Source organism: Piliocolobus tephrosceles, chromosome 1 (assembly GCF_002776525.5).
Source record: "Piliocolobus tephrosceles isolate RC106 chromosome 1, ASM277652v3, whole genome shotgun sequence".
NCBI lineage: Eukaryota > Metazoa > Chordata > Mammalia > Primates > Cercopithecidae > Piliocolobus > Piliocolobus tephrosceles.
In genome coordinates this window covers 19,474,083-19,543,999 of record NC_045434.1, presented here as the reverse complement: position 1 = coordinate 19,543,999, position 69,917 = coordinate 19,474,083, and the positions used below count along the sequence as shown (strand labels likewise).

The window sequence follows — 69,917 nt, the reverse complement described above, 5'->3', positions numbered from 1 at the left end:
GAGGGGAAGAAAAAGGAAAAATAAAAGGAGGGAGGGTAGGCAATGAGACAAGTGGTTACAATGCTCGTGAGGCTCTGAGTATTGCTCAGTGAATCTACATTTTACACCTGAAAAGAAAGACGTGGGGAAGTCAATTAACCATTAGTCTGGCACTCAGCAAATCTACATTCTACATAAGAGAAAGTCAGCCTGAGAAATTACAGCTGTCTTGGAAAAAAAGGAAGGGAGTTTTTGCATGACTCAGTTTCCAAGCTTAACTTTTCCCTTTGGCATAGTGAGTTTGGGGTCCCAAGATTTTATTTTCCTTTCACAGGCCTTTCCACTCTGGTGTTTTCTTCTGTTTTTTGTTTGTTTGTTTTTGTTTCTTGTTTATTTGTTTGTTGTTTTTTTGGGGGGGTGCGATGGGGCGCGGGACAGAGTCTCATTATGTTGCCCGGGCTGGAGCGCAATGGTGTGATATCAGCTCACTGCAACCTCCGGCTCCCAGGTTCAAGGGATTCTCCTGCCTCAGCCTCCTGATTAGCTGGGATTACAGGCACGTGCGACTACACCCGGCTGATTTTTGTATTTTTAGTAGAGATGGGGTTTCACCATGTTGGCCAATCTGGTCTTGAACTCCTGACCATGATCCACCTACCTCAGCCTCCCAAAGTGCTGGGATTACAGGTGTGAGCCACCATGCCTGACCCTTTCTTCTGTTTATGCAGTGGTATGGAGCAGTCCCTCTAAGAGGGCTGACCCAGGTATGAGTCATTCAGTCAGCCTCAGGGCCCAAGGACTGCTCTATGGTGAGCCAGACATCCTGAAGGGTCCGGAGGGAGAATCTATGGCAAGAGACAGCAGTCTAGAGGGATGGAAGTGGTGGCAGAAAAGTTGGCTTTTAAAAGGCAAGTTTTAGGTGCCCAGTTACCAGGTACTTTTATTCTACGCTGACTTTCTCTTATGTAAAATGTAGATTTGCTGAGTGCCAGTGAATTTATCATTTTAGAAACTCATCAGGGAGTTTCCAGATGAGTTTCTAAGAAGTCTAAGAAATGTCCAGGAAGGCCCTTAGCCACCTCGTGGAAACTGGGAGAGAAGAAATGTGTACAGAGAGAAGAGGGATTTTTGATGCAGAGAAAAAGAACAGGTGTGTCCCGGCTGCTGGCTCTGAGTAACCCATCTAATCTCACTGTACAGAACGTACCTGCACTTTACACTAGCAATTAGGGCCATTCAGCGCGCCATTTACGATGTTCACACCGGCCTTCCTTGGTGTGGTCCCTGAACCCCTGCAGAGCAGGGACTGTGCAGTCTGAACCAAACAGGGGCCCCTGGGAATAGGGTAGTGCATTCTGATACCTGAGCTGATAGTAGAGTCAGAGCAAGAACAAAAGTCCCAGAGAGTAATTTGGGTTCGACCCCTGTCACCTTAGCTCACCTGCCTGCACTGCGAAGGTCACGGTAATAGCCTGACTGCATTCTCGCCGTGGTTCTGGGTCAATAAATCAGTCAGTAAGCATTGGGCAAGTAAGTAGTGCAGAGCAAAGTCGGAGCTTGGTGCCACAGTGGATAAAAAAGAAATAGATGACTCAGTCTCTGCTTACAGGGAGGCTCTGGTCTAGCTGAGACACTACAGAAATATTTGGAGAATGACACTAGTGCAGAACTGAAGGTGCGGAATGACTGAAACGTTGCTACGTTGCTGCACAGCAGGGTCTGAGAAAGGAGAGGGCAGTGCCAGCTGGGTCTGCCAGGAAGGCTTTTTGGAGAAAAATATTGGCCAGGGTCTGGGAGAATCAGCAAATATGCCCAAGGGTAGAAAACCAGCGTTCCAGGACAGGGACCCTGTGCAGCCCTGGAGTGGGCTGGGTGGGGCTGAGCCGGCAGTACCTGCAGGGACGATGGGCACCAGAGCACAGCTCTCAGCCCATGTGTTCCGGAGCTCTAGGTGCTCCCAGGTGTCCTCACTGCACCATGGTAGCTCCTCATGAAGCCATGTATCCTAGCACAACAGCACCAATCACTGCTATTAGAACAGATGCAAGGGGCAATCTGGGAGGGTGTTAGGTTCAAGAAGGAGCACTATGTAGAAGCCAGAAAAGAGATAAAAGTTTTGCTTCTGTCTACATCTGGCCAGAGAGCAGACTTTGATTTGCAACACCGTGTGGTCTCTGCAGGATTACAAAAGGGAAGAGGGGGTGGGCGGAAGGCTCTCCTCTCCAGTGCATCATTTTCAGTTTTGCTTTTTACTTTCAAAGAAAGCTGTCTTTCTGATACTGCATTCTGCCCTTTCTGACCCACGTCTTATATTTAAAGGCTTTACATAGGCTATGTAATCCCAGTTATCACTCTGCGGAGAAAGTGGCTGTGAGAATTGGAGAGACAAAGGGTGTGCTTGTGGGAATGGGATGTAATGTCAGAGCAGGTTCGACCTTACAGCTGTGCAGTCCAGTTAGTCAAATATTAGTGAATCAATTTAATTAAAGATTAGGTCCTCTGTTGCCCTGGCCATCCTGCAAAGTCGCATGTGGCGAGTGTTATCATTCTAGATAGCACCATAGAAAGTTCTGTTGGGCATCATTGCCACTTGGACTAAGGGGTCAACTGCTTTCTGGGTGGGAGAACCGAGGCACAGTGAACCATGGCTTGGACTCCAAACTTAGTGCTCAGATCAGTGTGTTGTCCAAATCTTCCAGCAGACAAGGACTCAGACCACACAATTCAGCAGCAACAAGATGGCTGGAGTGAACAACAAGTTTCCCTTGACTTTAGAAGAAAAAGATCTCTAAATCCTGGAGATGATTACATGCTTTTCCTGAGGGCTGAGGAAAGAGGAGAAGCAGTTGGTTTGTTTTCAATTAGCCACCCTCCCCCTTTTTCTAAGAAGAGGAGAGTCATTGCCAGGTCACGGGGCTGGGAGCCAGGGTTAGCAGAGGGGCTGGTCGGAGCACCTGAGCCAAGTGGCCTGAGACTCTGATCCTCATGAGTGTCACCTGCCACCAAATGCTCTCTCCTGGGCCCTGCCATTAGGTTTGTTATGTCTGCACTGAGCTGACCCTTCCATCTCCCAAGCACCCAATGTTCACCGCCCCTCCTTGGCATGTGTGCCCCCTCCACCCAACACACACCCTCCAGCGCAGGGCGAGATGGGGGCCACCTGAAGCTGGGCCCTGAACTTCAAAGTTGGGAGAACCCGAGTCACTCATCCCAGCAAGGTGAGCTTCCAAGAAACCCCACTCCCACACTACCCCTGTCTTCCCATAGGTTGTCCCTGGGTCCTGCTAGGATCTCAGAGAGACATGGGACTATAAGTTATCCAAATTCTGGAATATCCAAATTCTGCCTGCCTGTGAAGGGCCAGCTTCCGCCCGGGCACCAGAGATACAAAGATGAATAGAATCCTTCCTGCTCCCAATGACCTCATTTACTAAGAAAAGAGAGAGACAGGAACTCACTGCTTAAGGGCTACGTTTATGCATTCCTCTATCCAGCAAATTCTTCAGGACTCCAGCTGTGTGCCCAGCATCATGCAAGAGCTGAGACTTTAATTTTCAGTAAGACCTGCTTTTTCCTTTAAGGAGTTTGCATCTAAGAAGGAAGCAGGCAGCACCGGAGCAGTTACCCCACAGTGCCGCAATCCTGAGGAGCGCAAGAGCTACAGGAAACGCGAGGAGAGGATCCAACCCGGTCTGGGAGGCTCAGGTGTGCAGGAGACACAATGGAGGCTCGAAGGGGGTCGACTCTGCCTGGGGAGGGTGCCAGGAAGCTTCTGAGAAAGGCAGTGTGGGGGCAGCTGGAGCTAAATCTTGGAGTATGAAGAGGGGACGGCACACCCAAGGCAAGGAATGCAACCTGCAGGAACAGCATTTGGGTGGATGCAGAGGTAGAGGGACGGGCCTGGAGGAATACGAAGGCGTGATTATAATGGGCCTGATGTGCTTTGCTGAGGATTTTAATTTGATTTGGGAGCCACTGAGAGGTGGAAAGCATGAGAGTAACTCAATCAGATCATTCTGATTCTTCCACGTGGAAGGTAGCCCTGTAAGGCAGCAGAGGGTCTGGCCCAGAGAGACAGGCAGGAAACTGTGGCAGGAACCCAGATGAGCCGGTCTGTGCGAGGATCTGAGGAGGCATGGACAGAGCTTTCTCCAGGAGCCTGCTCCTCGCGCTGAGCGACTGACTGTATCTGGTCTGTGTGTTGGGGGTGGGGTGTGTGTAAGATGATGCTGGGATTCTTACACTGCGGCTGTCGTATCACCAGCAGCAAGGATGATGGCGCAGGAGACACTCAAGGTCATTGCAAAGGGGCACAAACACATGGAGAAAGTAGCTCATCTTCTTTGAGAGCACCATGTGCTGCAGTATCATTCATTCAACAGACCTTTTTTTTTTCCCGAGACAGGATCGCTCTGTCCCCCAGGCTGGAGCACAGTGGTACCATCGTAGCTCACTGCAGCCTCAAACCTCTGGGCTCAAGCATTCCTGCTACTTCCAGCCTCCTAAATAGCTAGGACTGTGTCAGCCAGGCTGTGCTTGAACAGTGAGATTCAGGCATAGGCCACCACACCCAGCTAATTTTTAAATTGTTTTGTAAAGACAGGGCCTTGCTATATTGCCCAGGCTCAATACAACCTTTCTATGGGACATTTATTTATTTAGTAAACTTTCTCTGCCTCTCTCTCTCTCTCTCTCTCTCTCTCGTTTTGCTTTTAACCCCAGAGGCCTAAGATTGAGTTGCTGATCTTCCTGTTTTTGGCCTGATCACACCCCTGAAAAGACTCTTTGAACTCTCATTTCCTGCTCCAGCCCCCTCCTCCCATAGGCGGCTTGCTGCAGCCTGCTGTGGCTGATCCAAGGTGGGCCCAAGCAATGGCTGCATTTCTAGTAGGGGGGGTTCTCCTTGCCACAGGAGATCACATGCACACTCCCCAGGCTGAGCTCGGGAATGCAAACTCTGGTCAGCCTGACAGGGTGAGGCTGTCCCATCGGAAGCAACATTTAGAAAAGAGTCATGCCAGATTGGATTCCAACCCTGCCGGGTGCAGATGGCTGGTCAGGAATGCCCCGCAGCTGTCTTGGCCTCCCATGTGGACTGCTGAGGCTTCACATTTCCCCTTAGTAACACAGCTGGGGCACTGCAAGGGAGTAGGGTGGGGGAGCTGAATTGCAGGGGACTCACCTTCTGTGGGAGAAGATGGAAGGGAGGGGAGATAAAACTGCAGTTGACTATATATTAAGCACAGTCCAGATGTTTAAATCCTTATTGACAACTTAAAAACAAACTAGGGGTGGGCCGGGCGTGGTGGCTCACGCCTGTAATCCCAGCACTTTGGGAGGCTGAGGTGGGCAGATCACGAGGTCAGGAGGTCGAGACCATCCTAACTAACACGGTGAAACCTTGTCTCTCCTAAAAAATACAAAAAACTAGCTGGGCGAGGTGGTGGGCGCCTGTAGTCCCAGCTACTTGGAAGGCTGAGGCAGAAGAATGATGTGAACCCAGGAGGCAGAGCTTGCAGTGAGCTGAGATCACGCCACTGCACTCCAACCTGGGCGACAGAGCGAGACAATGTCTCAAAAAAATAAACAAAACAAAAACAAAAACAAAAAACAAAAAACAAAACAACAACAACAAAAAAAACAGGGGTTTACATTTTGGGATAAAACCAAACCAAACTCCTAAATGTTCCACAGAGGTGGCAAAGTGGTAAGAGGATAGTTTTGAAACCTATAATTGCTTTTCGGTTTATGTGTCTGATTGAATGTTTTTTCCTGATAAAACTTAACTGAGTACTTAGTATATGCCAGGCACTGTGTTAAGAATGTGACCTCACTTTGGGAGGCTGAGGTGAGAGGATCGCTTGAGCCCAGGAGTTCAAGACTAGCCTGGGCTACATAGCGAGATCCCATTATTACAAAAAAAATTTAAAAAATTAGCCAGGCGTGGTGGCACATGCCTGTAGTCATAGCTACTTGGGAGGCTGAGGAGAGAGGATTGCCTGAGCTTGGGAAGTCAAGGTTGAAGTGAGCCGTGATTGCACCACTGCATTCCAGCATGGGTTTAGGTTTATATCAGATTGAGAGACTGAGCTAAGAGAGTAATGATACTTATTTCCTGCCTGCTTTACTAGGGTGTAGGGGAAGGTGACGATAGTAGTACACAGTGCCTGGGCCTCCTCAAATAGTTGCTAGAGATGGGATAATGGCCACGTGTCCTGAGCAAATCCAGGCAGGCTCTGGACAGTGCTGCAGATGCAGGGACAGGTCAAGTATTGCAGGGATGGCGGGTGGGGGAGGGATGGTCCCTGAGGTGGCCTGTAGGGGTAACATCCCTGAGTGGAGCAGGCTGATGTGTCGGCACCTCCATTAAAGGCCACTTTTAGGGCAGGTGATAGGGAGGCTGCTGGAGGAAAAAATGGCTCGGAGGCTAGGTAAGGAGGGCACAGAGGAGAGTTGCTGGGAAAACACCACAAAGGGTTTTGCTCAGCTTCTCTGCCAGATGCATTTATTTTCAGAGATGACCTGCTAGAGGCTTCTCTTTTCTATATGCATCCTCTCGAGACACAGACTAAAGCCACGATGCTCACTTCTGCTGTAGGGGATTTTGCAGGGCAGGCCTAGAAAGGGTCAGCTAGAAGCAACCTCTTTTCATTCTATCCCGATAATCACTTGCAAATTCCAATAGGCAATTAGAAAAAGCACCAAGACTGCAAGAGTGCTAACTTTTCCAGCATTTCCTTGGTAAAAAGCTCGCTGTGATTTTATGGGGAAGGGGCGGGACAAGCAGTGGCTGCATGGATCCCACCTAGCCACTGCACCAGGCTGTGCCAGGAACCAAAGGGAAGCACGGTATGCAAGTGAAACGCACTCCTGTTTCAAAATGTTTTCCAGTGAGCTGTCCTGGGATCTCCGGTGTGAACTGCACTCTAAGCACAGACTGAAGCAAGCTCCCTTACCCTTCTGACCCTGCTTCCTGCCTCTGCTTATCACCCGTCCTGGGTTCAGAGTTTGAGAGGCCGAGGCTCTGTGACTCTTCACTTCCAACGGCTCCCTGCAGCCCGTGCCGGCCACCACTTTAGCACTGGTGAATGCTAAAGTGAATGAAAAGGAGATGGGACTCCAAGTTTGTAGTAAAAACCACTCACTGTCTTATTCATGTGCACGCTGTCTAACCCAAACTATTTTTGATGAAGTACTTCACCAAGATGTGGTTTGGGGGAGGGGTAAACAGGAGAGGATGAAGAGTAGAGGAGAGCAGGACTCTTCCTCCTCCGCAGAAGGAAACCTGTGAAAACATGTGGGACCCCAGGCTACCGCTCAGTAGAGTCCTCCAGGTGTTTATATTTGCCCAGCGCTGGACTCATGACAGATTATTTTGCCTGCAGGGTCTTAACAACATTTGGTAGGTGGTCTTGTAAAGGAAAGCAAATATTTAAGGCTTTTCTCCTTCCCTCTTCCTAATTGTTTATGTGGGGAGAGAGGTACCAGTTGCTCCTGATAAGAGCAGGCCACAGCCCCAGGCAGCTGGCGCAGCGCATGCCTCCGTGTGAGGAACTCTGGCCTGCTGTGGTGAGCACTGCGCTGACTTCACTGCCCCCTGGGAGGAGGCTCCCAGTTAAGCGGGGAAAATGTATCTGAAAATGTTGAAGTGGGTTGCTTCCATTGTCAGAGCATTTGAGGGAAACATCTATGAAATCGGTATAGCCCAGATGTCTTTATATGCACATGCTTAGCAAATCAGGATTTAACAGATGGCATGAATATATACACTTTGCATATCTAAAGGTGCTTATACGATTAAATGTAAGTGATTTTGAATATGTGTACCATACACATCTTGCAAAAGAAAAGCCAACCAATTATATGGTCCATGTTATGGTTTACATATGTGACCATCATTATAAATTATGTTTATCAGGCACTTACAGGGAGTGGAATTAGTTACTGTACAAAGCACACAGCCCTCTTTAGGAATTTATGATCCAGGGAAAACGGTGTTGCCTGCAAGGGAATTAAAGACTGTATCATCTGTAATAACAATTGAGATTCGTATATGGTTTTACAAGGTACAAAGTACTCTCAAAACATATATGATCTTCACAAAGGCCTGAGAGGGTTAAGTGTCTAGAGAAAGGTCATGCAGTTATTCAGAGCTAGGCGGGTTCGTTACCAGGTTTTGGTCAGTTCTCTCCTGCCCCCAGTGCTGCATCTGTAGGCCCAGTCCAGCCCTGGGACTGGGCGGGTGTGAGGGGCCTTGACTGGGAATCTGGATGCAGAGGCCATGTTGTGTTTATGTGATAGACTCACTGTGATTTCTGTGGTGTGGAGAGTGGTGAGCGTGGGGTCGGGCACTCAAGAGAGCTGCAGCATGGATGGGCGAAGCTATGCTGCATCCATGGGGGGCTACCTTGAGGCCAAGTTTCCTTGGGGGCTGGGGCCAGGGATTTGCAACAGCCGGAGTCCCCCCAAGGATGTGGTTTCTGCAGGGAAAGCACTGCTTGGATGATTCCTCGTCCAGCGTTGTGCCCACCAGGTGGATGTGGTGGAGAACATGCTAGAGGGCTGGGTGGACAGTGTCAGCAGAGAGACTGGAGGAAGCAGCCGGTGCTGAGCAGGCGCAATGGGCCAGGCTCAATGCCAGGAAGCTGACATCACTTCACCTCCCCTTCTTTCATCAAACGTTTTAGCACCCTCTTCCACAGGTAAGGACACAGAGCTCAGACAGGCTGAAAATGGGTTCGAGCTTATAAGATCTGGTAAGTCAGAGCCAGACTCCGAGCCACCGGCTTCCTCTGAAAGCTGAGTTCCTACCCGCTCTGCTGGCTGTCTCCCGAGTGCTGTGGGCACATGAGGCCAGAGATCTCAGAATTCAGCTGCGCTGGAATCCCCTGGAGGGCGGGCTGAAATGCAGATTGCCTGTTCCCACCGAGTTGCTTACTCCCTAGGGTCCAGTGGGCCCGAGAATCTGCATTTCTAACTGGCATTCAGGCGCTGCTGCTGCTGCTGCTGGTTGGGGGGGGGGTATCCACTTTAGGGACCACTGCTTGAGGCTGGGAGTCTGGCTGGGGCAGGGGACACTGAGGTCTCGTTCTGATTCCCCTGGGACCTGAGTGAGCTCCCCTGAGCCTGCTGGTTATTTCAGCATTCCCATTCTGCCTGTTCATGTCTCGAGGTGCAGGGGGAGGGGAGATGCCTCTTTTCAGAAGCACATGTTGCCCAGCCGCAGGAGCTATGTCTTTTTATTTGTTTGTTTTTGAGACAGCGTCTCACTCTGTCTCCCAAGCTGGAGTGCAGTGGCACAATTACGTTTCACTGGAGCCTCAACTTCCAGAGCTCAAGCCGTCCCCAACCTCCTCCTCTCAAGTAACTAGGACTATAGATGCAAGACACCATGCCCAGCTAATTTTTAAATTTTTTGTAGAGAGGAACTTTGTTGCTCAGGCTGGTCTAGTACTCCTGAGCTCAAGTGATCCTCCCACCTCGGCCTCCCGAAGTGATGGGACTACAGGCGGGAACCACTCTGCCCAGCCAGGAACTATGACCTAAGCTTCCCCTTGTTAACCTGTGCCAGGCACAAGTGACTGCTCAGTGAAGAGTTAGCATCTCGCTGGCTTGCCTAACACCCCCAGGGGCCTCAGACCCCTCAGTCATGAACCCCTGCTACCATCCTGCATGGATGCTGCCTTTGTTATGGGGCCAGGGTGTCTCCATTCTTGTCCACGGAGCTCCACTATTTAGGATACAAGTCTCTTTCTGGGATTTTAGAACTCCATCTATATTCAATAAAATATTTTTGAATTTATGATCATTCAACTAGGACTGCCCCCAGGCCTGCCTCCTTGCCGAGTTCTGGGCCCCATTTCTCCCAGTGGGAGCAGGGCTCGGTCAGCATCAGCAGCAGTTCCTGAATGAGGGAATTACAAGCTTTGCTGCTCTGTGGGGTGTAGCCTCACCCCGTGGGTCTAGAGCAGGGCACCAGTGCCAGTCCCAGGCTTCTGTGCCTGGGAAGACACTTTCTATAACATCAACTCTGTGGGTGAATTTGGAGGAGAAAAGCATGTTTTAAAAATTTCTGGGCCGGGCACGGTGGCTCAAGCCTGTAATCCCATCACTTTGGGAGGCCGAGACGGGCGATCACGAGGTCAGGAGATCGAGATCATCCTGGCTAACCCGGTGAAACCCTGTCTCTACTAAAAAAAAAGAAATACAAAAAATTAGCCGGGCGAGGTGGCGGTCGTCTGTAGTCCCAGCTACTCGGGAGGCTGAGGCAGGAGAATGGCGTAAACCCGGGAGGCGGAGCTTGCAGTGAGCTGAGATCCGGCCACTGCACTCCAGCCTGGGCGACAGAGCGAGACTCCATCTCAAAAAAAAAAAAAAAAATTTCTGACAAAGCAGATAGACATTTTATAGACTAGAAGTAAAATTTGCATGATTTTTTTAAGATAGGAATTTAGATGTGAAGGAAGTGTGCTTTTGAACGGGGCCAGTCTCCTCGGGGTAACACCGTCACTCTTCTGAGCCTATAGGGTCATTTCTGTGGAAAAGTTTGAAAGTTAATGATGAAGAATAAGCAAAGCAATGAAGCTGCAAGCAGTGACCATCTTACCATCTTGATATTGAGCCTTTATGTACATATCAGCTGCAGATTTTATGGAAGAGAAAGAAGTTGACAGGGAGCAAAGTTGTGTGTGACAGACAGTGGTCCTGGAGCTACCGTGTGGGCAGGCAATGGATCTGTCCTGGACAACTGCTGTCACTAGCCTGCAGTCATCAACATCAAGAAGTCAACACTTGTTCACAGCCTCAGTATTCGTAAGGGTCTGTGTTGCTAAAGGAAGTTACAATGACCCCCCTTCCCAACTGCCCTTTTTGTGGCATCACTTTGCCAGTTGGTCTGTGACTTGCTTTGGCCAATAAGTTACAGCAGAAATTCTCCCTTATTCTATTCTCTGTCTGTCTTGGGAGCTATCTGGAAGCTCTCTGAACCCTGTCCTCTTGGATTTTTACAGAAGCTTTGTTACACAGGCTTGATTAAACCATGTAGAAATGTGACTGGACCAAAAGCACATGATCGAAATCCAACAAGGCCTGTCTGTTCAGACTTTTCGTATATCTCTGTGCAGGATTCCTTCCTCTGGGATACGGGGCAGGACCCTCTCTGGAACAAAAACAGGGTTTTTGACCCACCGTCAGATTCGAGTCTTGCCTTGGGCAGGTGAAAGAAGGACAGGAGGTCAGAGAGAGAGATTCTGTTTCATGAGGCCTGCATCTGAGGGCTAAAGCACCCTAACACTGCAACGAAAGACCGTGACAAGGGCTATGGAGGTTATGGCCAGGAACTGTTGATAAGAATATGTGTGTGTGTGTGTGTGTGTGTGTGTGTGTGTGTATATATTATATATATATATAAAATCATAATCATAATATCACACCTGGGTTGTGTCTCATGTTCACATTTAGCGGCTTCTTTCTTTTTCCTTTCTTTTTTTTCTTTTCTTTTCTTTTCATTTTTCTGAGACAGGGTCTCACTCTGTCACCCAGGCTGGAGTGCAATGACGCAATCTCGGCTCTGCAACTCTGCCTCCCAGGTTCAAGCAATTCTCAGGCCTCAGCTACCTGAGTAGCTGGGATTATAGGCACGTGCCACCACACCTGGCTAATATTAGTAAAGACGGGATTTCACCACGTCAGCCAGGCTGATCTCTAACTCCTGACCTCAAGGGATCTGCCCTCTTCCAACTCCCAAAATGCTGCGATTACCGATGTGAGCCACCGTGCCAGGCAGCGGCTTCTTTCTTGGTGAACTGTTTCTACTATCTTCCTTCCTTCCTTCCTTCCTTCCTTCCTTCCTTCCTTCCTTCTTTCCTTTCTTTTTTTTTTTTTTTTCGCGGTGGAGTCTCACTGTGTCGCTCAGGCTGGAGTACAGTGGCACGTAGGCTCACTGAAGCCTCTGCCTCCTGGGTTCAAGCAATTCTCCTGCCTCAGTCTCCCAAGTAGCTGGGATTACAGGCAAGCACCACCAAACTCAGCTCTAACTTTTTGTATTTTTAGTAGAGATGGGGTTTTGCCATGTTGGCTAGGTTGGTCTCGAACTCCTGGCCTCAAGTTATCCACCCACTGTGGCCTCCCAAAGTGCTGGGATTACAGGCATGAAACACCACAGCTGGCCTGTTTCTACTATTTTTCTTTTTGTGTATAAGTCACTATTCTTTTTAAAATGGTATCAATATCAGTAACCCTTGGGAAAGGAGCGGGGTACGATTCCTCCTCTGACCGAGCAGCACTCATTGGAAGAGTTTTTATGCTCACACCTCCTCGTGTCTTGCTCGGCTCTCTGCTCTGCAGAGCAATACAGACTCTGGACTCTTAGAAACAGCAAGTTTAGTCTGACTGCCCACGTCCCACCTTGCAGGGCTCCAGCTGCCAGGGTGTCCCAGCTGTGTTCCTCTTATTTAACCAAGCTTAGCCCTACGGTGGCATCCCAGCCAGGCATGGTGGCTTTTCCTTCACTCCTCCTGCTCCTAGTGACATTATGGCTCAAATGAAGCTTTAATTTGCTTTTCATTCTCCGTTCCCCTCCATCTTTCTCTTCTACTCTTTCTTCTGACCTCCCCAGATAGCCATTTTTTCCTAATTCTTCACTCTTCTTTTAACCCTTAGGTATTTTTGGAGCACCTGCAATGGGTGAGGTCCTATGTTTGGCCCTGGGGACACGGAGGTGACCTAGATCTGCTCCCAGCCCCAGGGAATGTGCCACCTAGTGAGGGGAAACAAACCAACAGAAAAGAAATATTCAAATGAATAAAATAATTGCAATGGTGGTAAGTGTCATGAAGGAAATAAACGAGGAGCAAGCTGTGTCATTTTAACCGAGGCCTGAGGTAGCTAATGAGTTGATTACTGAAGGAGGGCTGAGATGGGTCAGAGGAAGCCATGGGGCATAGTCTTGACCTTTTCGGCTTTCATCCTTTGTCTGTGAACATTGCTGACTGTCCTCTGCTCTCTAATTCAGGCTTGGCCAGACTTGTCCATATCCTAAATCTCAGACCCTCATAGCAACCTGGTGGGCAACAAGGCTGGCCTTTAAAATCTAATCACTTGAAGCTGGTCCCAGGAGACTCCCATGGAGAATAATATTGATTACAATTTATTTGCTTGAAATATTTTTTATTGCTATACTTTTTTAAACAAAATAAATACATTTGTGTAGAAGGCTGGGCATAATGGCTCATGCCTGTAATCCCAGCACTTTGGGAGGCCAAGGTGGGTGGATCGCTTGAAGTCAAGAGTTCGAGACCAGCCTGGCCAACATGGCGAAACCTCTTCTCTATTAAAAATACAAAAACTAGCCAGGCATGGTGGCACATGCCTGTAATCCCAGCTACTCAGGAGGCTGAGGCAGGAGAATCGCTTGGACCCAGGGCATGGAGGTTGCAATGAGCCGAGATCACATAATTGCACTCCAGCCTGGGTGATGGAGTGAGACTCTGTCTAAAACACAAAAATAAAAAAATAAAAAAAAAACCATTGTGTAGAAAAAAATTATAGCAAAAGGAAGACATCAAAATATCTATAATCCTGCCACTCTGATATAATTATTTTTACACCTCTGGTTATCTTCTTTCAGAATTTTTCTTACGCATGCATACGTGTGCATAAATAAAATGGACAAAACTGTGTGTCTATTCACTTAATAATGTATCTTGGCCATCTTTCCATTACCTGCCACATCATTTGTTCACAGCAATATCACTTTTTGCACCCTAGTTTTAATTGATCTTATTGTTAGACATTCGGGTTATTTGCTATTCCAAACAACATTTTAATTAAACGTCTCTGTAGCTGAACCTTTGTGCACACTTCTAATATTGATTATGGAGTCAAAGCAGTTGCCCACAGTTATGAATTTGAGCATGGATCTTGGCTAGTTCTTTAAAAACACATGAGCTCTCCGCAACCTCCACCGCTATCTGGAGCAGACAGGGACACTTGCAAGGACAGGGGCTGTGTCCTCCCCGCGTGTGTGAGATGGGTATGTGTCCACTCATCATTTCTGCAGTTGGATTGCTGACAGTAGTGAGCTTTTTTTTCCTAGATCAAGGCATTAGGACCAAGAGAGAAGAAAATATTTCAGGGACTGAGCATTCATGGCCATAGGTGTTCATTTGGAGAGAAAAAACTGAAGGAAACCTGGGTGGTCAGAAAACTCTAAAGCCACCATATTTGTAGTTTTAGTTTTTAAAACCTCACTCCCCAAAATCCCAAAGCATTTTACATCTGCTGAGTCTATTTTAATGGAGAGGAAAAGTGAGAAGTCTAAACTTTCTCCTAATTGATTTTTGGCTGCTGTGTCTATGAGAGACATGAAAACACTGTTCTTTGCAGATTTATTTCTTTTTATATTAGGGCAAATTTGGGCCTATTTATTTCTGTTTCCCTGGTGGTTTGATAATTATGATCAGTAAGAGTATTGCGAGTGGAGGGTAGGTGAGTATGTTACAGAAATCATTAGACATCATTAGCTACATAACCATCTCCAATAATCTGGTATATTGTGGCCCAGAGAGAAAGACAAACTCCAAACACCAAAGAAAAGAATGTCACTCGAAGGTCAAATGGCCCAGGTGAGCCTGGAATGGAAAGAGCCATCGTTTATGTTGCTAATCTCCTAAAGCTCCCCAGGATTGGAAATTCATACAATGAAGAGAGGAATGAAACAGTCCAACATGAAAACAACTCTGCTGGGAAGTCCTTTTAATTCAAGCTGGGCCATTGTAGCAGGTTGTCAGAGACCCTCAAGGTCACACAACAGTACTTGAACTGAGAACCTACTTCCACTAACTGTGGGGTGCATGTGAGCAACTCAGCTTGCTCCGACTCTCTCTCGGGCCAGGTCTGCACCGGAGTGGGTAGGCGGATGAGGAGAAAGACATTTCTCAACAGCTGCCTCTCTCAGCCTCCCTCCTCCTCCTTATTATTCCTAGAAATGACAACAAATGTTGCCTGTTTTGCAAAAGGGCTGCCCAGCTGCTTAATTTGCAAATAAGAAAGGATAAGTGCATTCTTTCTCATTTTGGAACTGGAGAAGGGGAAAGCAGGAGTTCAGTATTTTCAACAGGAGACCAGATCCTGTGGAGGCCACCCTAGAAATGGTCAGGCTCTACGGGGCCTGATGGCCCTTCTGATTCTTTATTGCTCAGTAACAAACTACCTAAAACTTAGTGGCTTAAGAACACAACATTCAGTTTGCTTGCAAATCTGCAATTTGGGAAGAGTTCAACGAGGACAGCTTCTTTGTCTCTACTCCATGGATAGAGGCTGAGGGTGACTAGTCCTGGGGCTGCAGTCATCTCTGGGCTCACCTGTTCAACATGACTGGGTTGTTTCTGGGGTATCCCACTTGGGCCATCAACTAGAACCATTATAGGGGCCCCTCCCTGTGGCTGCTGGGCTACTTCATATCACGATGGCTGGATTCCAGGAGACAGAAAATAGCAGCCACCAGCTTCTTCAGGAAGCATCCCCTTCTGCTGTACTCAAGTGGCCAAGGAGCCTCAGAGAGCTGGGACTCATGAGGGTCACACGTAGAGCCCCCGCTCTCAGTGGAAAGGCTGTAAGAGATATCGGGCCTTGTTTTATAGTGGTCACAGTGGTTTATCTTTCAGTTGTAGAATCACAGCATTTACTTCTCAGAAGTCATTGAGGCCATTTACAATGAACCTCCACACTTTGCAGGAACCTTGTCTGCAGCACGCTAGCAGAAGTTAATTGTGGTCTGCCCTGAACTCGGAGATCGTGTGATCATCACAGAGCCATCCTACAGCAAGGAGGACTCGGAGGCATTAGGCGCAGAGCAAGAACATGAGAAAGGCCCTTCCTTGAGGCTCTTGAGCCCCTGGCTAGATCCCTGGCAGGACTACTGGGAGCAGCCTCCACGTTTCTGTGTCTTTCAGAATGGTTCAGATGCAGAGGAGGTGCTACATACATAAGAAAGTGCTACATTCTGGAAGCTCTGTGAACCTCATTCTTTTGGGTCTTTAGGGAAATTTTACTATGCAGGCATAATTGATTGCATCATTGGCCATGGTAATTAGCTCGATCTCCAGCCCCTCTCCCTTCCCCAAAAGGTAGGGGTGGGGATGAAAGTTCCAACCCTCTAAGTACATGGTTGGGTCTTCTGGCAACTGGTCCCCCATCCTTTGGGCTTTTCAAAAATCACTTCATGAACAGAAACAGTGGAATTGGAAGGGACTTGTTATGAATAGCAAAAGGTGTTCCTTTCACCTTTATTGCTCTTATCTCATAGGAAATTCCAAATGTTTTAGAAGCTCTACACCAGGAACTGGGATGAAGACCAAATATATTTCTCATTATAAGTCACAATATCACAAGGCATTATAAAATGTAGTGTATTAGTAGGGAATTTGAGGTAGAGCAAGTCCAATAGGTCATGAGATGATCACCGTTGGACGGAGAGTTTACTACTCATAGCTCCTAGAGGAAGGAGCATACCATGAATGGGGTGGGGGTACCAAAGAGTGGGGGTCAGGAGGCAGAAGGAGCGAGGGAAAAACAAGGGCAAGAATCTTTAGTGTGGTTTCCATGGGATGTAATGGGTGACACAGTGTAAGTAGGCTTAAGAATGGCTAGTTTGAATAATTTCGGTGGACTCTGGGGCATAGGGGCTGTCCCTAATTGTCTGATACCTGGCTCCAAGGTGATTAAGACAGGTGGATATGATCCAGCGTCCCCAGTAAAGAAGGCAGTGTGGGTGTGGGCTCTGGATTGGTTGGTTCGTTATGAAAGGTGTGCTCACACACAGGTTGTTTATTACTGCTAAGAACTGAGTAACCTGACAGGGGCAGTTCCTCCATGGTCAGCAAGACCCCAGGTATCACAGCATCCGAATACAGAAAATAAGACATGGGTAATACAGCTGGTGACTAGGAAACACATTTTATATTTTTATCTCTAGTGTCCGACCTTAGCAGTCTACATAAATATTATGGAATAATTCTAAGTCTGTGTTTCTCAAAATGGGGCCTACAGAGCATTTATATCAGACTCATTTGATGAGCTTGTGAAACATGCAGATCCCTGGGCCCCTGCCATCGACATGACATCTCAGCATCTCTGGAGATGCTGGGTCCTGGAAATCTGTATATTGGCAAGTTCCCTGTGTAAGTCCTGTGTCCACTCTGCCTTGAGAACTGCTGTAGTGTCTTACCGATGTCTTCTCCATGCTGGCGCATCAGTCAGCTCTGAGTTCAGAGGAAGGTTTAGTTGAACTTCCAGGAATTTGAGCAACTTTCCCAAATGGAAAGCACCAGTCTCTCATCTCCACACCCCTGGCTCAGTTGGAGAGAATTACTTCTGGAACAGTCAGGGGCTTCCTAGAGCACTGAGACAGAAACAACTTTCCTGTCTCAGTTAAGGCAGGTGGGGGAGTGGGTGATGGAGAAAGAGAACTCTAGTCTGAGCAGCCAAACAGTAAGGGAAGTTAGGGCTGAAGGGCAGTGGGGGTCATAGGGGGTCCACACAAACTGCTATGACCTGGATATGTAGCTAGGGCCAATAGGCAGTCCAGATAGGAGCACTGGAGTAAGGAATTGGGTACCTGGAGTAATTTCCTTGGAAGAGTTTGTTCTACTTGTTTTGGCAATCTTTTCCAAGGATGAATTGCCTACCTCCAAGGTTGAACTTACTATTATCTCCTTTAAAGGTTCAGAAGGGACTTCAACGGAGGAATTCTGCGGTCTGAGCTCTGTTCCTTTCTGCACAATTCTCTGGCCCTCCTAAAGCTTCTGTGAGTTACCCACTAACCTTTGATAAGTCCTTGTAACTTGATTAGCTCTAGCGGGTTCTGCTGTCTGCAACAAAGAACCCAGCCTGCTACCCATCCAATGAGCTGGCTACTGGGATTATTAAGCAGACTCCAAACCATGTGAGACCCATCCACGTGCCTCTTACATCGTGACTTTGAACACAGCTCCTGCTCTCTCCATGCATTGATTTTTCCCCTTCACTGCCCTCAAGGAGGGACCTACACTAGTTTTAAGGAGCCCTACCCAGTGCTCTGGACTAGAAGTTGCTAAGAAAGTTCAAAGTTTTGAATGCTGCGTAGTGAAGACAACAGGACTCAGACTTTTATGTTCCTTGTAATCTTCCCCTCAAAGCAATCTTCCTAATTGCTTTGAATTCCTGTCCTTTGTTGTGCTAGCCTGGCTGTGTCTAATTTTCTAGAGGCCTAGGTCACTCTGCTGCCCAGACCCACCATTCAAGTGCAAATGATGGACTGGAGGTGTCAAAGACATCTGGGTCTAAAAGAATAAAGTTAGAAAACAATGGAGAAAAAAACTCTCCATCACCACAAGCCCACAGCAGTCCCAATGGGGACCCTCAGTAACACACCATATGCCAGCCCTACCAGCTCTCTGTAGTCTTAACCTCGAATTTTAATATTAAAATTAGCAGCTCAGCTTATTTAAAACTTGAGAAGTCTGTGCTTTTTCCAGTTCTGTTAAAAGCAAATGAGCATTTTCCTTTTAGTCTTGTTTAGACAGTGGTATAAATGGATCTGTCAGTCGGATGACACAAAACACGCAGCCTGTTTCTCTCTAGATGATGATAATGATGGTGAGAATGATAATGAGGATTGATGGCCGTGGAGCTGTCTCATCTTGGCTCCTCCTCCCTAGGGTTGTAGGGGTTTGCAGAGGAACGTTTCTTCTTAGTGAGGGAGCTTGGTGGGGTAGGTATTAGAGACACAGGATTTGAGCTCTTCAAAGAGGGCTGCTTGTTCTCTTTGGAACACTACCTAGGAAAAGCTGGAATTGGTGATGCTGGCACAAAAATCTTTACTCCATTCACATTCTCAGGGATTCGGGTGAACCCACCACTTGCATCAGGGCTGCCAAGGAGGATCCAGGGCTAGTGACACAGAAAACCAGGTTCTGATTTGGGTACCATGTCCAGGCCTAGGAGTCCTGAACTGCACATCACCCTAGTTGCAGTCTTCTTCCATTGTTTCTTCTCCATCCTGCCCCACTGTGGCACTTGCCAAAATCACAGGAAAAGATGCTATCGAAATGCTAACCAATAATAGGAATGTTGCATATTTTAAGCCTTTTTAGGAATGTGGTTTGATGTTGTCCCATTAAAAACTGAAACTAAGAGGTGATGGATGATTCAAGGTGATGGGTCTGGCCAGGCAGGAGACCCCTATCTCTGTTAGGAAGTGCTCTCAGCACCATGGTGCTAACCCTGATGGCTGACCAAGTCACCTTCTCCCTGAATCTGCCCTGCCTGCCTGTGTCCTTGAATTTCTCTCCCCTCAGAACTCCTCCAGCTTGTATAGCCTGTAGCTCATCCCTGGTCTTTGGCCAGCACTGCCTTGAATGATGGCTCCCTTTTACCTGGGACCCTCAGAAAGGCCTCTGAGGGACATCTGACTGCTGTTTTGCAAAACAGTGCTGCCTGTCAGCAGGAAGCCATTAAGATTGGTCTTCATCTCTATTTTAATGGCAGTTAGATGTACTTTTCAGAGAGGGGAATTGATAGCTACAGGAGGCAGCCAAATGCCTAGGCAGATAGGGGTGGGTCCCCAGTAAAACTCCACCTTCAAGCCAGAAAAAAAGCCTGAAGCCTGAAAGACTGGACTGCTGGTCCCAGATGAAACTGGTAACCCAGAGTAAGAACTTCTGTTCCTATTTCCCCAGCTTTTTCTGATGGATTCTTTCTGAATAATACCTTTTAACCAATCAAATGTTGCCTTTTCCAACACTACCTATGGCCTGCCTCTCCCCTATTCTAAGCCCATAAAAGCCCCAAACTCAGTCACATTAGGGGGGACTTTCCCACCTTCAGGTAGAGGGACCACCCCCATGTCCCCTCTCCACTGAAAAGTGTTTCATCAGTCAATAAAACTCCCTTCCTTGCTCACTCTTTGGGTGTCAGCATATCCTCATTATTCTTGGGCATGGGACAAGAACTCAGGAACTGGTGCACAAGCCAGACTTGGCCCAGGCAGGTTGAGTGGGAGGGCTGTCTCCAGCAGCAGGTAGCATAGCCAAACAAGGCCTGAGCACAGAGTCACTGGCCAGAGGTCCCCAGCTTGCAAAGTGACTGAGAAGAAAATCCTGCATCAATACTTCATGTGAGCATTCTCTCTGTCCTTCAATTAAACCATCAACCATGCAAAGGACATGGAATACTTTGTCCCTCAGGAAATACTTGCTGTTGCTGGTTGATCAGGCTCTCAGAGTGATCTTGAAGGTCACATAGTACCTACCTTAAGAGGTTGTCCTACTTCCTAAAAGAATGTTCTCTATCACAATGCCTGGTCCTGACCCAGAGCACCCATCAGGTGAGAGAGGTAAGGGAGGGGAGAGTTATCTCAACACAGCTCCAGCCCTATGGCCAGGATGTTCTGCAGAGTTCTCTGGGACCCTTCACATTGTTATCTGCAGGGCCACAGCAACTATGAGAGGCAGGTCCTGGCTATTTACTTTTTCTGGGCTCTAAGTAAAACTCCCAGAGATTTGCTTTCTTGGAGTTAATGGCTGTGCCTCTGCTGGATCCCTTTCCTGTTGCCGGTGCATCCCCGCAAGACCTGCCTCAATCTGTGCCCCAGGAAAAATCATCGTTTTGACTCTTTCCCCCTTCTGTGACAAACTGTTATCTCTAAAGCTGAAGGGCAAAGTTGAAGAAAAGCAGTGTGCAGTATTGTTATTTACAAAGGACAGACAAAGTGACCACGAAACAGAGTAAGCCTACCTCATCTATCAGGCATTAAAAGTGCAATTTCAAAGAGGGAGAAGGAAATGAGCACTCTGAACCCAATTTGACCTACTCTTCCCTAAGAATCAGAGAATGCCATCCATGCTCATTTAATCGATTGTGGTTTCATAAGAATGTGTGAGTATGGAGGGTACATTTTATACCATTTTGAAAAAAGAACAATTTGCCATTCTTAAGAAAATTTTTTAGACCCTGGATATAGTCTTTGTTTGCTCATTTGTTTGTTTTTATAGAAATGGTGTCTCACTACATTGCCCAGTCTGGTCTCGAACTCCTGGCCTCAAGCATAGTCTTTGAATGGGGAAATTGTCTTAATTAGAAAATATCATTTGTTTATTTATTTATTTATTATTTTATGTAACTACTTTATTCAGAAAACAGAACTACTTGTTCTGTGAATGATATAAAACTGAATAGGAATTTTTCCCTTTAAAACATTAAATTTGATTGGCGGAAACAGACCACATGCATCAATGTCAGAATTAGAAAGTATAAATAAAATGCTGGTTGGGTTCAGTGTCTCATAGCTGTAATCCCAGCACTTTGGGAGGTCGAGGCAGGTGGATCAACTGAGGTCAGGAGTTCAAGACTAGCCTAGCCAACATGGTGAAACCCCATCTCTACTAAAAATACAAAAATTAGCTGGGTATGGTGGTAGGCACCTGTAATCCCAGGGTAGTCTGGAGGCTGAAGTAGGAGAATTGCCAGAACCCAGGAGGTGGAGGTTGCAGTGAGGCGATACCACGTCATTGCACTGCAGCCTGGGTGATAGGAGCGAAACTTCATCTTAAAAAAATTATATATAAAATACTGTGCAAGTTTTGTGGGAAGGTGCCTTGGAGCTGGGCACAAGAGGAAAGGTAAGGTGTCAGCAGACAGAGCTTCGTGTCCCAGCAAGGCTGTGAGCAAAGGCACGAGGGTGGGAAAGCTGCGGTCTGGGTGGTGAAAAGGCCGAGTGGAGTGCAGGATTGAGCTCAGAGATGTGGGTCAGGAATGGGTCCCTACACGACTGAGAACAGGGTTGAGAAGTTACGATTTTACAGTATAGACAGGAACCACCGAAACATGCTGATCAGAAGTCGTCCAATCAGCTCTTCCAGGAAGATTAATCTGATAGTGGTATGTAGGGTGGATTGCAGTGGGTCACAGTTAAGAACGAGATCTACTGCAGTATTTCGGGCAAGGTGGCATGAGGGCCTGAAGTAAGGACTAAAAGGATGCAGAAGCATGGTCAAAACAAATTACATTTTTGAAAAAATAGCATTTTATTATTATAGAGGTAGTATGTGTGTATGGGGGTGTGTGTGTGTGTATGTGTGTGTGTGTATGTGTGTGTGTGTATGTGTGTGTGTTGTAAGAAGTGTTTTTGGTCCGGTGCGGTGGTGTGTGCTTATAATCCCAGGACTTTGAGAGGCTAGGGCAGGAGGATCACTTGAGGCCAGGAGTTTGCGACCAGCCTGGACAACACAGTGAGACTGAGTCTCTAAAATAAAAAACTTTAAAGAAAGAAATGTTTTTTAAAAGTTACAATATAAAAAATGACAAAAATAATATATTCCTACCACCCACATATCACACTTTTCATACATTAGGTGCATATTACCCTGGCTCTTTTTCTGTGTGTATGTGCACACACGCATAATGTATACACTTATTTATTTTTTAATGAAAATAAGATAATATCGTATACATTATATGTGTGTGTAGATGTACATATACACATTACCTATCTATTTTTTTTACCAAAATGAGATATTATTGTACTACTGGATGGTAATTTTTTTCACCAATGATCTCTACTCCTCTATTTTAGTAAACTTTGAACTAAAGTTCAAAGTTGAACCAGACCATATTCAATTTTTTTCAGTTAACCAAAAAATCTCACTAGTGTGTGATATCTAACTAGCATTCAATCAAGTTCTATGGATGCCAACAGGTTTTTATGTCCCTTAAGATTATTTTATTTTAGAAAAGTCGCTTTTTAAATTACATTGATTTGTTGAAGGGACTAAGCCAGCTACCTGCAGGATATCCCATTTTCTGGATATTTCTGGTGACTTTCTCTTGTATTTCATGAAACTTGCATCTAGTTAAAACAAGTTGGATCTGGTCATAAAACACATTAGACCCATATGACCCATGCCTGGATTAGACTGATGAAAGCCTGATTTATTTTTCAGTTCTATTTTCCCTTTGTGACTACAATGTTTTGTGTAATATTTCTAGAACGTACAGTTCAACTACTCACATGATGGTTTTAATACCAACTGATAAAATCTAGAGCTTATGAAATGATCTTTAAAAATAATTCTGGCATTTATACTACATTTATTAGTTGGCATTTTTAAGTAAAGTAAAATTTTATCGTATCAACTGGGACTACTTAAATATCCTCAAACACAATTCCTACCAGAAGACAGGATAAATGCTTAATTAGAGTAAAGAGTTATTTGAATCACTACTTCAAATGGTGATAAATGGGTTCTCTGACTTTCTGTTTTTTCTAAGTATCATTATGAATTTAACAGATTTTCATTGATTCGATGTGTTTCAATCCATCATTATATTTTTCATATTTAAATTGTCATGACTTTGAAAAGTGGGCCCTTTTCTAAGCTATCTCTTAAGTTCTTTTCACATGACCCTATTCATATTTGAAAGTTTCCTTGCTTTCTAATACAATGAGGTATCTTATGCTCGCTTTAGACCTGTCTCAGAGAGAAATGAACTCCTTCTTTAAGGACCTCTGATTCCTTCAGGGGAAATGATGTTAAAGACCATGTTCTGGGGAAGAAGGAAGGCGTTTTCCTTTCAAGTCAACTTTATAATGATGTAATTTTCATAGTATGAAATACATCTATTTAAAAAAAAATGTTACCACCACCAGAATAAAGACACAGAACATTTCTGTCACCCCTAAAATATCCCTCCTGCCACTTCACAATCTTCTCCCTGCCCTCACCCCTAAGCAACCACTGATCTGTTTTCTGTCACTGTAGATTAGTTTTGAATGTTCCAGAATTTAACATAAATGGAATGATATCATAGCTACTCTTGTGTGTGTAGCTTTTTTTCTCTTAGCAAAATTTTTCTCTTTGTTGGGGGTCAGGGAATAATTTTTTCAGGAAAAAAACCTCAGAAAAAGAACTTACAGAAAAGTTGCAAATATAATCCAAAAAACATTTTAATTCTGAACCATTTTACATGAGTTTGTCAACATAATGCCCAATTACTCTGAATACTGTAGTGTACATTTCCTATAATACAACCATGAAAATCAATTAACCCTATAATCCTGAGATCCCATTTAAATTTCAGCAATGTCTCAGTAGTAAAATCATACAAATTCAGAATTATGTGTTCCATTGAACACATCTCTATAGTCTCCTTTATTCTGGAAGAGTTCCTCAGTCTTTGATTATAATATTTTAAGATTATAGATTATTTATGTATGCAGTAGCCCTTAATATGGATTTGTCTGGCATTTTCTCATGTCTGGATTCAGATTGTGCAACTCTGGCAGAATATCGCAGAAGCAATGCTGTGTTCTTCTCATTGTATCATATCAGATAGCACAGGATTTCTATTTGTCTCATTACTGATGAAATTTATGTTGTCATTTGATTAATGATCTCTGTTAAGTTTCTCCACTATGAAATTATTTTTAATAGAATGACAATTAAAATACAACATATCAAAATTTGTGGGAAGCAGTTAACAGCTTATAGCTTTAGATGCTTGTATTTGAAAATAAGAAGTTCTTGGCCAGGCGTGGTGGCTCATAACTGTAATCCCAGCATTTTGGGAGGCCAGGATAAATCACTTGAGCTTGGGAGTCTGAGATCACTTCGGGCAGCAAAAAGTAACAATAATAAAAATTAAAATTAAAAAGTAAAAAGCAAAGAGTTCTAAATCAATAAGCTTAAGAAGCAAGAAAGGGGCTCCAATCATACCCAAAGTAGAAGAAAGTAATACGAAATCAATAAAATAGAAAAAAGACAAAATAAGCAATGAAACCAAATCTTGGTTCTTGGAAATGATTTAAAATTGATAAACTTGGCCAGGTGTGGTGGCTCAAATCTGTAATCCCAGCACTTTGGTAAACTGAGGCAGGAAGATTACTTGACCCAAGAGTTCAAGACCAGGATGGGCAACACAGTGAGACCCCGTCTCTACAAAAACAAAACAAAACAAAACAAAGTTACCTGGGTATGGTGGCACACACCTATAGTTCCAGCTACTCAGGAGGCTAAAGTGGTAGGATTGCTTAAGACCAGGAGGTTAAGACTGTAGTGAACTGAGCTCATGACCACACACTTCAGCCTGTGTGCAGAATGAAGCCCTGTCTCAAAAAATAAAAATAAAAAAATTGATAAACTTCTAGTTAGACTAAGAAAAAAGAGAAGACATTAAAAGTATCAAGAATGAAAAAGGGAACATCATAACTGATCTAACACAGATAGATGTTAAAAGGATAGTAAGAATTTTATGAACAACTTCATGCCAATAAATTAAAAAACTTAGATAAAATAAATTCCTTGAAAGACATATATTACAAAAATTGACAAAAGAAGAAATAGAGATTCTTAACAACTATATATATATTAAAGACATTTAATTGAGTATTAAATTCCCATAAGGAAAACTCCATACCCAGATGGCTTAGTGTTGAATTTTATCAAACATTTAAGAAAGAAGCAATACCAAGCCCACACACATTTTTTTTTTTTTTAGAAACAGAGAAGGAAAGAACATTGCCAGCTTAGCATCATCTTGATATCAAAACTTGACAAGGACATTACAACAACAGAATACTATAGACCATTTCTTCTCACGAGGAATTGTAAAAATCCTTACCAACAGATTCATACCACATTATACAAAAAACCACTTCAATAGATACAGAAACTGCATCTGAAAAGACTCAAGCTTTTGGAAGTTTCTTCTGAATGCCTAACAATCTCTCCACCTTCTCTGGTAGGAGCTTAACTGTGTGAGCCTGGTGTGAGTGCTTGTAGTTCTCAGCTCTGCTCATGGATTTCTTTCATACTTGCTCTGATGAGTGTTCACTAACAAGCTCAAGGAGATCATATCCAGATTGGCAGGCTCTTTCTGCTATAGTTTGCCCTATCTTCTTACTCTGCCCCCTCAACTAAGAACCAGCCAAATGTCTTCATATTCTGATCTCTTAATTCAGCAGAGCTGTCATCTCTGCTTGGATCACTTCCATAAGCTGTGGGTAGAAAGTGCCCTCAGGCAGAAAGCTGGGGAGACTCTGGGTCCTGCCTCTCTCAGGGACCCACGGTCCTCTTGCCTACTGTCCAATGTCTGAAAATAGCTGCTTCATATATTTTCTCAGATTCCTATTTGTTTATTCCAACATGGATTTCAGAAGTGAGATTCTTGGCAAGGAATTTTGAAGGTAGAAACACAGTAACAGTTGAGTAGGGAGTACTTGGTAATTGGTTCTTTGAGAATACATAAAGGAAGAGAGATATCAAAGAGAGTGCCAAGCATTTGAGTTGGATGCCTGATAGAGAATGCTGGGCAGTGGCTGGGGGACACATAGGAAATGCTCAAAAACTTGAAGATGCAGAGCTCTGACTTGAGGGGAATATGGTGGCCAGCAGAGGTCCACTTGAGTGAAGTCCACAGCTGTGGGAGGAGAAGCTGTTGTAGTGGATGAAATTTGCAAGGAGACAGGAGTGAGAGAGGAAAAGGAAAAAGACAGCTAAGGACAGGATCTTGTAAAGAACTTAGGTTATATTACGAGTAATAGCCACCAAAGGCAGAGAACAGAATATAATCAGGGAAGTTATTTCAAAATAGCTAGAAGAGAAGATGTGAAATGTTCCCAACACAAAGAAATGATAGATGTTTGAGGCGATGGATTTCCTAAATACTCTGACTTAATTATTACACATTCTATGCATGTACCAAAATATCACATGTACCCCCAAAACACGTACATATATTATGTATTAGTAGAAAAAAATGTTTTTTAATTGCATCTGGCAGTGAAAAGGTCATTGGTGACCGCCAAAGAAGACTGCCAGTAAAACAATGGGGGCATGACCTTGACTGCAATGGTTAATGGGGAGTGGGTGCTGAGGAAGTGGAGGCAGGGAAAGAGCAGGTGAAAGGAAGAAGAGAGATCTCAGGGCAGCTGGAGGGTGGTGAGTAGGTGTGCTTGGGTTAGGGCAGACTGAAACGTGGCTGTTAGCAGAGGGAGTCATCCTCCCTGAAGTTCTGCTATAAATCTAACTTGCTGACGGTGTGGGTGTCTGGGTCGTAGAAATTCCATTTCCATCTATTCATGTCTGTATTTATTTATTGCTTGCCTGGTTCCAAAAGGGATTTCAGTAGGCTCGGCCTCCAGTCTGTCAGGGACTCACTCGACTCAGCCTCCCTCTTGTCATCCACGCTGCAGAGGATAATGCAGGTCAGCTCATGAATCGCCAGCACCTAAGTATGAGGTAGGCTGTTGAAGCACAGAGCAAGGGGAATTGTGAACAGAACACTCAGACTCTGGGATCTATTAGGCTCCACTGCTCCTGCAGAACGGTGGCCCACCAGCTTCACATCTGGTCCACCCTTTGGTCCTCGAGGTGGGTGCTGTGTCCTGCCTGCCCACTGCCCCTCCTGCTGCTTTGGCTAAGACAGGAGTCCCCGACACACTGAGGTACCCGTTCTCCCAGCTGGGTTTCACTTTGTTTCTGGGTTTCAGAGCAGTGTGGCCTGGCTCTCCTGTGGGGCTCTATTTTACCTCATTGCTGTCCTAACAGTGTCCATGGGCCAGAGGGGCACAGGGCTGTGTGAAGAGGCAGCTGTTTCAGCTTTCTGCAACTCCAGGCCTCATGAGGGTAAAAGAGCCCTACGGGCGAACGTTTTTAGAAGCTGAGCTAACACCATCTCAGGAGGCCCAGGAAGGAAGGGCACTTTGTGTGGGGATCCGGAAGTCTCCGAGGTAAAAGAACCCCAAGGCTTGAGGTGATGGATTTTACCCCATGAGAGCTGTAAAAGAGCTCCACCCCGTGGGGTTCTTTTACCCCAGGGACTTCCAGACCCCCAGGCAAAGTGCCCTTCCTTCCTGGGCCTGCTGAGACAGTGTTGTTAGTTTAGCTTTTAAAAACTTTTCTCAGGCCGGGCGGGGTGACTCACGCCTGTAATCGCAGCACTTTGGGAGGCTGAGGCGGGCAGATCACGAGGTCGGGAGATAGAGACCATCCTGGCTAACACAGTGAAAACCCATCTCTACTAAAATTACAAAAATTTAGCCAGGTGTGGTGGCGGGCGCCTGTGGTCCCAGCTACTCCGGAGGCTGAGGCAGGAGAATGGTGTCAACCCAGGAGGCGGAGCTTGCAGCGAGCTGAGATCGCGCCACTGCACTCCAGCCTGGGCGACAGAGCGAGACTCCGTCTCAAAAAACAAAACAGAACAAACCAAAAACTGCAAACAGTTGTTAACAGCTCATTCACTTTTGTCGAGTCAAATGCCCCTCCCAGCCTGTTCCCAGTTTTCAGGTGTGTCCACAGAAGCCCAGAGAGGTCAGACGATGCATCCAAAGTCACATGACTGAGCCAAGATGGAGGAAGGACTGGCATCAAGACCTCCAGCTTCCTCCTGAATTTTAAGGTCTTCTAAAGGGTCTGTAACTTGCAGGGAGACAGGTTTCTTGTATGTCACCCAGTACTCCAAATATCCAGTATAACCCGAATTAATCCCTGCAGCCTTATGAGGCACATAGAAGGATTCTAAATGGCTGACTTTCAAGTCCAAGGACACCACAGGGCTGGGAACTCTGATCTTGCTCCTGTTGCCATTGGACGTTTCAGTTTGCAGAGATGACACCAGAGCAGCACCCCAGGGCTGTCCCTGAGTGTCACAGAATGAATACGTCTGTATTTCAGAAACATTCCTTGCACGCCTCGTGTTTTTCAGAGTTCTCAGTCAGCACCAGCTAATTATTTCCCATAGCTTTTTTGTTAGTGGGTCAGGATTGGTGCCCCTCATCCCACACACTGCGAACAGCAACAGTTCACACCAGGGGAGTGTCTGTTCCAGACGGAAGAGAAAACCAGGAGCACAGCTTGTGGTGGGGCTCCAGTTGCAGACCCTGGGCCATTCAACCGACACAGCAGGGCCAACTTTTTTCTCCATGTCGGGAATTTTTTCACGGCCCATCTCAGAATGATGTTTTGGGCAAAAAAATTGTCTGGAAGAGGACAGCCACTTTTTTTTTTTTACTGTGTGATCCTATTTGTGTAAAACTTCATAACTTCAAATAGTATTACATACTGCAGACTTCATACTTTACAAAAAAAAAAAAAACTCACAGGAGATTGAATTTCTAAATATTGAAACAAAAACCTTAACTTCAGGGGAAAGTACAGGAGAAAATTATCACCTGGAAACTGATAAATACTAAAATGCAAAACTTCAGCAGAAGAAATAAAAAATTAAAGAACCAACCAGAGTCCAGAAAAAGATATTCACAGCACACATGACTGAAAAAATGATTTTTATATTCTCATATATTAAAAAACAGCCACTTTTTAGAAGGACCATTTGATCCAGCAGTCTCACTACTGGGTGTCTACCTAGAAGAAAAGAAGTCATTATACAAAAAAGATATTTGCACATGCATGTTTATAGCAACACAGTCTGCAATTGCAAAAATGTGGAACCAGCTCAAATGTCATTGAATCGAGTGGATAAAGAAGCTGTGGCGTATATATATGTGTGTGTGTGTGTGTGTGTGTGTATATGTATATATATGTGTATATATGTATATATATGTATATATGTATATATATGTATATATATATGTGTATATATATGTGTATATATATATGTGTATATATATGAGGGAATACCACTCAGCCATAAATAGGAATGAATTAATGGCATTTGCAGCAACCTGGATGTAATTGGAGACTATTATTCTAAGTGAAGCAACTCGGGAATGGAAAACCAAACGTCGTATGTTCTCACTCATAAGTAGGAACTAAACTATGAAAATGCAAAGGCGTAAGAATGACACAGCGGACTCTGGGGACTTGGGGAAAAGGGTGGGAGGCGGTGAGGGATAAAAGATTACAAATTGGGTTCAGTGTGTACTGCTCAGGTGATGGGTGCACCAAAATCTCACAAATCACCATTAAAGAACTTACTCATGCAATCAAATACCACCTGTTCCCCAAAAGTCTATGGAAATAAAAAATTAAAAAATAGTAATAACTTTTTTAAAAATAAAAATAAATAGATTTATCTTATCAAAATAAAGTAAAATTAAATTTTAAAACAGCCACTTTTAATTAAAGTGAGGTCCTTCAGCAGGTCAGCCCTACCACTTCCCCTGCCTGCCCCACGCTGTGTTAAGTATACAAATATGATCTATTTCCTTCTTTGAACAGTCTGGAAATAATAGAATCTGTTATGGGCTGAATGGTGTTCTCCCAAAATGCTGATGCTGAAGCCCACACACTCAATGTGATTCTATTTGGAGTTGGGGCCTGTGAGAAGGAGATAAAGTTTAAATGAGGTCAGGAGGCACCTTGACCTTGGACTTCAGCCTTTAGAACTTCAAGAAAATGAATGTCTGTGGTTTAAGCCACCCAGCCAATGGTATTTCCTTATGACAGCCCAAGCTAATATGGTGAGTGTTTATTTAAAATCACTTATTTTGAAAACGAGGAAATTAAGGCCCTCAGATGTGATTTGGTGGAAGTCAACTTTGCTTCTGAGTGAAAAAACCAAAACCAGAACCAGATTGACAAGCCAGGCCACTCCTCACGATGCCACAATGCATGTTTTGTTTTGTTTTTGTTTTTGTTTTTGTTTTGAGACACAGTCTCGCTCTGTTGCCCAGGCTGGAGTGCAATGGCGCAACCTTGGCTCACTGCAACCTCCACCTCCTGGGTTTAGATTCTCCTGCCTCAGCCTCCTGAGTAGCTGGGATTACAGGTACCTGCCACTATACCTAGCTAAATTTTTGTATTTTTAGTAGAGACAGAGTTTCACCATGTTAGTCAGGCTGGTCTTGAACTCCTTGAACCTGAGGTGATCCACCCACCTCGGCCTCCCTAAGTGCTGGGATTACAGGCCTGAGCCATCATGCCTGGCCCACAGTGCATGTTTTAAACTTGAGCTATCTGCACCCAACCTCAATAGACAATGCTACTTGATTTACTTGCCTGAGTTTCTGCTATCTTCCTGAGTATGTCACAGGATGAGACAACACACATTCGAAGCATTTATCAAAAAGCGATTTTGATCCAGAGCTTTTCAGGCTTGCAAACTCAAGTGTTTCACGGACTTAGGCAGGTAAATGTGTGAAGTGGCTGGCAAAAATCAATAAGGAGTGGTGAGGGTTGTGGCAAACTGGAGCAAGCATGCTCTGTAGGGCACTTACATTCCAATATTTTAATCATTAAAGCCAAACCAAACACATCTGGCATGTAGGTCATCCATCTGGCACCTCTATCTGAGTAGGCAAGGCTAGGCTGCAAATACAAAGAAATCCTGAAGTCTCAGTGACTTATCACAATAAAAATATATTGCTCACTTATGTCACATACTAATGTGGTTGGAGATTGGGGCAGGCTCTGCTATGCACAGTTGTCCAAAGATCTGGCTCCTTACATCTTGAGGAACCACTAGTCCCAACACATGGCCTTCAAGGCTGTAGCAGAAGGAAGTGAGAAAGAGAATGCGAGGGAGCTGGTTGATGTGCCAGGCTTGGAAGTGGCATCTGTCGTTTTGGCCCTCATGCCACCGTCCAAAGCCAGGCTCACGGCCCCACCTAGAAGGAGGGGAGCTGGAAGGATCCCCTGGAATGCAAGCCCAGGAAGAGCCTGAGACCGTTTGTGGGCAGACAGTATCATCTTGGCCTCACCTGTTCACAGGTGCTGTGCCATGCCCCAGTGCACCTGAGTCTCACAGCTCACTCTGGGAGGCAGGCTGCATTCATAACCTCACTTTACTGATGACAGGAACTGAGGACCACAGGTGTTAGGCCACCTCCCCCAATCACAGAGCCACTAAGAGGAAGAGCCAAGATTCCTTCCCTGTAAACTCTCACCCAATCCTCTCTTAGGCCTGGTTCCCAGAGCCACTCACCATGTGGGAAGGGACAGAGGGAGATTTCTGGCTGTGGCTATTCCACCAAGAAGGGGTGTGGTTTGGTGGCAATGCCATTCCTCCAGCTCCAAGTATAAAGCACATTTTCTGGCTGAAAGCCTTCAAATGGGTCAAAGCCATCTTTCACCATGGCTCCTTCTCTATAAACAGAAGGTGCCTAGATGTGGAGGGAAGAGATGGGAGCTGGGGCTGCAGACTGCCCTGTAGTTTCCAGGAAAGTCTGTGGATTCTACTGAGGGTCATGATTAAAGATAAACCAGGTCTGCATCTACCAGTGTTGCTGGCTGTGCTAGGCAGTCCGGGGCAGAGGGCTCAGGGTTACGCCTCTGGATGTGGCTTCACCAGGCTGGCAAAAGACACGGCAAAGGGAAGAGCTGGGGAAGCGGGAATACCTGAGATTAGGGGTGCAGTCAAGATTACAGCATTGGGTTGTAGGACTTTGGAAATGGGGAAGCTACTCTCAGGGGTATCAGGCTGGAGAAAGGCAAAAAGGCAAACAAATAACTTATTTTGCTTTATATTTTTATTTATTTATTTTTCCTTTGTTCTTTTCATCTGGGAATCTCAAGAACTCACCTGGAATGAACTTCTCGTCAAACATGGCATTTGAAAGCCGCAAGGAGCTCAGACCTCAGCCAGCCCAGCAGCTCAGCTGGGAGGGGAACGGGGTAGTGAGCAGGGTGGGCCAGCGTCCGATGCAGCTTTGCCAACTGGGCCTTCTCTTTTCCAAGGTGACCCTCCTGGTCAGCAGCCTCGGCTCCCAGGGATGGTCTCCCAACATTGTGCCGTCTGGACTCTTTTTGTTGAGAGGAACCAAGTCTCATTCAGGCCACCTCAGCTCATGGGTTGAGACTGGTATTTTAAGAACACATATGACTCAAAGAGCCCCCATAAAGAGGAACCACCAGGCCTTTTATAAACACTGGGGCTGTGGTAACAGGTGGGCCTCGCAGGCTGGCCTGGACAGTTCTTTGAGTTGCTCCTGCAGGCCCTGCTGTCTGTGCTGCCTCTAACCACCTCCTTATTGCCACTTGCCAGGGCTGGGGCCCTGCACAACTGACCCTGGCTGCCCCAGTCGGCAGGAGCAGGTGGGAAGTTTGCCTTAGTGAGGAACGGAGGCCGTAGCATGGGCCATGGTTGCCGGGTCCAACGCATGGAGAGAAGCGCTATTTCATTGGAACCCCTGACAACCCTGAAGTACTTTTGTGCAGGAAGGATGAGGTGAGGTGAGAGGGGTCACTCATCTCAACCCAGGATTCTTAATTTGTGAAGCGTGGGGGGACCTGGGACTTCCTTCGAGTTGTGTAAAAATGTTCTCTGTATAGGCATGAGCACACTCTTTCTGGAAAGAATGTCTAACAATACGTTATCACTTTCTCGAAGGGCTCTTGACCTACACATTGCTCTGCTCCCGCAAAGCATGAGAGGGGGCTCTGCGATCCGCCTGCCTCAGCCTCCCAAAATGCTGAGATTACAGGCGTAAGCCACTGCCCCGGCCTGCCTCCTGAGATTTTAAAATGCATGTTTATGGATTTGCTTGTTTGTTTTCTGATTTGTAAAGCACTCCACGCTTATGTGATAACAAGAAATAACGTAATAGAAGGTGACATGAAAAAGCAAAATACACAATTGTTATTTCTACTCTGCAAAAGTGGGTATTCACCAAGTGTCTGCTATGCTTCCTGGTGACTGAGGATACAGCAGAAGAAGGAAACAGACCCGAATCTCTTTCCTTGTGGAGACTGCGGTTTTGGATGGGGAGGCTGGGTTTCCATGATATAAAAACAGACAACAGCTGCAAGGATGAATGACTGTTTGAGGCTGTTCGGCGGTGGTAAGTGGTAGGGAGGGACAGGGTGGCGGGCGGCCTCACCACCAGGTAGCATCAGCAGGCACAGGCCTCACGGATCTCTGGGAGAGGCTGGCTGGGCAGAGGAGGAGAGGAAGGGCAAGTGCCAAGACCCTGAGACAGGAGTTTGGGAGTGAGTGCGAGTGGCTTGCAGAAGTCAAGAAGAAGCTTCCAGATGTTCACCAATGGAGCAAGATGAATGAGGGAGAGAAGGCACAGCCCTCACAAGCCCATCAACTTTGTGGGCTTGGAAGTCATTTTGTGATCCATCTGTCCCCGTAGGGTGAACTGGTCTGGGATCCTCCATCACCCAGAACACTGGCAGATTCAGGGGTGAGAGGAAAAGAATGTGCTTTTTGTGGAAAAGTTGGAAAATATGGAAGAGAGAAAACAAGGAACTGAGGATCTTCAGGTGCACAGGCTCGCTCTCTTCAGCTTCAGCCAGAGGGACAGGCAGAGGAGTCATTATCCAGCGCCGCTGGCCAGGAGCCCGACCGTGAGCCTGTCTTCTTTCTGCTTTCAAAGCAGCTGCGTCATGTGGCTTCTCTCCGACCTCCCGAGCTGCTGTTAAGTACAACTCTTCATGTGATTTCAAAGAGATGCAGTCATCGCTCCACGGTGTCATCAAAAATACTCCAGGGCAGCGTAGGTGGGTGGGGCGGACTCATTTACACAAAGACTGGAGGCCTCTGGGGGGCCATCCTCTGGCCAGCTCTGCTGTGTCTGATGGGACTGAGACTGGGCGTGGGGTGGGGATTTGCCTCGGCCTAGGGCTTTTACTGGGTGAAAAACCCTCTGCTTTTGCTTAGGGTTGGTGAGATCATTATCTAACAGCATGGCCACAGGAGAGAGCCTTTTCCAGGTTCCTGAAGTGATAAAAGACCACTCTCCTGATGAGAAACGAGCTGGAAAGAGAGTGCTGCTTGGCTCTCACTGCAAACTGCAGTTCCAGTCAGCATATATAATGAGCTACACAAATGTATTTGGGACTAGAAGTGAGCGCAGAAAGCAAGCATTCTGGCAGCCTAGGATGTGAGTTGTTTTGACTTTAAAAAATCATCTTTGAGGTTGAAAATACAAGGTTTTTTTTCCTCCCTAACATAAATATGTGCTCACTCTAAAGAACCCCAGGATTCCAGGCAGCACATACCATTTCCCGAAATGCAGCAGGAGGCTGCTGCAAGTGGATACGAACATTTTGCTCATAACACAGTCCTCCCTCACATTTCTCTCTCGAAAAAAAAAAAAACAAAAAAACCAAAAAACCGAAACCAGCTGCTAGTAGAAGCTACTTCTTAAAAGGACACAAGGCAGGTTCAAAAATAATCATGGGTTTTTTTTTTCTACCCCAGTCTCCCACCCAGCCACAAAGAACAAACAACAAAACCCAAGCGAAAAAGAGGGTGGAGGGACGTTTGCTTTGACTTTCTGTATGCTTTCTGGCATTAAGCACTTACTTGTGGGCTGACAGTTTGCAGCATTTATAAAGCATCTTAGCTTTCTCATGGGACTGGTGTGAGGTCTTGCCACCCACCCATGGAAGCTGTAGCCCTCTTCACTGTGGCAGCCACCAGGGTGCGGTTGGAGGGTCCGCCCCACCGCACAACTGTAACCAGGCCCACAGGTTGGGTGTGGAGAGCTGTGCATTAGAAGGGCTTGGTCCATCTGTGGCCTCTGCGAGTGGCAGGAAGAGACTCTAATGTCACCCACTAGTAGCCCTAATAACATTACGAGGCTTGGTCCACTGAATCCAAACCTTTTCCTTGGTCTGTGGACTCATGTCACACTGCAATGCAATCTTACAGAAAAATGCACAAACCCAAACTGCCAGACCAAGTATTTCCATCTGCTTCTCGCCTTTCTTACCCTGTCATTGGAGGGAATACTTGGGAAGAAGAATGTTCTCAATGGGTGTGAGCTTGACTCAGCGTCAGCCCCTCCTGGGCTGCCACTCTTTTCTGTTCAGATCAAGTGATCCGTGCTCCAGCATATTGGTAGTCTGCAGTGATGTGGGTGGTCCTGTATGTTGAGAGGCCTTTGGTAACCCCTCACTGGAGCAGCGTCAGCTGGTCCTGGAAACACACTTGGGACCTGTAGTTTGAGCCACCACACCGAATGGGTCTTATTTGGGACTCAGAATATATCCTGGAGAGCAGGGAACTTAGGAGTGTAACAATGTCATTTGGCAGGGACCAGAGACTAAGCATTATCTTCTAAGGTGAGCTCTTCCTCAGGGCCCCTTCCACACGGCCTTGGCCACTCCCAGCTTGCTAAGTGTCTGCAGAGCCCCTGCTGTTGATGTGTGTATTTAGATCTCTTAGTGTTCTCGCATCTAAGTAAATGAGGGCTCTGAGCTTAGCCTACACTGTGCTTCCCTGCATGTACATGCATGCACACACTCAACACAGCACATACACACATGCACACGTTCAACACAGCACACACACACACTCAATACCCAGCACACACGTACACACACCCACAGGCTGAGTGGCCAGTGCTTATGGGGAAGAGTGCTGATAGAGAAGGATTTAGGTGCCAGTACCCTGGGCTGAGAGCTTACATGTGGCCCTGGGATTGCGGTCAGGGTCTTGGAGAAAGGGACTACAGGGAGCGTAAAGTGGGTTGTTTTCAGGAAGGTCTGTGTTACACTCTGGGAGTATGCCATGATTCTTTAAGGCTCAGATGAGAAAGAGTGACAGAGTTGGGAAAAGGGGCATCCTCCTCACTTTTGCACGGGACCCAGTGTCACCCTAGGCTGGGAGACTAGAAGGGAAGCTTGTGTCATTCAGTGACATGAGGGTTCTTCAGTTTTAGGAGATGTCCCCCCACCCCGGCAGGGTGCTAACCATGGAGGACCACCACGGATGCCTCCAGCAGCTTCTGGCCAGAAGATCCTGTAAGGAGCCAGAGAAGAAGGTGAGGGGCCTGGTGCTGCGCGTGTGTGAGGTTGTTCAGGCTCCTTCAGTGACCGATGCTATGACATCTACACGTCTCTCTCTCTGTGTCTGTCAACCTACCTATTGATTATCTATCTATCTACCTATCCTATCACAACTATCTCTGTCTTTCATCTATTTATCATCTACCTACCTATCTCATCTATGCATCTATATATGTATGTATGTATCTATCTATCTCTATCTATCTATCAATCATCTGTTTTTTTTATCTTGGTTACACCAGATAAGCTGAGGATTTTGCAGGTAAGCATGTGGAAGCTAAAAGGCAGGCAAGACTTGGTTAGAAATACCAGTGTGTCCTCTCTCACTGCTACCAACCAGCCAGTGAGGGATTTGCAGTGCGATAAAACAGGCCTAAGCCCTGACTGGCTGAGGGAGCCAGTGCCTTACAGGTTAGTCAGCCAAATGGGGATAGTGGAAAAAACAATGCACAAAAGGTTTCTGAAAAGCAGAAATCAGTGTGCCCTTGAGTAGTCATGGCAGTAAATTAGCAGCAGTCAGTGGCAAGGTGCCCACAGCTGGGCTTTTCCCGGCCTCTTTTTCACATGCCACAGGGGACAGCTTGCTACAAGGGAGCCTCAGTTGGCACCACTCCACTGTTTATATTTGGTCATTTATTCCCAATCCTCATGAGTCAACCAGAGAGCTCTGCCAGTGGTGATGATTCTGCCGCGCTGTTTTATCTGGAGCAGTGCCATGGACTCTGCGCTGATGTATTCTCCCTGAAGGAAAACAGGAAAAGATAGCCGTACACAGGCAAAATATGCACATATTTCACTCACTGGAGCAGCCACAAAGCCAGAATAAGTGAACTAGTTCAGCTAAAACAAAAGCCAACCCAAACACTGAACCACACAAGCCCAGGAAATTTTGTTGAAAAAATCAGAAAGGTATGAAGAAGGAGGTACAACATGCACTGGGGAGCCCTGTTTCACACTGTTCTGGTGATGCTCACACAGGTAAAATTACTTTCCACAGTGGTCCTGGGGGCTTCGGGTGCTAACTCTTCCCCACTGTCTCACTGACGATGGTGGGTGCCCTGGGCTGATTCCTCACTGTCTATCTCAACACTCTCCTTTCCTTCACCCAGAGCCTGGAGAGCTAAAACCCCAGATGTGATTAGTATCTGCCAAGCAAATTCCCCCTTGGAAGGGTTGATTTCAGAGCGGAGTTAAAGGGAAGAAGAGGTGGGACATAAGACTTCCAGTTTTGCAGGTGCGAGACTGTTGCAGAAAGATCACTGTTCCATGCAGTGAGCAGCTGCAGGAACAGTGCTTCAATTTCTTATTTCTTGGAGGCAGCTTTCCCCGCGCATCTCTGCAGACTATAGTGCTAGCCATGGCTTCCCGATTCAGCAGGCAGCCTCCTCAGAGCCGCAGGAGCTGTAGTGACTGTGGGGGCTGTGGTGACTTTGACAATCAGTCCTGCAATGTGGCTTTGGATGTAATTCCTAGAAGCTTAGCCTCAAATCTGCTTCCTTTCCTCTTCCAGTGATTCTGTAAACCATTTCACACCCTGAATAAATTCTTCTCCGCTTAAACTAGTGAGAGTGTATTGTATTCTGTGCAACTCAGTGCTGATGAATCAGAGTATAAAATGGTTTGGAGAAGGGCTTGGTGGCTCACACCTGTAATTTCAGCACTTTGGGAGGCTGAGGTGGGAGGATCGCTTGAGCCCAGGAGTTTGAGAGCAGCCTGGTCAGCACAGTGAAAACCCTGTCTCTACAAAATTTTAAAAATTACCCAGGTGTGGCAGTGCATGACTGTAGTCCCAGCTACCAGGGAGGCTGAGGTGGGAGGATCACATGAGCCCAGGAGGTTAAGGCTGCAGCAACCAATGAATGGGCCACTGCACTCCAACCTCATGACCGAAGGAGACCCTGCCTGCCTCTAAAAAATAAATAAACCGAATTGGCAATGCTCACTTCACAATGAATAGGATGGCATGGAGGTCCAAGGCAATCTTGGTAAGTTACTAAGTTTAAGTCTAATGTGAATGATAAAGGAGAGTTTGCCAACTTTTAACTTTCCTGATTTCAGAAACTCTCACTAATCCCAACATTTATCCCCTTTGAGATCCAGGAGAAATTCTTCCCCATATTTTAAACTATGCTGAAACTATGAAACACACTGAGCTGGATATGTCTGTTTGAGATGAAATATCCCATTGGGGGCCAATAGGGTCTGGACATTGGATACATGGAGACAGATAACCACTGTCACTTATATAGGTTCTTGATGGTCAGCAAATATCCCCAGGGAGAACTGTCTCACACCATTCCCTATGTGTTGTACTTGGGTTAGAAAGCAGTTCTGAGGTTGCTGTTCTCTCCATAATCTGACCAGTTCTCATCTTATCCAGACTGTGGTAGGCAGAATAATGCTCCCTAAAGATATCTGTGCCCAAATCTCTAGAACCTATGACTATGTTATGTTACATGGCAAAGGGGAATTAAGGTTGCAGATGGAATTAAGGTTGCTAATAAACTGACCTACTAAAAAATACAAAAAACTAGCCGGGCGACGTGGCAGACGCCTGTAGTCCCAGCTACTTGGGAGGCTGAGGCAGGAGAATGGTGCAAACCCAGGAGGCGGAGCTTGCAGTGAGCTGAGATCCGGCCACTGCACTCCAGCCTGGGCGACAGAGCAAGACTCCATCTCAAAAAATAAAAATAAAAAAATTAAAAAAAAAAATTAACTGACCTTAAGGTAGGGAGATTATCTTAGACTATCCAGGTGGGACCAATGTCCTTGTTCAAGAACAAGGGTTCTTAAAAGCAGATGAGGAAGGCAGAAGGCGATCAGAGGGAGATGTGATACAGAAGAATGATCAGAGAGATGTAGTGTGGCTGGCTTTGAAGATGGAGGAATGTGTTCATGAACTAAGGAAGGGGACAGCCTTTAGAAACTGGAAGAGGGCAGCCAGGTGCAGTGGCTCACGCCTGTAATCCCAGCACTTTGGGAGGCCGAGGCAGGTGATCACCTGTGGTCAGGAGTTCAAGACCAGCTTGGCCAACATGGCGAAACCCCATCTCTACTAAAAGCATAAAAATGAGTGGGGCATGGTGGCAGCCACCTGTAGTCCCTGCTACTCAGGAGGCTGAAGCAGGAGAATCGCTTGAACCCAGGAAGCAGAGGTTGCAACAAGCCAGAGATCACACCACTGCGCTCCAGCCTGGGCGACAGAGCAAGACTCTGTATCAAAAAAAAAAAAAAAAAAAAGAAGAAGAAAAGAAAAAAAAATGGAAGAAGGAAGGAAGAATTCTCCTCTAGAGCCTCCAAAAGGAACGCAGCCTTGTCAAAACTTTAACTATTACCCAATGAGAACTGTGTCAGACTTCTGACCTCCAGAGCTGTAAGATAATAAATTTGTATTGTTGAGGCCACCAGGGTTGAGGAATGTGTTGCAGCAGCAGTAGACAACTAATACACAAACCTCAAGCCTTTCATTCATGTCACTCCATCAAACTCCAAGGGCATTCATGGCTAAGGAAGCTGTTTTGGGGTTGTGGCTGCTGGAGAGGAAGAGTTTGCAAATAAATTTTCATTCTCTAGTAAGACTGGCCAATGGAAAAACCATGCTTCCCTTCCCTAAGGATTAACAGAAATTTCAGTAACTTCAGTTGGATAGAAACAATGTGTAAATGATATGTAAAAGCAAATTTCTCAAAATTTATGATTGCTTTATTGCATAATTCTGTACAAACAGTCTGGTGTGTGGGATCCTATTTCTCTGATAAGATGAAAAGATAAACTATCCTATGGTGAAAAATTGAAGGCTGTATCAATTGCAAGGGGGAAAAATTACAGTTGAAATGCTATTATGAATCTTTTTGACCAGACCTACTGAATATAATATTAAAATTTAAACGCACTGTCTCAAACATTGCTCGAGAACTTCACGAAACCCCTTCATGTGGTCATGCACTGTTCTCATGGCTGAGTGCATGCTCTGATGAATGTTCCCAGAGGACAGGGACAAAGTAAGTGTCTCAGCTCTCTCTGCATGATCATTTTAGGAACTCTTCTCACAGGTCCCAAGAACAGAAATGTGACAAATATTTACCAGCCAAAAGGCACTCAGTTTGTGACTACCACTTGATAAAATGTTTGTCTGTGCATTAAACCTTGCCTTCAGTACCAAAGAGCTAATGAAGCTCCACAAGGTGTCCATCATAAGCACCCCAGGAAGACCTGGCCTCAGGAGAGTCTAACTGCATGGAGTAAGAGGGCTATGCCCAGGCAGTGCCAACAGCAGAGGACTAGCAGCCAGTGGCAAGAGGAGCAAGAGAGGAGGCTGGGGTGGAGTGAGGAGGGCTAACAAGAACTCTGAGCACCTGGGGACAGCCCAGAACTGGAAGAGCAGGGGAAGTGAGGCTGGGGAGGTGGAATCATAAAACAGAAAGGGTTGAAAGCCCCTTAGACCAGCAGCAGTAGAAATAAGGAGACACCAAATGTTTGGGAGCAGGTCTTCATCTACCATTCTTTACCCATTTGAGATATCTACAGTCAGTCCTCCATATCAATGGGTTCAGCCTCTGTGGGTTCAACCAACCACAGATTGAAAATATTCTAAGTAAATAAATAAATAAATAAAATAACAACACAACAATTAACAATAATACAAATAAAATACTACCATATACCAGCTATTTACATAGCGTTTACATTGTATTAGGTATGAGAAGTAATCTAAGATAAATTTAAAGCATATGGGAGGATGTGCGTAGGTTACACGCAAATACTATGCCATTTTATATAAGGGGTGTAAGCATCTGCAGAGTCTGTATCTGGGAGGATCCTGGAACCAATCCCTTGTGGATGCTGAGGGCCAAATTTATATATTTTTCACACTTTAACATACTGAAATAGCGCTATATCTTACAACTGATGTTGTTTTAAAATCACAGTCATCGTCTGCCCAGAGATGAACAACACGGTTGTTACTTGTGGCAGCAGGATTGGATCACTGCAGTTCTTTGATATTTCAATCACCAAACATGGACAGTTTGGGGAAGGATAGAAGTGAGCCCTAGTTAATATCCAAAAACTTTTCATGGAATTGCATTTCAGCGGAAAACCTTTTATAAATTGGCCATTTTGGCAATTTGGCATTTCTGGCCATTTGGCATTTTTGGCAGGGCCACGAAAGCACCAGAATCAAAGCTCACAGAATGGGGATCAGGGCCCTGGAAGAAGATCCTGGAAACAGTCATGGGGCACTGTGAGAAGTGCTGCATCTCAACAGCAAGTGAAAAAACACAAATGAAACTTTGAGTTAAAAATTACTTGGAAGAATCAGACTCTGCCTGTGAAGAAGTTTTAGGAACATTTTAAAACAGTTCATTTCAATCATATTTCCCCTTTTATGTCTGCATAAGGGTTCTATTTAGGCACAGAGTTTAAAAATATAAGTCTAAAAGAGCTCTTTCAGTAAGTGCAGACTAAAATTTCTAATAATAAAAAGGCATTGTGCCACAGTTTAATTGACAACATTGCTTTCTTTCTCAGTGTTCATAAAATAACAGTGCATCTTATAATCAACAGTGTCTCAGATCTTATGAAATATAATTTTCTCTTTAGTTGTATTAATTTGCTATCAAACCCAGCAAAGGAATTTTAACTTTTGGATATTGTATTTTTATTTCCAGAAGTTCTATTTGTTCTTTTAAAAATATACTAGGTCACTTTTTATCTGTTTATCTGTTTATCTGTTATCTGCCACTGTTTATCTGTTTATCTGTTATCTGCCACTATTTTTAAGCCTGTTTTATTTCTTTAAACATGGTGAGCTTCAGTTTGACTTTGTCTGATAATTCCAACATCTAAATATTAAAGGAATATTTGTTCTGTTTATTGTTTCGGTTGCTTTTGTCTATGATACCTTGTTTCCTTGTGTGCTTGGTTATTTTTGACTGTGTACTGCTCATTGTCCTTGTAAAAGTATTTATAGGCCTATGTTGAGAAAATATTTATCCATAATACAATTTGGGATTCATTCTCTCAGATACCTGAAGGCACTACCAGCCTGGGACTACTTTAAAATAAATTCATAATTAAAGGTTTCCTGTACCATCCAGGTGATGTGAGGCTATGATGCACATCCTTATGAGAGTCACCTTGTGGTCACAACTCCTTAGGGACTGTTATTGTTTTTCTGATATTTTTCCTCTGCTCTGATTATCACCAAGAGAACCTTACCTGCAACCTCGTACAGGTGGAAAGTGAGGTGATTTTGTTTCTAGTTCACCATTGTTCTTAGGCTGTAGGCCTCTGGAGTCCCAGCTTACGTGGAGAAGATATCCTATTAGACTTCCCTCCTTTAGTCAGCACTGGGCCTTAACTTCTGGCTCCTCAAAGCTGCTAAAACTGAAGGCCAGGCTTGCCTGGCTTGGCAAAGGACCTCGGGCAGAAGCACCTTCTCCTCTCCTCTTGTTTCTCTGTTTCCCCTCACCATATGCTTTGGCCCGGGAGTTTCTTACAATTTTGTCAGCTATTTGACACTGTTAAGGAGACGTTTTGAATATTTAAATTAGAGCTTTGGTTGTTTTCATGGGGAGAATTGGTTTCAAATAACTTGGCTAAAATTTCTGTAAGAAAAAAATCTCTGTTGTTATTTTATTATTGTTCTATCTGACAGCACCTGGTTCATAGACTCTAAGGCCTTCTACATGTGTGGTGGGAATCGAAAGCAGGGAGACGAAGCTGCTGCAGAGAAGGAGCAGAGTGAAAGAGAAAGCCCCTTATAGGGTGGATATTGCAGAAGAGATTAACCCCATGAGCCTGGGGACTGGCATGTCCCTGTAAAAGCAGTTTCCCCACTGTTGTTGGGGAGAGAGGCCTGGCATTCTCCCCTACCTGTGACTTTGATCCTATGACACTTGGTATCAATTACCTCAATTTGGTGCCCAATCAAATAAGTTGTAATATCTCTTCACTCTTTCACAAGTGGATCCCTTGACCACATGGAAACTCTGGGAGAGTGGGACTATACATTGTCTTTCCTTTTGTATTTCACTCAATTGCAAAAAGAACAGAGGATGCTAGAGTCTGGGAAGGGCGGGGGTAATGGATTGAAAGTGAGAGATTTTAAAGGATGCAAAATTACAGCTAGATAGAAGTAAGTTCTAGCATTCTATAGCATTCTGTAGGATGAATATAGTTAACAATAATACACTATAGTTTCAAATAGCTAGGAGGATATTAAATGTTCCCAGCTTGAAGAATGATAATTGTTAGAGATGGCAGATAGGCCAATTACCCTGATCTGATAACTTCATGAATCAAAACACCACTATGTATCCCATAAATATGTGCAATTATTATGTCAACTAAATAAATACAATAAAAATAGGAAAATATTTTTTAAAAGTACTATACCCTTAATTGAATACTAAGTTGGTTTGCAGTATCGACTAAAGTTGAGCTTACAAATACCCTATGATCCAGGAATCCCATTCCTAGAAATATTCCCCCAAAATACTTATTTATGTTTTAAATGACATGGATAAAAATGTTTGTAGCAAGACTGGAAACAATTCCAATTTCCATCAACAGTAGAATGGATAAATAAACTGCGGTACATTCATCCAAGGGACTGTACCACACACCCATGTAAATGGACAAATGACTGTTACAGCAAAACAGGGAGGAAGCTCAAATACAATGTGAGCATGACACATTAGAAATAAAACAGAACCTACTGTGTGACTCCCTTTAGGTAAAGTTCAGAAAGGAGCAAAAGTACTCTGTGGTATTAGAAGTTAAGATCATGGTTACCTTAATTAAACGAGGCAGTGAGGAGGGAGGCAGTGAGTGGAAGAGGATACAGGGAAGGCCCTGTGTTCTCTTTCTTGGTTGCATTTCTTTTTCTTTCTTTTCTTTTTTTTTTTTTTTTTTTTTTTTGAGATGGAGTCTCACTCTGTCACCCAGGCTGGAGTACAGTGGCGTAATCTCGGCTCACTGCAACCTCCACCTCCTGGGTTCAAGCAATTCTCCTGCCTCAGCCTCCTGAGTAGCTGGGATTACAGTGGCCCACCACCACGCCTAGCTAATTTTTTTGTATTTTTAGTAGAGAAGGGGGTTTCACCATGTTGGCCAGGCTGGTCTTAAACTCCTGACCTCATGATCTGCCCACATTGGCCGCCCAAAGTGCTGGGATTACAGGCGTGAGCCACCATGCCCAGCCCTCTCGGTTGCATTTCTATATTCTGTTTTTGGTTTCTTCAGTGTACTGACTTTGTGTGTACCCATTGAACTGTGTATTTATGTATTTGTTTGTTTATTTTTATTTTTACTTTTAGAGACAGGGTCTCACTCTGTCACCCAGGCTGGAGAGCAGTGGTGCAATTACAGCTCACAGCAGCCTCAACTTCCCAGGCTCAAGTGATTCTCTTGCCTCAGCCTGCCAAGTAGTTGGGACCACAGACACACACCACCACAACTAGATAACTTTTTATTTTTTTATAGAGACAAGGTCTCACTATATTTCCCAGGCTGGTCTCAAACTCCTGGGCTCAAGTGATCTGCCTGCCTTGACATTCCAAAGTGCTGGGATTACAGGTGTGAGCCACCGTGCCCAGCCTTGAACTGTATATTTATTATGTGTGTACTTTTCCCTATTTATATCTTACATTTTAATTTAAAATGCTGATGCTATAAAACATTGTTAAATTTTTGTTTTTCTCTAAGAAAGGCCATTTCTGTTCAATTTTTGGATATAGAAAAGTGCAAAGTCCTTCTCCAGATGGCTTTGAGACTCTCCCTCTTTGGGAGTTAACATTGGGGTAACATGAACCTGATTCTGAAAATCAGCACCAGGGTCTCCTATCACTGGGGCAACTCAACAATTCCAGAGCCATGGGACAGAAACACATCAGTTTACAAACCTACCAAGGCCTCTCTCATTATTTCACCTTCCCAACGTGAAACCAGTAGTGTTTTATTCATCAGAAATATAGATTTTTATTGTTTGCCCTTCCCTCTCTCTAAAGGCAGTGGTTATGGTGATCTGTCACCAAAGTCCAGCCCCCGTCCCTCAGGGGGCTTTCTCCCCCTCCCCCTTTCCAGCACTTGATCCTCTGCCAGCTGCTCTCCTGTGGGTCTGCAAGAGCCCAACTGCTGGGAGGTAACTCATGGGGCCAAGGGGAAGGGGCTTTTGTTTCCCATTGTCCGAGGGGGTGGGTCTGGGTAGAAGGATGGTGTTAAATGTGAGGAAAAGTGCATTAAAAATGCACATGGATTATCCATTGATTTGCTGCTCCGGACCCAATTTCTCTCTGCGCAGAACAATTTGATTTATCCTCTGGTCTCCACGGGTTGTGAGCAGCACACGTGCTCCCTGCCAGAGTGATCGTGCACGTGTGTGAAGGACAAAGATGGGCAGGCTGGCTCTCTACCCTGGGGTCCCAGGCCAAGGTAGGGAGGATCACTAAAATTGGGGGTGATTTTAGAAAAATCGAAGCTGCACTTAACAGCCCAACAACAGTCTCATCTCAACTGAGGCGACTGTCTCAATTTTCTTTGTTTCATTTTGCTGAACAAGCCTGTTTTCATGAACATCAGGAAGATTTAGAAAAGAAAATGAGGGTGGGGAGGGGGAAGAGATGAAACCACTGATTTGAAGGCAAAAGCTCCCCCATTTGTCAGAAGAAAAGACCTTCAGAAATCCCTCTGTGAAAAGGCAGCTCAGCCTCCCGGCTATCCAGCTCAGTCCTGAGTCACAAACAGGGCAAATCCAGGTCTTGAAGAGCCTGATGCTTATAAAATCTGGGGGGCACTCGGTAAGAAAAATAATACAAAATTACAATTACAAAATTGCTGGGGCCTGTTGCAGGGCCTTGGGAAGGGTTCAAATAAGGGAGGGACCCTGAAGACTCAGCTTTGTTAACTTCATGGTAACATCTTTGCTCACGGAATACTTACTTTATAAAAGCAGAAAGTTCTATCCTGTAGTGTAAGATAAGCAGATGTATATAAAGTAAATGAGTAAACTAGGATGAATTTGAAGATGGAAAACTATGTGCAATGGCAGAAGCCGTGATATACAGAAAATGAGACGGAGCATAAGTAAGGTAACAAACTGACACTCAAGCCCACCCATTTGGAAAACAGTAGAATGCACAAAGAAGTATCAAGGAAAAAAGAAAAAAGACTTTGAGTAGTCAAAATTGACGCACAAAATTCAGTTACTTGATTTTGGCCCAAAGCCTTGGGCCCAATGTGCTCTGGGAAGCATGCACTGAGTTCCGGGGTCTATGGGAGCCCTGAGTCTCATGCTGGTTCACTTCTCACCAGTAGTCTGGTCCCTGGTGTTGTGGATTGCAGCCTCTCCCCTCACCCCCTGTCAGTTAACGCCCCCCGAGTACATCCCAGGAGTACATCCCACTCCTAAATACTTGGCACACTGGGCCCTGCTCTCTCCTTTCTCAGGCCATTTACCTCCTTGGTTCAGGCCCTTCTCACATCTTGTCTCAATTATTTAAAGAACTTCCCAACTGGTGTCCAGGTTTTTATCTTGTGCCTACCTCCCCATGGCTGCTGCTGCTGCTGGGAATAAAGGGAGGGTTTCTAGGGTGGTTGGATGTAATATTCAAACACTTTCTGAAGTCATTTTAAAGTATTAACTTCAACTCTTACACAGTTTGAGCATTGCCTTTTTTAAAAAAATCAAAAAAAAAAAAAAAAAAACACATATTTTCCTGATGCAAATTTTCTGAAATTTTTATTTGAAAGGAAATAAGGCTAATGGGAAATAACTGATTTAAAAGTACAAGAGCATCACTTCATATCCATCACCAAATGAATGGCTGAAAGAATGTGGTATATCCATACAGTGGAATATTATTTAACCTTTTAAAGGAAAGAAATTTGAAAACATTCCATGACACGAATATTCCACAACCTTGAAGATATTATGCCAAGTGAAATAAGTTAGTCATACAAGGACAAATACTGTATGATTTTGCTTATAGGAGGTACCTAGAAGAGTCAAATTCATAGAGATAGAAAGTAGCATGGTTTCCAGGGGCTGAGGGGAGGGAGGAATGGGGAGTTAGGGTTGAACGGGTACAGTTTCTGTTTGAGAAGATAAAAAGAGTACTAGAGCCGAGTACTGGTGACGTTAGAACAGCCATGTGAATGCACTGAATGCTGCAGACTAAACGTTTAAAAATGGTTAAACGGTGAATTTTGTTACATATGTTTATCATAATTTTAAAAATTGCAAGACAGATTTGTAGCTATAACTCCTACTGCCTCCAAATGGAGAGCGACTTTCTCCAAAAGCAATTCCTTACAGGCTCAGACCTTTCCAAATACAACATCCTCAAACATGGAAAAAATTCACAGACAAGCACTTTCATCCGGTTTAGGGACATTGAAATGTGGTAAACCTGCTTTGAACTGAAAAGAAAATCGTAAGACTTCTTCCAAATGATTAAGAAGTAACACAACACCAGAATTAGAGTTTGTCGCCAAGGCACACACATAATCCTGAGTAAGGAGCTCCATTTCTGCATGAATAATCCAAGCAGGCCAGCAGGGAAGCCATGTGGCTCCCGGGACGCAGCTGTGTGTGCTGAGATTTGAAAGGCCAGCAGAATAGGTCTTTTTTTTGCTGTTAGTGTTGGCAACGTGACCCAGGTCAAGCCATTTAACCTGCCAGGATGGTCACTTCCTTCTCCCCAACCCTAGCTATAAATCTGGGTCAGGGGTAATTGCACCCCATCCTCCAGCTACTCTGGGAGGGGCCTTGGGGAGGGCTAATGAGAAATGGAGTGGGGAAGGCAGGGAGCTCATTTGCGGGAGGCGTGATATAACACAAGGCATTTCGCAGCACCCAGCAACCTGGGTCTGTTGTGCTCACATCCCATCCTGCTGAATCTGGCCTTTAATACGTAACCACACAAAGACAGGGCAGCTCTAGACTGGAAAGCGTGAGAATGGAAAACCGGCCATCAAGGAACCGGCCACTCTCTGTGCTAATGTTATTCCCCTGGTGAGGCAGCCCAGGTTCAGCGAACTCAACTCTTACAGCATCAGCAATTCTAAACTCTAAACTCCTTTCCGGAAAACGGGAGTTTTCATATTGCTCAAAGTTATGATTTCCATTTAAAATGATGTATTGGTGAGAGACCATTATAAAACCATTATATATACCTATTTATGAAACAATAGCCATTCATATATATCTATATATGATACAAAATATACTTTTAAATGTTAAAAATAAATAACTTTATAAACAATGCAAAAATATTTACTACTCTGTTGGTTTTGGATTTCAACAATCCAAAATCCAAGTTGATTTTCGGATTGTTTTTAATTTTCCTCTCTTTCTTAAAAAACGTGTATACACATACACGTATACACATTGGCTTTTGTTTGTTACTAGCTTGTTCACCTCCAAGGCTGATGGTAAAAATAAATAAAACCTTTGTTGTTTCTCCAGCGTAGAATGACTGCATGTGGAGAATTACATTTAGAATGAGAATCATAAGATTTATTTCAGGATTTATGATATGATGGAAGCCATTGTGGCCTCCTCATCCCCATGTCACAGATGAGTACACTGAAGTTAAAAGGAAGAAGTGACTTGTCTAAGTCACAGTGCACATTTGTGTAGAGCTGGGGTGTAAAGGGTCTAACCTGTGCCTCCAGCACCTTGTTCTGTGTCCTGTGTGCTCTCTGCAACTTAGGGTCTGACCAGGCTGTTTTTACACTATTCTGAATCTCGTTTTTACCTTTACCCTCACACCTAGCCCCCTCTATCCCACTTTTGATCATTTCACCATTGGAGGAAAGGAAGGTGGGAAGTGAGGGTACTGGATGGCTTGAAAAACCAAATATTTGAAATGAGTGGTAAGTGGGCCTTAGATTTTAAAGATAACCATCTTACTGTATGCCTCATTATTTTAAGAAACCAAAATTGGCTCATTTAAGTACCTTATCTGTATCTCTAAGATAATGGGAGTTCTTGCTCACTGAGCACTGATTAGGTGCCAATTCCAGGCACCAATTTAAGTGTTTTATTACTCATCTAATTCTCACAACCACTACCAGGACACGGGTATTACCACTGTCATACCTATTTCACAGATGAGAAAACTGAGGCACAGAGGAGTTAAGTTACTCTTTCTTACTCCACCACACTGCACTGCCCACCACTGGCGATGGCTGTTGCTTTCTCTGTCCCCTTTCACCCGCATGGTAAACAGTCATTGAGGTCTAAGGTATTCGGTGCACTGAGGCAGGCTCTGGGGATCCAGAGGTGATTGAGGCAGCACTCCCAGTCTCAAAGCTTGGATATTTGTCCCCCACAAATCTCTTGTTGAAATATCATCCCCAGTGTTGGAGGTGGGGCCTGGCAGGAGGTGATTAGATCATGGGAATGGATTCCTGATGAATGGCTGGGGCCGTCCTCTTGGTGATAAGTGGGCTCTTGCTCTGAGTTCACACAAGATCTGGTCATTTAAAAGTATGTGACACCTCCCCCCACCCCCGACTCTCTCTCACTTGCTCCTGCTGTTGCCATGTGCCGTGCCTGCTCCCCATTCACCTTCCACCCTGACTGTAAGCTTCCTGAGGTCTCCCTAGAAGCCAAGCAGATGCCAGCATCATGCTTCTTGTAAAGCTTGCAGGATCATGAGCCAACTAAACCTCTTTTCTTTATAAAGTACCCAGTCTCAGATATTTCTTTATAGCAGTGAAAGAACGGCCTAACAGAGGGGCACAGGCACAACCACAGTGGAGATGGCCTGAGAAGGCCTTGCAGTACAGATGCTGAGGGGGAGGCAGCAACCTCCTGAGGGGAGGCTGGAGGCAGTTTCCACGCAGAAGGTAAGATTTTAACTGGTTATTTAAATGAACTAGAACTTAAATAAACAAGACCTCCTCCACTCCCAGTCAAGAGGTAAAAAAGGGCATTTCCAGCACAGGACACAGCAAATGCAAAGGTTCAGAAGTCTGAAGGAACATATTTTTCATTTACATCCCCCAGTACACTTTTTAAAAGCCTCACTCTATTGCTCAGACTGGTCTTGAATTCCTGGGCTCCAGTGTGGATTACAGTGTGAGCCACTGTGCTGGTCCTGGGTACACGTTTATTCTTATGACAGTGACTGCTGCTTTAACAGTGACACTCCCGAGAAGACAGAGGAGGAATGTATGGTCATTCTTTCTAAATGCAGTCTTCTCGTAGCTGTCCTGGCCTCCTTTGGTTAGGGAGGTGGAGGGGGCCAGGTAGGTAATATGAAGCAAAGGATGACCATTGAATGATTTGCTATCTAGCTGCCTCCCCAGAAAGCTTAGCATGAGAGACAGCATGGGCTGAGCCAAGCCAGACTGGTCAAAACTGGATTGAGTTATGTTCGTGTTTCTTCTCACTAGCGGGAATGGGCCAAATTAGAATTTAATATAGGAAAGTAAGTGGGTATCAGGGAAGATATTGAAAATCTGGAAAGTGGGTCTGGCCCAGTGGCTTATACCTATAATCCCAGAACTTTTGGAGGCCAAGGCAGGAGGATTACTTGAACCCAGGAGTTTGAGACCAACCTGGGGAATGTGGCAAAACCCCATCTCTACAGATTTTATTTTCTTTAAGTTAGTTGGGAGTGATGACATGCACCTGTGGTCCCAGCTACTCAGGAGGCTGAGGTGGGAGGATAAGGTCGAGCCTGCAGTGAACCATGATTGCACCACTGCACTCCAGCCTGAGTGACAGAGTGAGACTCTGACTGTCAAAAATTTGGAAAGCAATAATGGAAGGGGCCTTCAGCACAGGGACAGTGAGGGAAATGCTCCTTGTGCAGAAAACAAAGTGACCGGTAAGGGGGCTTGTGGCAGAGGAAGTGACTGACAGGAGCACGCTGGATCTGGACTGTGCTGACATGGCCACGGACTCCAGGGTCTACGAGCTCTGACCTTGCGCTGGGTCTGAAACAGGGACAACACCTTGAAGTGACCACATGCCATCGAAGGTAAGGTAAGGGCAGGCAGGGAACTGGCACTGGGGCATGTCCGACAACTCTTCCAGGGGCGTCCTAGAGGACTGCACGGCAGACACAGGTGTGGGTGCCTGAGATGGCCCCACCTCAGGCCAGAACTCTAACCCAGTGGGGGAGCGTCTGTGCTTGTTGCCTCTAACATCTTTTCTCTTCATCTTTGCCATGTCTGCATTTCCACATATAGGGAATGTATGCCATGTGTCTCTGTCTATCCACAGATGTTTCTAATGGATTCACTCAAATCCTTACATTCCAGTGGACTCATTTGTTAGTGGAGGCAGTTTGATCATTACACCTATTAAAACATGGATTAACCACAGAATAAATGGGTTGGGGTTTGTTCACAGTCGGGGGATCGTTGATCATGGGATGACATTCATCAGGACCCATCTGGCATGCGTCTGGGAGGGACCGGGGTTGGGTGGGGCTGGACAGAGCAGGGAGAGATGAAACAAGGGCTTGTTTTTTTTGGAGCGGACAAGGGCCTCCTCTATATGCTGCCTTCCAGCAGCTCAGTGGGGAAGGCGATGCTTTCAGCAATCATCCCAGATCCTCCAATGAGACCTATTCTGTGCTTGTGTGTGTTTTTCTTCACGGTTCTCCATAAGTGTGGGACGGGTGGTGCAGTGCTGTGTGTAATTCAAGCTGCAGTTTAGAATTTTGGTCGGACCTCTGCCTGTGATGTGGGGCTGACCAAAGAACAAGTCTGTCATTTGCTTCCGGTACGTGTTTAGCAAACAAGCTAGGCTACAAAATCACAGGATTAGCTGAGCTCTTCCTTCCCGGGAGAAGAGTGTTTCCTTCCTTCCTGTGAAGGAAACTCAAGGGCAGCCACCCTGCACACGATACAGGGGGCTGTCACATTGGGCTGTTCTGCAACCACCACCAGTGACATTTGACCCACAGCTGTCAATGCCTGTTGGCTGTTGGCCCCTGTACTCTTCACGCTCTGAAAGACTGGCCAGCTCACTCTTTCAGAAAGGTGGGTGTGAAGTGGTGTGGCTGATACAGGCTGGAACACTGACCTGATAAATCTGTCACTGAAGAATCCCAGGGAACCTTAGGAGAAGCAGGGTTGGGGCAACAGTTATGCATCTGGTGGAGATGCTTTCCCACTGACTATTTCCGCCCTATGTGCCCATTAGGAACAGAAATCTTCAGGTTGACTTCAGCCTGGTTGGATGCAGAAATACCCTCCACAGAGATCCTAGAGTATTCATTGAAGAGCAATACTCTCTGTATTACCCATGCCTTTTGTTTTTTGTATTCTGATGCTTTAACATCAGGGATCTTGCCGACCCTGGAGAGGCTGCCCCTCCCGGGGCCAGCCAGTCCCTGGAGATAGCAAAGGGCTCACCTGCAAGCTGCAAGCATGCCTTTCCTATGCAAACCAACCGAAGCAGGGCCCAGGCTCTCAGCAACTCCTCTATGGGGCTTTTACACTCTAGGCCACTGTCCCCTGCCCTCATCGCCCCAGGACCAGGTACAGATTAAGAACAGCCCTATGCCCCAGAGCCTATTGAAATTTATTCAGACTAGCCAATCCTAAGCCTTTTTACTCTGCCTCACCCACTTCTCACAAAAACCACAATGCAGGCTCTGGCCCATGGCCCCCTCCTTCTGCCTTCTGGCCCACTCCGGTGCTTCCCTATATGGCCCCCTTGGTGTGATGTGGCCCCTCCTCATGGGAACTGTGAGTAACAAGTTGTCCTTTTCATGGCAGTTGTCTCCTGATCTGTTGGCCCCATCACATCTAAATCATAAGAAAACCTATATTATATTTTAATTTGTATTTTTTTAATCCTAGACATTTAATAGTACATTTTACATCTATTTCCTAAATGACAATACTGCACTGCAGAGAATAGTAATTATATGTGGTCAGAATGCCTCTTGTTCCATAACCCTAAGCTAATATTGGTAGAATTATTTACTTGAACTCAGGTCTTTAGCACCATGCTGCTAAATTAGAACTTCCGTGACCCATTACAAATAACCTCAGTTTAGATTTTCCATTTAATGCAGCAGTTAATTTAGAAGGTCTTAAATGAAATTTGTTTGTGACTTGAAGTTACTGGTTGTTTACATTTTAATTGATACTTTACTGTCATTTATGGTGTTCAGAAAATATGACCTGTTGAATTTCTAATTCAGTAACAGTTTTTATTCCTAAAAACTTTCCGTGTAACATATTAATACCTTTGTCTGGTATTTGAAGAGAATTCACATCTTCTATTTATTAGTTAAAAATGCTGCCCATTTATTTCTATGACTAGTTAAATTTTCTAATAAAATTATATAACACTATTTATGTTCATTTATTTGCTGTATACCAAAACACATTAAAATGGTTTTTAACTTTGTAATAAAAAATAATTTCAACTTCTATTTTAGATTCGGGGGTATATGTGCAGGCTTGTTACACAGATATATTTTGCAACGCTGGGGTTTGGGGTATGGGTGATCTCATTGTCTAGGAAGTGAGCAATTAGCACCCAGTGGATAGGGTTTCAGCTTTGCCCCCCGTCCTGTCTCCCCCATCTTGTAGTCTCCAGTGTCTAGTGTTCTCATCTTTATGTCCATGTGTACCCAATATTTAGCTCCCACTTATAAGTGAGAACATGAGTATTTAAAACCCCCATTTAAAAACTCTCCCTTCCAGTGCTGCTGGCCAAGTGAGTGGGCACAGGCGACTGGGCCCAGGCACCTCTCCCATGCGGAGCCAGCCTTGCCTGCTCCACCCCTTGCCCAGTCTCCCAGCCATGGCTTCTCCCATCAGGCATTTGAGAATGATAACAAAGGGCCCTTCCACATCTGCTGAGAAAATCAGATGAAAACCCGAGGGAAGCACTGCCCTCCTCTCTCTCTCCTGCTGCAAAGGGGATGGCTTCATTTGGGTCACTCATACTTGGAGCAGCCTCATGCATCAGTCTCATTTCAGAGCAGTGGGAAGGGCAGGGGGAGACCCTGGGGAAGTGACCCGAACAGAGATGGGCAGGGAGAGGGAACCCACTGCAATCCTCCTCAGAAAGCCTCGCTTTTCTGCTAACCCAGGCAATGCTCAGACTGCTGACTTTGGAAGCTCCTCCAGCAAGTCATAAGTTAAAAATGAATGATGTGATTGCATTAAGAAAAATCTGTACTAAGTATTTTTAAAATCTCTCTGTTAATTCCCTATTTTCTGCCATCCATCCTGAAACTCTTTCTTTGCACTCACGACTACCCCTTTGGAGGTGAGATATGCACTCTTCTCCAACGTGTGGAGGTCAGGTAAGCTGCAGGGCATAATTTACAGCTTAAAAGAATAAAAAAGAACACCAAGGACTCTGGAAGTTTTTAGAGCAGATGTGTGTGAGCTGGGGATTGGACATGAGCCATCTGACCACAACTCCAGGAGGATGCATTCCTAAACAGCCTCACGCACTTGCTTCAGGAACAGGGAGAGGCGGAGGGACCCCTGATGCTGTGGGATTGTTTGGCCCTGGGAGGTGGACATGGCCTTCCTTTGGGTCCACTGGGTGGTTAATGAGATGGAAACTTCTCAATGCTCATCCCTTGGGGAGACTGGAAGGCGTTTTCAGTGCAGAGGCAGCCAGGGACGGATGAAAAGTGATGTTTGCTGTGACCCTCTCTATCCTCGCTGCCCTGTGTTCCCCTCCCTCTTAGCAGCCCCCTCCCTGCTCTCCCCCACCTCCATCTCCATCATATTTTGCCTTTAGGTAAGGATGCTGTTGAACCATGAGAAGCCAGTGTGAAAAAGTCATGACTCTTGGCCTCAGTTACAGAGATAGCCTAATGACAGCCCCCACTGTCCCCATCCCCAAATGCAGGGTAACCATGAGTACTCTGGGATCCCGCTAGATGCAAACCTGCACTCAGTACTGGAGACAAGCGAAGGAGCAACTCTGGAGTCACGTAGCAAAGACTGACCCATGGCGAGAGTAACAGCCCAGCGCCCAGGGTGCCATCAGAGCGGCAGACGCCCCAGGACCAGGCCTTCTGCCGAAAGGAAGTGAACCGTGCTCCCACGGAGGTGCCATGTGACCACATCCTCAAACATTTGAGGTCCAAGGAGGTTAAGAGGGACTTAATTTCTGCTGAGTGTTCTCAAGGTTGAAGCTAAGACCAAGGCCTCATGTAGGCTTTCCAGTTCAGCAGGAGTGTCTGGAAGAGAATTAGTTCAAACACTGACTCTTCAGACTGATGGGCTCTGCTTCTTCCCTGACAACTCAGTGGTGAAAATAGTCAGTAGAAAATATGAAAGCTTCATGAATCTAAGACTGAAAGGGAGCTTAAAAGTACATTTCCGTATTTTTAAATTACTAGTTTTGTGTGTGTGTGGTTACACAACTTATTAAGTGGGTTCACTGAAGGGCCTATAAACCCAACTACCAATGAGCAGGGTTCCAACGATGACCTCTGTGATTTTATTCTTTGACACAGTCTTGAGAAGTAAACTAATATAAGGCTTTTAATATAGTAAATGCTCAGTATATTCTTGAAATGGAAGGTATGGACTTGTCTCCATCTCACAAGCCAGAAAACCAAAGAAGCATCTTAAACTACAGCTGAAAAAGAACCGGCTGGAATCTTGAATACGGCTGGCCAACTTTTGACCCCAGGGGAAGGATTGAGATTCTCTGCAATTTGAGATTCTTTGCAAAAAAGCTAGTTTAAAAATTCAGAATGTGGCTGGGCATGGTGGCTCATGCCTGTAATCCCAGCACTTTGGGAGGCTGAGGCAGGCGGATCACGAGGTCAGGAGATTGAGACCATCCTGGCCAACATAGTGAAACTCCTTGTCTACTAAAATACAAAAATTAGCCATTCGTGGTGGTGTGTGCCTGTAATCCCAGCTCTGTAATCCCAGCTCCTCAGGAGGCTGAGGCAGCCTTGAACCCTTGAACCAAGGAGTCAGAGTTTGCAGTGAGCTGAGATCGCACCACAGCACTCCAGCCTGGCGACAGAATGAGACTCCATCTCAAAAAATAAATAAATAAAAATCAATAAAAATGCTGTCATTGCTGTTTTGCTATGGTTGTTGTTGTTGCTATATTTTAAATATTGTAAGGATAGAAGATTTTGATCATAAAGACGATGTGCTTAAAATAAAGGGAGGAAAAGTCAGGCAGGACCCCAGAAAGACTTTTGCATTAGTCACAAGTGGCTTTGAATCCTGGCTTTTTAAAATCTGTGTGACCCTGGGTGAGCTATTGAAATTCTTTGTGGTAGATTATGTGATTGTTAAAATATTTGCTGCCCTTTCCCACGGAGTCATCCCTGGGTAAAGATTTTACTCCTTGTGCTGTTGACATGGGGCTTGTCAGGTGACTGTGTTTCTAAAGAGATGACAGTGGAAGTGACATGTGTCCCTTTGGAGTAGAAACTTGGTTCCTCCATCTCTATCATCTGCTATGAGAAAGGTAGGATATTTCAGAGAAGGGTTGCTCCTTCAGCCTGGGTTCTGGTTGGAAGAGGACATGGAGCCAATACTTAGCATGAGAGAGAATAAGTGTCTCTGGCTGTCCATAACCTGAAGCTGTGGGTTATTTGTTAGAGCAACATAACAGAACCCATGCTGACTGATGTGCACTTAACCTCAGTCTCCTTATCTGCAAAATGAATATAAAAGAATCTGTCTGTGGTGGGAGATGGTGGTGATGATGATGATGGCGATAGTCCTCTTAATAAAAGCTAACATGTGTCAAGCCCTTCTGATGTGCCAGTGGCGATTCTAAATGCTTTCCATGTAGTAGCTCATTTGCTTCTCAAGCAACAAACTCACCACATAGATCCTATTATTATCTGTATCTTGCAGATGGGGAAACAGGCAAACAGAGGCCAACATATGTGAAGTAAATGGATGGTGACAGGAAATTAATATGTGTGGGCATCCTTAACCTTTCTTTACCTGTGACACTGCTTTTGGTTCTTTTTTTTTCCCCCACCACCTGCATCCCCCATTCCCTGTCCTCTGCTCAGGAAAAACTGCATGAGGGTGACTTGCAAAATTGCTAGATGCTACACTCCTCTGGAAGTCCATCGGCTGTGGGCCATGGGGAGATGTCACCTTTTGTGGATCTGCCCCCACTGCACCAGAGGCCTCACTGAACCTTGCCTGGGGCTGCTGGACTGAGGCCAGGCATGATGTCTTCTACCCTGGGACTAACATCTGTAGAGTGAGGAGTTAAAATCTATGAACTTATGCTTAGCACAGTCCCATAGTGCTATAACTTCTCGTTTTTTTCTTTTTTTTTTTTTTTTTAGACAGAGTCTTACTCTGTTTCCCAGACTGGAGTAGACTGGTGCTAATACAGCTCCTCAAACTCCTGAGGTCAAGTGATCCCCTCAGTTTAACTTCTGAGTGGCTGGGACTACAGGCACACACCATGGCAACTGGCTCTCTCTCTCTCTCCCCCCCACCCCTCCCCCTCTCTCTCTCTCTCTCTCTATATATATTTAGTTTTGTGAGATGGGGTCTTACTATGTTGCCCAGGCCTTTTCTCAAACTCCTGGCCTCCAGCAATCCTCCCACCTTGACCTCCCAAAGTGTTGAGATTACAGGCATGAGCCATCACACCCAGCCTCCATAACTTCATGGAAGCCCTATTGTTTCCTGTGGTTCATTTTAATCAAATCAAATTTTCTTATCATAGAGCCAAACTCAAACCATTTGCAAAAAACATAACTTGGGAATTTTGAGTGAGAGCTGGGTTAGAAAGAGATTGCCTGTGACTTTTCCTTTGTCACAGCCTAGGGCAGTAGTTAGCACAAGGATATTTACATAGAACAGCTGCTTCATGTAAACATCACCGAAGCCTGGGGTGAATTAGAACGTCATAATTTAAAATGCAGTGATTCTGAGGTTAGATTTCTCCTCCCTGAAAAATAACAATAATCACCTCTCACTTCACAGTGCTTTGAAGGCTAAACATTTATAGTCCAATGTGACTCACCCATTCTTACTAGGTCCTTTAATAGTGCACGCTACACGGTGCACGTTACATGGTGCTGCTGGACAGCGTGAAGCACACTCACGTGTGTGTGCTGACAGATGAAGCCCCTGCTCCTTTATGCATTTTATCTGTTTGGAAGAAAACACATGCACATTCTGGAAGGTGAAGCAATTTCACTGCCATCTAAGTGACAGAAACTGTAAACATGGGTACAATAATCTCAGGAGGAAAGATGGAACCCCCAGTACCCTAAGGTTTACCTGCCTGAGACTAAGCTGGGTCATTCTCCACAAACATACTCCTCTTTTGTCTTCCGTGTCTTGGAAAATGACACCTCCATTCAGCAGTCTGAAATCTGGGAGTCCTTCTTGACATCATTTTCCATCCCTTCTACATCCAATCCACCACCATATCCTATTTATCCCATTCATTCCACCTTTAAGACATTTCGTCCATCTCCTGCTCTCCATTGGGTCTGACTCACCACCTGCTCTCGTCTCACTTATGCAATAGCCTCCTAAAATCTCCTGGCTTCCAAGTCATCCTCTCTTCAGCAGCAAGCAGATCCATAACCCTTACCCAGTCTGGAAGGCCCTGTGTGGTCCAATTGTTACAGCAGGTAGTTAGCCAGACCTGAGCAGGGCAGGAGAGGCCTCCTCATAGGAATGTCAGGCGGCCATCGGGTGATGGTCAGGCAGTTGTTAAGCTGTGGCTCTAAAATAGACACACCTGAAGCTGGTGATAGGCAGCTTCCTGATAAGATCGCAGGACTTGGGCGAGTAGCCTCAAGCACATGCACTAAGAGGCAAAACGGTGGAGTTTAACTGGTCTATGACCTTCCTCCAGGAACACTCAACCAGTAAGGGGAAAATGCCTCAAGGGAGCACGTGCACAGCTTCAGGAGAGAAGGAAGCTAGCGGGTGATTCTGTGCTGCTCAGAAGTTGCTGCTCATCCTTAAGCAGCAACCTGTGCATGGGGCCCCTCCCAAGTGCTGGCAGGTCACACTCATGCGGATAGCCCACCCCAAGGGAAGAATCCAGGGAGAAGGGAGCAACCCCCCAGAAGCAGGCCAATGTATAAAACTCCACGTCGAAGGTCAAACAGTACACTTGAATCTCTCAAGTCACCCGCTTGGCCCTCTTCCAAGTGTACTTTACTTCCTTTTGTTCCTGCTCTAAAACTTTTTGATAAACGTTCACTCCAGCTCTAAAACTTGCCTCAGTCTCTCCTGCCTTATGTCCCTCAGTTGAATTCTTTCTTCTGAGGAGACAAGAATTTAGGTTGCTGCAGACTTGTATGGATTCGCTGCTGCTAACACAACCCTGCTTCTTTCTCCAGTGTCACCTTTCATCCTTCTTTCCTTAGTAGATGACACTCCAGCCTCTCGGGTTTGCATCAGTTCCTCCCACAGGCCAAGGCCTTGGTGCCCTGCACATCCCTTCTGTTAGTCCTTCCCTGGCCAACTTTGCTCATCCTCCATGTGTCAGCCCAAAAGTCACTTCCTCAGAAAAGTTTTCCCTAGTCATAACCCCCCATCAAAATCTGATTCTCCTAACATAATATTTTGCTTTCATAATTTGCAATTATTTCTTTAGGGAATGCTTGTTATTTGCTCAATATCACCGTACCACCCTAGACTTTATGTCACAAGACCAAAGCCATAGCTCATTGTTCATCACTATATGCACAGTAAAAGCACCATAGTTTTTAAGAAGGAGCTGTGTGTGAGTGAGAAGGTAGGTGTTTTCCTACCCTGTAGGTAAGGGGCAGTCCTGAGGCTTGTGAGGAGGGAAAAGGCATGGTGAAAGCACACCATAAAAACACTATGTAGAGCCAGGGGAAGTGGTGTGCGCTTGTAGTTCCAGCTACTTGAGAGGCTGAGGTGGGAGGATTGCTTGGACTCAGGTGTTCAAGATCAGCCTGGGCAACATAGTGAGACTTCATCTTAAAAACAAACAAAAAAAAAACCCAAGAACAAAATAGGCTATTTAGGTGAACTGTGTGGACATGATAGAGATTTAGGCCAGTTGAGAAGCTGTCGTAGTTTTGGCAAGTGGGAAGGAAGACGGGGCACGTTTTATGTGTGTTGACTGAAGACAACATTGAGTTATTCAGTGGTAGATGTCCCAGACACAAGAGAAATGGGAATTTAAGCATGCAAAAGAAAACAAAATGGAAGATACAGGTTTTAAAAAGTCACTCTAAGGTTCAATGCTCTCATGAGTTTAGAAGCTTTCCTAATACCATTAAAGATAACCTTCCCGTTACTTTGGTTTTCCTTTAAAATTTCACTTCATAACTCCTCAAATGGTGGTCTCCTCTGCATGACACCAGTGAAAACACATGGCCAAGAGAAAGAACCATGGTAATTCCACTTGGTAAGCTGTCTGGCAGTGCAGCAAGATATCAGGTGGATCTAGGCAGCTGCAGCGCTCTTCCAACGGGTAGACATTTCTTATTTCTCATTTGGTGTGCTTCATGAATTCCTGCTTCTCTAAGCATCCCCTTTTCTGTGATGTCTCCCTGACCCCTGCAGACATGGTAGATGTCCCTTCCTCGGTGCCCAGGCATGGCAGCAGTGTCCCCAGTGGTGACATCTCCCTGACCCCTGTGGACATGGTGGATGCCCCTTCGTTGGTGCCCAGGCATAGCGGCAGTGTCCCCAGCGGTGACATCTCCCTGACCCCTATGGACGTGGTGAATGTCCCTTCATCAGTGCCCAGGTGCCCAGGCATGACAGTAGTGTCCCCAGTGGAGCAGCCGCCTCATTCCATTGTAACATCCCCTCATCTGGCAGCTATACCTGGGTTCTGCAGGTACCGCCCATATTGATTATGGCCTTAGTGATAACCCTCTGGTTCTCAGTCCTGTGTCCACCTATTCAGGCTAAGTGACTCCTTTCGTGTGGTCCTAGAGAAGTAAAATCCTTACCATTTGGGGCCCAGTGCTGACCGTTTGGCTTACGGTCAAAAAGACTCTACAAAAACTCCCCACCCCACCCCCACCCCACCTCCTGGTCTGCTGGGAATTTGTGTTCTCAGCATCCGGGATGATGAGTGTCTCCCTCCCCTGCCGCTTTCCCCTCTTTTCCCCTTGCCCTTGTTTTGGTAACAAGCCCTCATTTTCTCAGTCACTCCTTTTCCTGGCTGCCCAGTTGCTCACGCTTATTGTCCCTTCCTTCCCAGACGCTGTTCACAATGCACTTCCCAACTTCTGTCATGTTTGGTGGAGCGCATTTGCACATGTAAAGAGTCCTTATGTTTTCTAGAGACATTCATGTGAATTTCCAATGATATTTTCAAACACTTGTGAACACTCTGCATTTTAACTCAGAAATTTCCCACAATGTTTTATCTTCCATTCTACAGAAATCACTTTCGAAGAGAAAGAAGAAATGGAGAGAAAGCGAATGTTTTGTATGGTCACTGTACTAGACGAATGTATTTATTCATTCAACAAATATATATTGAGCTCCTAGTGTGTGCCAGGCTCTATTCTAAAGGCCGAAAACATAACTGTATACAAAATAGGCAAAGTGCCTGCTCCTACAGTGTTCGTGCTTTACTGGGGAGAGGCAGACACCAGGCGTATTTATAAACATATAATACATCATGCAGTGGTAAGTGCCGTAAGTAATATAAAGCAAGGAGGTAGGAAAAGGGAGGATAAGAAGGCAGCCCTACGAAGGCCACACTTGAGCAGAAAGCTGCGGTGAGGGAGGGAGCCCGGTGGTCATGTGAGAGGAGACGCTGCGGAGGGAGCAGTCAGTGCTAAGGGCCCTCATGAGGCAGAATGGCCAGACCACATGGACGGAGGCCATGGCCTAGGGAAGAAGAGAGGTGAAAGGCTTAAGAAGTAAGAGGCTTCGGGCATCTTATCCTGCAGGGCTTTGCAGGTCATGGTGTCGACCTTTGGTTTTACTCTGAGTCAGACTGAAAACCATTTGAGGGTTTTTGACAAGTTGGTGACTCAATCCTGGTTTTAAGGAGCCTCCTGGCTGTAGTATGAAGAGAGACTGCAGATGTGGGAGTGGGGCCTTTGAGGAGGTAATTGCAACAACTCAGCAAAGAGATGATAGCAACTTGGGGAGGCCTAGCGTATGAGATGGCCAGATTTCTCCTACTGTCCTGTGATGTAATACAGCTTTGTAGTGAGAATTATGATCATTATCATGAGGAAAGGGAGACTGAGAGAGGTAAAGTGTCTTGTGCAAAGTCACTCCGCTGTCAGTGAGAACCCCACTTATGAGGACAGGCTTTTACTCTGACATGTGCTTTCAGGAAGCATGCTGCGCAGGGACTCTCCCTCCTCATCTCCCTCGGGCCTGTCTCTGGGGTTCTAGAATCGTTTCTGAGGAAAGCCCCGGAGCCTGAGCACAGACTAGGGTTGCGGGCTCCCAGCTGAGGGTCTCCAGGAGAGAAGTAAGCTAGCGGGTGATTCTGTGCTGCTCAGAAGTTGCTGCTCATCCTTAAGCAGCAACCACCCAGCTGGTGCCCCCAGGAAGGGAGGTTTGGTAGCAACGAGGGAGTTCATTTTTAATCAGTGGAAAAAAATCACCAAGGTAACACAACCAAAACATTGGTATTTTTCAGCATAAAGTCAGGAGAATCTAGAAAGAGCCCCACCCTCTAGCAGTGGGGAGAAAACAGGGTTCCAGGCAGCTGCCCCTCCTTGACATGAATCAGTGTAGGGCAGGTGGCTGATGAAGACTCCACCTGAAAGACGCTGGTAATTACGGCCTCCAAAGTTGTCCATCTGCTGGTGTGGATGAGAGCGGGGTGTGGAATTAGGAAAGGACCCCAGGGACAAGAGGCCAGAAATAAAGAATACTTGGAAAGGTAGGGACAGGGAGCTTTCTTTCAGCCCATCTGGCTAAGAGCCACCAGTGCCATTAGGGAGAGGTGAAAAGTAATTCATCTGTGGGTAATATGTAGCTTTTGTATGTATAATTCATACTTAATGCTGAACAAATGGTACCTATTTCATTTCTTAGCATGGTTCAGGGACTCACAATAAACCTTTCTTGTTTACATATCTTACTGAATTAAATGCAAAACACCTATCTCACAAAGAACTTGGATCTAGGATGTGTGAAGAATTCTTAAGACTCGATTACAAGAAGATGAATAAACCAACTTTAAAAAATGGGCCAAAGATTTGAACACACTCTCTTCACCAAAGAAGATAAATGAACGGCAAAATAAGCACATTAAAAGATGCTCAACATCATTAGTCATTAGAGAAATGCAAATGAAAATCACACTGAGATACCACTACACACCTAGTAGTGGTAACACTTTAGAAATGGACCATACCATGTGTTGACAAGTGGGTGGAGGAACTGGAACTCTTCTACACTGCTGATAACAATGTAAAATAGTACGACTACTTTGAAAAATAGTCTGACAGTTTCTACAAAACTAAATATACAGCCATTCCACTTCTAGGTATTTATTCAAGAGAAATAAAAGCATCTGTCAACACGTATACAAATGTTCATAGCAGCTTTATGGTAATGGCCCAAAACAGCAAACAATCCAAATGTCCCTCAACAGGCAAATGAATAAGCAAATTATGGCATTTCCACACAATGGAATGACACTCAGAGATCAAAGGAATAAACTATTGATGCAGACAACAGTATGGGCACATTTCAGAGTAATTATGCTAAGTGAAAAAAAAAGCCAGACAAAAATAACACATACTGTATGATTTCATTTATATAAAATTCTAGAAAATGCAAACTAAGGCATAGAGACAGAAAATGTATCAATGATTGCTGGGAAAGGATGGGAGGTTGGGCTTGTACAGGGGAAGGGGGAGCAAGGTGGGCTTACCAAGGATGGGGGAAACTTGGAAATGAAGGAGGCGTTTATTTTGATTGTGATGACAGTTTCACACATGTACTCCAATGTCAAAATTCATCAAATTGGGCACTTTCAATATGTGCTGTGTATTTGATCCTAGTTATACATGAATAAAGTTGTTTTTTTAAAAGCATGTATAAAATCTGGGGCGAATGAAGTTAACAGGTGTTTGTCTTCAAAGTTTCACATCCCTGTTGAGTGGGTGGCCCCATTAAACCGCACCCTACAGGATGGCATCTGAGCAGGGCCATTTCTTCTGCGGCTGCCCATACCACATTCCCCAAAATGTTCTGGCATTTTAACGCTTCCATCAATCATCTCAAGCTCGGGTTTCCAAGTACCATGTGGCTGTGGTGTCCCTGTCTGCTGCGGTGCGAGCAGGGCTGGAGTCTTCCACACCTGGTCTTTATGAATGTGTGTTTTCTGTGTTCATTTCCTTCACCATGAGGATTTCCAGCTGAGTCACACACAGGCTTATCAGTAGTGAGAAGTACACATTCAGGCAAAAGTGTCTGGAGTTAGAGGCAGCAGGAATTCAGCTCTTACAGGCTATCTCTATAAATGTTCCATGTTCGTATAGTGAAGTGTGCAGAGAAGAACAGGTGCCCAGGAGGTTTACACCATGTAAGTTTGCTCATAAAAGAAAATTGCTAGGAGAACATAGGGCAAGGGCGGCTCCAGTCCCCCAGCTCTGCCCATTATTGCTGCACAAGAAGTAAATTCCTTTACTTTCTTAAGCCTCAGTTCCTCCATTTGCAAAATAGCCATTGTGATATCTTGCAGAGTTGTTGGAAGGCTCCAAAAGAAAATGGATACAAAAGCTTTAAAAAAAAAAGAAGAAGAAAAAAAAATGTAACCATTCCTTACAAATGTTAATTATATCCAAGTTTGACTTAAGGGGAGTGTATTAGCTTGCCAGGGCTGCCGTAACAAAGTGCCACAGACTGGGTGGTTTGAACAACAGAAATCGATTTTCTCACAGTGCTGGAGGCTAGAAATCTAAGATCCAAGTATCTTCTGAGACCTCTCTCCTTGTCTTGCAGATAGCCATCTTCTCCCTGCGTCCTCACGTGGTCTTCTCTCTCTGTGTCTGTGTCCTCATGTCCTCTTATTTTAAGGGCACCAATCATACGGGATTAGGGGTCAACAAAATGACTTCATTTTAGCTCAATCACCTCTATAAAGGTGATTGGACTCTATCTCCAAATACATTCACATTCTGAGGTCCCAGGGGTTAGATCAACATGTGAATGTTGAGGAGACACAACTCAGCCCACAGCAGGGAGATTGGTATGGGTGATGAGCATCTGATCACCATATTTTTCGCCAATTATATTGGAAAGTGGACATGATCAAGTACAGCAGAGTCAGAACGGTGTGCCAGAGGTGATGAGGCCCCCATCACCACATTGCCCTCACTGGATTTCGATGTCTATTTTGTCCCTTTGCCCTTTTCTGTGGACGGCGACCAAATCAATGGTGGAGAGCAGATGTAAGTCTGGGAAATCACCTGTAAGGACACTTTCTTCTAAGTAGTCCGAGTCCCTGGAGACTTGTCCCCCTTTCCTGTCACTCTCCTCTTCACACAGACCACTCCTCCAGAAGAGGATCAGGGAGTGGTGCTGTGGCTGCTGTGGGCAGAAGCTGGGGTGAGATGCAGGTGCAGAGCTGTGAACTTTATCTTGGAGAAAATTAGTGTTATGCAAACCAAAAAGTGACTTTATTTGTTGGACTGTTTTTAGCTTCAAGGGGCAATGAGTGATTTAGAATGGGGCTATTCCCATGTGGTCGTTGCCCATGAAGAGAATGCTGTGGAATATCTGTTTGTCCACTGGCATTTGCTGAAACTTAGCATGGCGTCTCCAGATGAGATAGGCAGAGAAAAGCTGGACAAGGGCCAGCCTAGTGACCCTCTTGGGCAAGTGCTCCTGATCACATGTGCAAAATTATGTTTGGGGTGTATTGGAGAGTTGAGAACCAGTGAGATTTTTCCTGGACTTGTCTGCTAAGAGCTTTTCATTTATCTTGTAGCAAACTAAATTGAGGCCCTGGAGGAAGATCCTGAGCCATGGGAGGGCAGCTCCACATGCCACAGAGCAAATGAGGCAGTTTTACTTCTGCCCTGCTCATACTGTGCTGGTGCTCACCCCTTCCGGCGGGGACAGTGACAACAAAGTCAGTGGGCACCTGTGGATCAGTTCAGACACAGCCCCCCTGCTTGCCTGGCAGGGGCCAGGTGCACACAAGATGCATGTATCACTTATGTCAGAATAGACACCAACTTCGGGCCGGGCGCGGTGGCTCAAGCCTGTAATCCCAGCACTTTGGGAGGCCGAGACGGGCGAATCACAAGGTCAGGAGATCGAGACCATCCTGGCTAACACGGTGAAATCCCGTCTCTACTAAAATACAAAAAACTAGCCGGGCGAGGTGGCGGGCGCCTGTAGTCCCAGCTACTCAGGAGGCTGAGGCAGGAGAATGGCGTGAACCCGGGAGACGGGGCTTGCAGTGAGCCGAGATCCGGCCACTGCACTCCAGCCTGGGAAATAGAGCCAGACTCCGTCTCAAAAAAAAAAAAAAAAAAAAAAAGAATAGACACCAACTTCCTCTGGGCACATCCCTAATCACCAGCAATAATCCTGAATCATTTATCACAAAGGCCTGCTGCCAAAGCCCTTCGAGACCCCAGGGAACTGCTGTCGGCTTTCCCTTCTGAGATTTGGCTGGTACATCACAATAAGCCATCACTACTATTTGTTTTCTCAACTCATTACACTAGTGTGCCAGCACATAAGACGCTTGAAATTTAGTGCAGAAGTCTGTGCCTTTTTCGAGTGTATGTGTGGGCATTTTTCTGGGGAGGGATTTATCAGATTATGCTTGGCCAAAAATGCCACGAATGAGATGCCAATTACTCATACCACTGTCCCATATAGAACAGAACTAACATAAATTGATCGTGGGAGGTGTGGGGGATCTCAGGGGTTATCTCAAGAATCAAACACAGCATCTAGTTCTGAGCCTTCATAATTACACTTATCATCAACCTGAAGATTTTTTTTTTTATAATAAGCTAATAGACCCCTGTATTAGTTTCCCAAGACTGCTACTAACAGTGTACCCCAAACAGAGTGGCTTAAACAGATATGTATGGTCTCAGAGCTCTGGAGGCTGGAAGTTCAAGGTCAAAGTCTTGGCAGGGCTGGTGTCTTCTGAGGACCGTGAGCAAGAGTCTGTTCCAGGCCATTCTCCTGGCTTCTAGTAGCCTCAGGCATTCACTCCTTGGCTTATAGATGGCATTTTCTTCGTGTCTTCACAAGCCTTCCCTCTGTACATGTTGGATTCCAAATTTTCCTGTTATATAAGAACCCCAGTCATATTGGATTAGGGTCCACCCTAATGACCTAATCTTAACTTGATCATCACAAAGACCTTATTTCTAGAGAAGGTCATATCTACAGGTGCTTGGGGTTAGGACATCTTTTGGGCAGACACAATTCAATCCATAACAGCCCCTCTGAGTCACCACCATCAACTCAATGCTTATTCATGAGCCAGGGGTGCAACATTGAATTCTGCTGGGCTGAACCATCTGTCCCAGAGATCCCAGGTCATGCAGGGCAGTCTCTACTACATATTCCAAAGGTGTTCCTGGCCAGCCTGTTGGGGCTGATCCGATCACATGATTTACCATTTAAACCTCAGACTGGCCTGTTTTTGAAGGTGCGTGGAGAATTCAGTAGAGGGATCTCCTAAAGAAGTCAGGCTGCCAGGGAGTTCCTAGCCTTTATGAGAAAGATACTTGGCAATTCCAGGAGGTTGAAAAGCCCTCCCTCTATCATTGTTTATAGGCTTTCACTCACACCATTCCCTCACTCCACCTGGAGCACCCCTCCCCATCCCCTTTCTCCCTGTGGCCCACTCCAATCTTTTTCAACACCCAGAGCTCACCCCACCTTCCCTTTTCTTTCCACATTTACAAACTGGAAGTGCCGTTGAGTCTTCATTGGACGCTAGACCTCTTGCATGGAATGCTCCTGTCTTCCAGCCCTTCCTGAATCCCCACCTACTGGAGAATGGGGTTGGGGTCTTCTTCGAGGACCTTTTCTCCTCAGATGCCCTGCAATGCCTGGCAGGGTGCTCTATATGCAGAAGGACTACGCATCCTGGAAAGTGGGCTTGAAGCTTCAGGTGGAGCCTTGGAATTGATTGTGCCATTACAGGAAACTCCCCACAAGCAACCCAAGACCCTGATTCTCTACAGGAAGTCATACAGATGTCTTAATCAAGAGCTCTTTTTACCTTCCGAACACCACCAAGGTGGGCCTCCTGTGGGAGAAAAGGCTTCTGTCAGAATAGCTCCAAGTGTCCTGGTTCCACCTGAAACCTCCATTGCCACATTGCAGTGATGGGCCTGTCATTTGCAAAGTGCAGGCAGCCAAAACTAGTTTCTGGCAGCAAATTGGCATGTACATATAAAGTTAGGTCTAAGGGCTCTGCAGATAGGATATTTACGAGTGGCTCCTTCACCACACTTTAAAGAAAATGGTCTAGTCAAAAAAATGATATAGACACATTCTCCCAAAGTTACTGACATTGACAGTCTTTCATGCCACTACTTCCTCTTCCTCGTCTGCTTAGCCTGGCAGGCTCCTCAGCCTTTAAGAACCATTGCAACCATAAACATAATGAAATCACGTCCTTTGCAGCAACATGGATGCAGCTGCAGATCATTACCCTGTGTGAATTAACGCAGGAACAGAAAATCAAATACCGCTGTTCTCACTTACAAGTGGGAACTAAACATTGCGTACTCATGGATGTAAAGATGGGAGTAGACACTAGGGACTACTAGAGGGGACAGAAAGGGAGGCAGGAGAGAAGGGCTGAAAAACAAACAACTGGGTACTGTTCTCACTACCTGGCTGACGGTATCATTCATATCCCAAACCTCAGCACCATGCAATATGCCCACCATGTAAACAAGCTGGCACATGCACCCCCCGAATCTAAAATAAAGTTGTAATTACAAAATAAATTGATAAATAAATTCATAAATGAAAGGACCACCACATTGTTTCTCCTACAAGCAGCCTTCCCTGGTCCCCTCAGAAGCACATCCTCTCCCTCAACGCTACTCAAGGAACTCTTTCCACCACCGGGTTCCTGCAGCACTTTGTGAGGACTCAGTTAACACACTGCGGGGCTGCTTTTTCTGGCTTTCTTTCTGTGTCGCCACCAGCTTGAGGACAGAACACTGCTGTGCTTCTGTCCCTGCCTCCCTGGGCAGGTTCCGGTGGTAAGGGCTGTTTTTTTTTTTACTTTAAATCACCCCAGGCCTCTTTTGCCAAAGGTCA

General features: G+C 45.5%; 1 long non-coding RNA gene across 2 annotated transcripts; it reads left to right on the top strand.

Annotated features, from left to right (window-relative positions):
* Positions 1-32,865: 32,865 nt before the first annotated feature.
* Positions 32,866-38,286, top strand: LOC111526232. 2 transcript variants are annotated; one of them, XR_002726298.2, is made up of 3 exons: positions 32,866-33,754; positions 34,052-36,688; positions 37,823-38,286. It is a non-coding gene; the product is annotated as an uncharacterized LOC111526232 (long non-coding RNA). The 2 variants fall into 2 exon arrangements; XR_002726297.2 differs by having other exon boundaries at positions 34,052-37,691.
* Positions 38,287-69,917: the final 31,631 nt, after the last annotated feature.